The sequence below is a fragment of the Onychostruthus taczanowskii genome, unplaced genomic scaffold, assembly GCF_017590055.1.
Source record: "Onychostruthus taczanowskii isolate IOZ18803 unplaced genomic scaffold, ASM1759005v1 scaffold29, whole genome shotgun sequence".
In the NCBI taxonomy this organism is placed as follows: domain Eukaryota; kingdom Metazoa; phylum Chordata; class Aves; order Passeriformes; family Passeridae; genus Onychostruthus; species Onychostruthus taczanowskii.
In genome coordinates this window covers 4,913,307-4,974,254 of record NW_024500239.1, presented here as the reverse complement: position 1 = coordinate 4,974,254, position 60,948 = coordinate 4,913,307, and the positions used below count along the sequence as shown (strand labels likewise).

At 39.7% G+C, this 60,948-nt stretch overlaps 1 protein-coding gene across 3 annotated transcripts; it reads left to right on the top strand.

Moving 5' to 3' along the window:
- Nucleotides 1-479: 479 nt before the first annotated feature.
- Nucleotides 480-42,338, top strand: ANKS6 (ankyrin repeat and sterile alpha motif domain containing 6). 3 transcript variants are annotated; one of them, XR_005952943.1, is made up of 18 exons: nt 480-1,122; nt 4,923-5,422; nt 7,671-7,715; nt 9,405-9,609; nt 13,076-13,182; nt 14,623-14,771; nt 20,502-20,712; nt 21,305-21,354; nt 22,435-22,638; nt 24,497-24,662; nt 25,295-25,464; nt 29,003-29,192; nt 30,572-30,688; nt 32,557-32,624; nt 33,898-34,014; nt 34,924-35,020; nt 36,633-36,873; nt 40,535-42,338. XR_005952943.1 is itself a non-coding variant. In XM_041408125.1 (17 exons), exons 1-17 carry the CDS (start codon nt 626-628, stop codon nt 40,582-40,584), a joined length of 2,943 nt encoding a protein of 980 aa, XP_041264059.1. In that variant the 5' UTR covers nt 480-625; the 3' UTR covers nt 40,585-42,338. The 3 variants fall into 3 exon arrangements, 1 of the variants encoding a protein (XP_041264059.1); XR_005952944.1 differs by having other exon boundaries at nt 36,523-36,873; XM_041408125.1 differs by lacking the exon at nt 36,633-36,873.
- The last annotated feature ends 18,610 nt before the right edge of the window (nt 42,339-60,948 follow it).

The following is a 60,948-nucleotide window of genomic DNA, read 5'->3' as shown; positions in this document are numbered from 1 at the left end:
TTAACCTAGCAAAGATTTCAGATTTCCTTGGGGGCTGATACTGAAGATAAGACACACAAGAAATTCACCTTTTATGCACAAAGATTTTAAACTGAAAGAGTAATCAGCACTGCCAGGAGATAGGAAATGTGTGTTTGTAGGGCAAAAGACTGAACTTCGAATCCTGTATCTCACTGAAGAGAGAGACCACTTTGGAGATAAGGAGACACAAAGTAGGACTGTGCAAGGCTGAGTATCAGGACGGAGCAGGGCCGACAGAGGGACCGAGCCCGGCTGTAGGAAGTCGCGTTGTGAAGCAAGAAAAAGGGATTGTTATGTCAGGTGAGAAGGAATAAGCCCCAAAGCGAAGGCCTGCTGCCACGACCCCGGTCAGAAAGACACGTAACGCGGAGACACTTATTGTGTGGCAGCCAGCAACGGCGCGGAACGGCGGCAGCCCAGAGCGCAGAAATCCCCTGGCGAAGGGGACAGGAGCCGTGAGGACACAGGGGCTGGCTGGACGAGGCGGGAGGACACCACTGGGGCTGCCAGCGGGGCAGGAGAGGCCCCGAGACCCCCGGCCCAGGCTGGGATAACCCTCGCCGGCTCCGAGGAGCGCGGCGCAGCCCGGCTCCCCCTTCACGCTATGCGACGGCGGCCGGGGCGCTGCGGCCGCCCTGGGCCGGCCTCCTCCTGCCGGCCGAGTCCCCTCCTCCCCGCTGCCTTCCCGGCGGCGGCGGTCGCGGGCGGCCGAGCCGCTCGGGGCCCGGCAGCGTTGCCCATGGGGGAGTGCGGGGTGCCCCCCCAGGTCCAGCTCTTCCTCCGCGCCTGCGAGCAGGGCGACTGCGAGACCGCCCGACGCCTCTTGGGGCTGCCCGGCAGCAGCGGCGGCCCCCCCGACACGGCGGCTCCCTCCTCCTCCTCGTGCGGCCCCGAGGAGACGGCAGCGGAGCCCCGCGGCGAAGCGTCGTCCCCGCCGACCCCCGCCGTGCCCGTGGACTGCACGGACGAGGCCGGCAACACGGGGCTGCAGTTCGCCGCGGCGGGGGGCCACGAGCAGCTGGTGCGGTTCCTGCTGCGGAAGGGCGCCTCGGTGCAGAGCAGGAACCACTACGGATGGAGCCCCCTCATGCAAGCGGCCAGGTACGGGGGAGAGGAAGGGAGGGATCAGGGTCGAGGTGACGGTCTCCGACCGCCATCGGAGCGTCGGCCTAGTCGGCGGCAGCCCCGGGGCGGGGAAGGAAGGGAGGGCCGCCGGGGCTCTGCCTTCCCCGCCCTCGGGTTGCCGCGGGCGCTCGGCTCCCTCGCTCTCAGAACCGCGGTCCCCGGGCCGAGGGAGGGCGCCGGGGAGCTCCGGGCGGTCAGCGTGGGAGAGAGAGAGGGCGGGCGCCATGTTGAAGGCCGCGGTGGGTTGTCGCCGGTGGAGCCCGGAGTTGTGCCGGGGGGATCGGAATGGTCACCTGTTCCCGTCCCTGGGCTGGGGTGAGGAGGGGCTGTCCACCGGTGTAGAATTGGCCGGTGTTATCCTGGGGCATTAGAAACTTTTCATGTTAAGAATATGGTGTTTGAAGCAGTGCATGTTATTCCTTGGTTAAGCCAGTGCAAAAACTGGAGCTACCTTGAACACGAAACACTGCTCTCCTCTGTGACAATAGGTAGCCTTACTTAATTTTGCATGGGTTGTTTTGTTTTTTTTTTTTTGTTTTTTTTGTCTGTCTGTATGTGGCTTTCTTACTTGTTGAAAACTGCGTCTGATGTAAAACATACTGAAGCGAGCTGAAACAATTTCCCTTGGCTTACCCATGTTTGCCTTGCTGGAGGATAGGGAAAATCATTGCTGAGGGTTTTTAATGACAAATCAGTTGTTTTCTGCATCGGTGATGCTGTCCTCTGCCTAACCCACTGCTGGGCCGTGGGTTGTTCTGTGTTGCTAATGCTGGTGTTGGTGCTTGTCTTTATTCCTACAAGCACACCTTGGGCTCACAGGCGTGTTTTGCAGGGTTGAAGGGCATTGTTGTGCTATAATAGGGGGTTTTTTGGTTTTGGGTGGTTTTTTTTTTTGTTTTTTTTTTTTTGTCTGTCTGTATGTGTCTTTCTTACTTGTTGAAAACTGCGTCTGATGTAAAACATACTGAAGCGAGCTGAAACAATTTCCCTTGGCTTACCCATGTTTGCCTTGCTGGAGGATAGGGAAAATCATTGCTGAGGGTTTTTAATGACAAATCAGTTGTTTTCTGCATCGGTGATGCTGTCCTCTGCCTAACCCACTGCTGGGCCGTGGGTTGTTCTGTGTTGCTAATGCTGGTGTTGGTGCTTGTCTTTATTCCTACAAGCACACCTTGGGCTCACAGGCGTGTTTTGCAGGGTTGAAGGGCATTGTTGTGCTATAATAGCTGAATGCTTAATCAAGAAAATAAATGGTTTTTTGTTTTTCTGGGGTTTTGTGGGGGGTGGAGTTTTTGTTTGTTTGTATTTGTTTGGTTTTTTTGTTGGTTGGTTGTTTTGGTTTTTTTTTTTTTTTTTGTAAATTTCATAACTTTGAAATACTTGGAAAAAAATAATCTGTTTCAAAGTTAACGTTTCTCTTTTCAATTAATGGCCATAGAAAGTTCCCAAAGAATGAGTCACACAGCTGGTTTCCCAGTAAGAACAAGGAAGACAAGGTTCAACAATTTGGTTATTTTATGAAGGTTTAAAAAAAAGGAAAAAAGTTGCAGAAACAGATTTTTTTTCCCCCTTAATGAAAACCATACGCTTATTCCCGAAAAACAATGAAGTCAGATGACTAAAACCCTCGCACTGATTTCAAGAAATTACTAGCTGACATTTGAAAAGTACTGCATATATTGTTGAAAAGTGTAAAGTAGAGGAGCATTTTTCTCTTTTCTTTTTAATGGATAACCAGAAAGGAAGCCCAGTGTTTGTCCAAAGGTAGGCTTCAGACTTAGGTAGCTGTTTAATTTTCTGGCTGTGATTAGTTCTATTGCAGTTGGACAGGAGGTAGCATATATGCATAAAATTAACTGTGTGCACTGGTTGCAGGCTCCACTGAGGTGATGCAGTGAGGGGCACAGGACACACCTAGGGAGTGTACAAGCTCCAGAGGCTTCCTCCTGCAACTATATACTTTCTGGAAGGAAACAAAGGGCTTTGGGGCTCGTGGTTGCTTTTAAGTGGTTAGTGGCATTCTCTGGGGTTTCCTCGACTAAGGTTTGCTTTGTTGTAATTTACAGAAGGTGCCTTCAGGGTCAAAGTTGGGTCATGCTAAGCACAACGTGCATAAGTATGCAGTAGTGCATGATGCCTGCAACAAGAGCATGACACACATCTTGTCAGGGTATTATATTTATTAAAATATGGGGTTGCCATTTTCTCACTGATAACTGGCTGGTTGGGTGTGTGGCTTGCCTGATTGCCTTTTGCTTACTGACAAACTAGCAGAGCTTCTGATAGTCAAGTGATATCAAACTAGGTTGCTGGTAAAACTGCTGTCAGAGTTCAGACAGAGTTCAGTACTCTGACCAAGTTCTTGTAGATATTCCACACAAGGAGGGTTTGGTGCCATATTTCTTTATTGGAAGCTACTTAATATTACACAGCGTTTTAATTTAGCCTTGTAATACAGCATTCTCTTGAAATCATGGCAGAAGCTTGACATAGCAACTGGAACAGACAGTCGAATCACAAGACACTATGGTACACCCATTAGCAGTCCCTGTATGCTCATCATCACAGTGTTGGGTGTTGGAAGGAATGGGTTAAACACCTCAAGACTATTGAGGAGGATTGTAAATCACTCAAGTAACCTTGCAGCCAGGAATAATTCTTGATAAGTCTTGTGTGAACTTCAGGCCATTGGTCCTTTAGCATGAACTGGTAATGGTACCTGCTTCTCCCCATCTGTATCTCTGCCTTTGTGTCTGTGTGTTGCTTTGGGGATCCTCAGGTTCATGAGATAACAAATAAATTTACTCTTTGTGTTCTAACTGAGTGAGTTTGTGACTGCCTGCTTTTGTCAACTTATGCACTGGGTATCTCCAATTATCAGGAAGGAATACCTGGCTGGAAGCCAACTCAAGCACCTTAACTTTTTAAAATTTATTTTCATTCCATTTTGGTGCTTGGTGTTGGGCTGAACTGTGTTGATGCGTCCCCCATGTTGGTCTCTGCCTGAGGAACAGAATAATTTCCATTGATTGTTTTAGGGAAAGCCATTCTCATGGCCAGTTGTCCCACTCTGCTGGCAAGCCATTTCTCTTAAAGATCCTCTCTGGTCCCCTTGGTGTTGAGGGAAGTTCAGCTAACTTTGCAACAGTGATGGCCACTCACCGTGTTCTTCTCTGAGCTTCATGGACGCATCTGTATTCACTAAGTCTTCTTCCATTGTGGGAGTTCATTGATGGTTCACAACTGGAAAACAAGCAGTAATGCAAATATAAAAGACTGACTCTCCAGTTGATAAAATGGTCTTTTTCTTCCTCAGTTAGCACTGACTGCAGTTTTTACTCCAGTTGTTCAATAGTAATGATGGTACTTAATAAAGATCTCTGGAAATAAACTTGCTTTGATCTGTTAATGTGATACAATTGTGGAAAAAGAGGATGAAACTGACACTCTGGTTTATGGAAGTTATGAGTTGGGGCCGTGCAGCAGAAAAGGAAGGTGGCACTTTGCTGCTTAGAGCAGACCACCCTCTTCAATAGATGCCTGCTTTATGAACATGGTCACTGGTGCGTGTGGAATGGTTTGGTTTACAGTCCTCAGCTGATGACTGGTGTCCTCCAGCAAAGTGCCCATTGTCACATTCAGAGGTGTTTATATGATCCCTCATAGAGTATGTATTAGTCAATTGGCAAATTTGGTAATGAAGTTTTCTAGGTTCAGAGTATGTTGGTTTTTACAATCCAAGGTGTTAATTCTCTCTTGTGTCTCTTTCTTCCAAGGTTTGGACATCTAAGCGTGGCCCACATCTTGCTGGAAAATGGTGCTGATCTCAATGCACAGAACAAGTTAGGAGCCAGTGTTCTCACAATGGCCTCCAGAGGTGGTCATGTGAGCATGGTGAAATTGTTGCTGGAATCTGGTGCTTTTGTGGACAATTATGACCACTTTAGCACAAATGTACTTAACAGCAGCAGAGATGACCTTCCTGATATCACTCCACTGATGGCAGCTGCTCAGCATGGACATGAGGCCGTGGTACGTCTGTTGCTAGACTGGGGAGCTGATTGTAACTACAGTCTAAAGACAATGGGCTGGAGTCCTTTAATGCTGGCAGCCATTAGTGGAAAGGTGAGCTTGGCACAGCAGCTCATGGAGAAGGGTGCCAATCCTGATCACTTGAATGTACTACATAAAACACCTTTTGAAATCTCTGTTGGCTTCAAACACAAAGACATGAAGGACTATTTGGAATCTCTCACAACGATTAGGCCTCAGGCAGGTATGGAATTTATTTTTTTGTTTCACTTTAGAAATTGAGGAGCTTATTTTGGCCATGATGTTCTTTGTAATTTGCAGCTGTATTTTGAAAATGTTGGAGTAGGCACACTTCAGCTGAGGTACGTGTGCCCAACTTCAGCAAATTTTTTCAATGTTAGCAGGATAAGATTCCTGTCTGTATGTGGTTATTTTGGGGACACTTTTCAAGATATTTATGCAAGCCAGCACTGGGAGGTGCTTAACAAAAGGGTTTGGAAGAGCTGGATTTTCCAGCTTTGTACTGTTTGCTATAAAACACAAGAATGTGGCTAGCTCTAGAAAGATCATTTTCCACTGCCTTATGGACATGTCCAAAACTGTTGTCTGCATTTGGTGTCATTCCTGCAGGTCAAGCTTCCCTTGTACTTGAAGAAGTAAGAACAAAAATCAGACATCTGTTTCTGCTGTAGAGAAGGTGTGAACTCAGATTTTGACTTACAGGTTAAGTTGGAACTCCAGAGCTTTCACACAGCCATACTGCCATGCAGGACTGATTCATTGTAGATGTTTGCTCATGACCTTGAGCAACAGACATAAGTTGCTTACAGTACACAGAATCAGAGATCCATGGAATTCACTAGTGTCCATGTGTTTGCAGAATAGGATGTAAGTCAGGCAGAGTTGGCCTCAACTTGAAGTATTGAAGGATTCTGTTTAAGTGGACTTGCTTTAAAGCAGATTGATGTTTGTCACCTCTGCTGAGGGGAAATTTCCGTCATAAGGTGGGTAGTAATTCATTTGGGCATAGAGGGGAGTAAAAACATTGTTCTTGCACACAAATTTTTGCATTGGTTTTTGACCATACTTCAAGTCTCCTGCTAGTGCTGGAGTCTTGAATATCCTGTAAAGAAGAAAGATAATTTCTGTCGTATGGAAGACCAGGAAAAGGAACTTTTCTTCTAATCCATTGCCATAGATAGGGTGAATTGCCTCCTAGGAGAAAGCAGCTCTCTTCCCACAGCTGTTCTCAGTAGCAAATTCACTATCTGGAATGGCTTGAATGTTACCTGCCTTCTGTCCCTGTCATTACTTAGGCTTACCCAGATCACAGTCTTTCTTTCTGGCATCTTCTCATGGTCTCCTGCTCCCTGAAGCTGCCTCTCCTCCAGGGTTTTCACATGACAAATGGAGCCTGGTACTTTACTAAACTAGTCTTTGAAATCTGTTTTACAGTGGTGAGCTCATACACACAGTTCCTTCTATAAGAGCAGTTTCTGAATCAGAAGAAAATGTAGGACCCATCACTCTCTTTCCTGGTCTTAAAATAAGAGTTTGTTGGAGTTTTTTGGGCTTTACAGCAATTGCTTTTGTTCAGCATATTAAGCTGACTTCCTTTGGAGTAAAGCTGTGAACATAAACCTTTTCTGTATTTCATAAAAATGTCAGAATTTGGCTCACGAAATCGCTCAGTGTCTCCTTGTTTTCCATTACTTTTGTTACCTCATTGATTCTGTAGGAATAATTTGTCTGTAATAATTGGAAGATAGAGGACGGTATTTTCTGGCATGACTGGAAGGTGAAAGATATGTCACTATTTTTTCCTCATCTTATATAGTGTCAGAATTTTCAAAGCACTGTTAAGCCATGTAAAAAAAATGATTCTGCGCTCAAAATATTACCATTTGTAATAATTGCAGTTCTTGTTATGGGGATGATTATCTGGGAGCTGAAGAATATTAATTCACAAGTAACAAGCTGCGTAGTTAAATTGACACTATTATTTTTGTGACCTTTCCAAATTAACCTGGAAATACTCAAGAGGAAATAAAACTGGAGCAGCTTGTAAAACTCCTTTTGAGTCACCTTTCAAAATAATCCCATACAATTAGAGTGTTCACTGTTGTACAGGGGATTTCACCAGACCACAGAACCATACTGTAATTCTTTAGTGGATATTTTAGACTTCCAGGCAGGAAAAAAAGAGTTTCCAAATACAATTTCCTGATGGAGAATGGCAATTGAAAAGCCTGTTCTAGTGCCTTATTATAATTTCTAGCTTTAGCTCTGCTCAGAGAAATATACAGATGATTCATTCTTCCCAAAGGTAATACAGAAGTTGTCAATACTTTCTTTGTTCTTATTAAATGTATGCCTAAACATATGTTTTATTGTACTTTATATTTTTAATAGTTTTTGTATAAAAATTTTACTAGAGATTTTGGCTTTTGTTTTTTTTTGATTGCTAATAGAAATGTTTATATTTCTTTCAGATGCAGAAAAGAGGCAACCTGATGTCTTCCATGCTTTGAAACTGGGTAAGTACTGCCATGATTCTTCCACCCTGTCTAGTTTTTCTAACTTCATGCTTTTTCATGCGTTTGCTAGCATGGGAAACATGATTTTTCTGTTCCTGCTCTTCACATGTGAGCTATCAAAACATCTTCCTGGGAAAACCTCAAGTCTGTTGGATTTTTAGAGTAATTGTGTGCCCTTCTTCTACCCCTGTGTTTTTTGAGATTTTGAGATGTTAGTGCCGGGTCAGAAGAAGTATCATAGGAGAGGTCAAATGAATACTGGTCAGCACATTGGGTTTTGGCTTTTTTTATTTGGCTATGGATGGCAGCACTGTTAAAAAACCAACTCGTTAGGTAAAGGAGTGTCCAGGGTTCAAAGTAAATTCTGGTGTCTCTGTAGGTTCCACGGTTTCTGTTTAACAAAGTCTGTGCTCTGGGTCTGTGTTAAAAAAAGCCAACTGCAGTCTTTTACCAAATTGGAACATACAAAAAGTAGTTATGTGCTTTTCTGTTACTCCTGTTCCAAGAAATTAGCTGAGTGGCATTGGTGGGTGTGAGTTTCAGTGAGTGCATTCAAGTGGCTGCAGGGTTTTTCTGGAATTCTGACCGACTGTCCAAGGAAAATGTTCCTGCCTGTGACTGAGTTGAAAGCAGCCTATGCTATGAAGCAGTTTACCATCTGAAGGGTTTTTTAAAGGTGACAATTTTTCCGTTTGCATGGCAGTTGATGATTTGCTTGTTCTTGCCCCTGTTCCTGTGGTGGTACACACAGTCACAGAGATCTTTTTTTTGCTTTTTTCTTCTTCCCTGCTTTTTCCTGCCATAGGGCATCAAAAAAACACAGCCATAGGTGAGCTTAAGCTCTCTGTTTAAGGCAATCCTGACTACCTCATACAATTTTTAAAAGCAGTCCTACTTCAAGATTTAGAAAAAACCCACAGCCTTGTTCAGATATGTTCAGTAACATATTTCATGCTGCTTTTTGTAATATAGACAAGAACTCAAGTGACTACCAGCTCCTTTATGTGGAAACCTGAAAATTAGATTAACTTTTAAAGAACTGTAAAGATGACTAATGACAACAAATGACTTCACTCTTGAAAAAGGAGTAGGGAAGTTTTGTATTGGAGGCGTAGTTTGAATACTGGAGGCAGAAAAAAAAACATTCTGAATATAAGAAAGTTGAGCCCTGGAATAAACTCCTTTGAGGTTATGGAATTCTATCAGTAAACGTGTTTAGAATCAGTAAACTATCTTTGTAAGAGGAACTTACTGGTCAGTGTGAGACAGGGCGTTATTCTACCTGTTTTAGTCAAGGAATGACCTCCACTACGTTTAAGAGTGCCTTTGTACCCACCTACTTTGATTCAAAAATTGTTGATTCTGTAATTGCAGCCTGTGGAAATGGAACAGGAATTTTGAAGAAAAAATCATGGTGCCTGAGCATCATCAATTTTCCTTGCAGGACATCATCTTATGGCAATTTAATAGAAATACTGCCTATTTGTGTCTTCACATGCAGGATGCACTGCAGTTTATACAGCCTTCCTTAGTCATTCATTTCAGAAAATAATTATTGTAATGGGATTGCACCATAAATGTACAGGTAGAGAAAATGAAGAAAATACAGTGCCTCATGCAATTTTATGTCAGCTGGAAAGGTGTACTAATTAACTAACATTTAGGTTATATTTTATCACTGTTTTGCAGGAAACTTTCAGCTGGTTAAAGAGATTATTGATGAAGATCTGAGTCAGGTTAATATTACCAATGTTGACGGTGCCTCTCCTTTAATGATTGCGGCTGTAACTGGACAGCTGCCCCTTGTTCAGCTCCTTGTTGAGAAAAAGGCTGATATTGATAAGCAGGATAATGTTCATGGCTGGACAGCACTAATGCAGGCCACGTACCATGGGTAAGATATATGCTCTCTTTGTGTCTAGCAGTAAAGAAGGTTAATTTTTCTTACATCCCAGTAGAAAAAAATCCTTTTTGATAATGACTCTAGAAGCAGAGAGGTCTTAAAAGAAATTAAGAGACTCATGACCGTAGTTTTTCATGACTCTTGCACTATCCTCAGCTTTTTGGAGCAGATCTGAATCATGTTTTGATCACCACAGTACGAGAAAGACATTAAACTATTAGAGAATGTCCAAAGGAGGGCAACACAGATGGTGGAGGGCCTTGAGGGGAAGCTGTGTGAGGAGTGGCTGGGGTCACTTGGTGTGTTCAGCCTGGAAGAGAGGAGTCTGAGAGGAGAACTCATTGCAGTCTACAACTTCCTCATGAGGGGAAGAGGAGGGACAGGCACTGACATCTTCTCTGTGGGGATCAGTGACAGGACCCGAGGGAATGGCTAGAAGTGTCAAGGCGAGGTTTAGGTTGGATGTTAGAAAAAGGTTCTTTGTTGAGAGAATGGTTGGGCACTGGAAAGGGCTCCCCAGGGAAGTGGTCACAGCACCAGGCCTGACAGTTCAAGGAGTGTCAGAACAAAGCACTCAGAGACATGGTGTGACTCTTGGGGATGGTGCTCTGCGGGGATTCAACAGTCTTGGATTCAACAGTCCCTTCTAACTCAGGTTATTCTGTGATTCTGTGACGTTTGGATTTTTAGAATGAGTAAAGCATTTGGGAACCTGAAGGAAGCTCAGTTAAGTACTGGGAATATAGTGCTCCAGCAGGTCCTCAGTAGCCTTGGTGCAGACTTCAGCTTACACCCTATGATGTTTTTCAGTATTATGAAAGATTCTATCACCCCTCCTGCCAGGGTTGTAAGTGTACAGGAAGTTGTGAAACTTCAAGGCAATCAGCCTTCCATGTACCACATTTTCCAGTCGTAAAACCATTTCTGTGTTCTCCTGTTCAGCCTTTAGTTTTTCTCGAGTTTTTGGAAATGCAACTAAAATAATTGTCATTTTCTATAAAGCTCCTTCCTAAATCTAAGTGGCTGCTTAGGAGTCAGACCTCAGAAATTGCCCTGGCTGGTACTTCACATGTGATGTCTATCATATACTTAACATTGTTTGAATACAGGATATTCAGTTCAGGGAGTTGAACTTTTCTTGGTTGTAGATAAGGCCCTCAGCAAGGGGAAGGTTCTCTTCAGTGGTAGTGCATTAATTGTATAAATGCAGGTATTCTGCACCACATTTTGTTTTTAGTCAGCAGATCTCCTTGGACTATATAAGTGCAACAAAGAGGAAAAATAGGAGGTCAAGTAGTCATTGCCTTGTGAAACTTTTCTGAAGTAGTTCTTGGGACCTTTATTGATCGTAGTGACAGAAGTGCACTAAGACCAGATTTTCTGGTGCAGCTGTTTAACTTAGCATCAGTCACACAGTACACAGCTGGAATAGGAGCAGCCAGCACAAAGTGATGGATAGGGCTGCTGGAATGTCCCCTTGCTGGTACTCAGATACTTGTTTGTGAAGGCACATACAAAAGTGAGTCCTGCATGTGTTCAGATACTGGCTGTTCAGTTTATTGGAGGATGGGATTATGAAAAGTCTTTTCTGTAATATATCAGTCAGTCTTCATAGTGTGAAACTTTGTAAGTTAATTTTGTTGATATGCTTAACATTTGAGGCAGTGGAATTTTGGGAGTGTTTGGTATTGTTCATGCTTAAGTAAAGCTGTCTAAAGGACACTGTCTCATTGAAAAGACCAGAAGGACATCCCAGTCCTGGAAACAAGGGTGTGGCTTCTTAGGAACTTAAGAGTTATCCATGAAGAATAAAATATGTCCCTAGTCACCCAAGACAATCCCAACATCACAGCCATCTATGAAACCCTCTCAGTGTTGTGTGGTGTCATAGGTAAGTAATGACAGCAAGAGTGACTCCAGGGACATCTGGATCAATAGAAGAGCAGCATGAATGCTGCAGAAGTACGGTGGCTGTGCTAAGTTTTACTATGATGAGCAATCACAGTACAAGTGGAGGTAGTACTTGAAATATACTTGAAATATACAAGAGCCTTGTGTGTAAAGCCACATTCGCAGTGCCCCAGTGTGTGTGGAATACCTCATGTGCATAAATACTTATCCTTGTAATTCTATACTTAGCATCTGAGCCTTTTTCTTAGCATGGAGAGTTGCAAATTTTCATAACATCTGGAAGTCTTTGGGCTCCGCAGAACCTCAGCTAACCCTTCCTCAGGACCACCAATAGTGTGAAGGGTCTCGGGCTTGAAGGAGGGAGCAGGCAAGGTCTCTCTGAACCAGAGGCACTAAAAAGTTGTGTCTCTGTGAAAGCAGAATGGAGGGATGATAATTTTAAAGAAGAGTAGGAAAGTAATAGGAAATATGCAGAGGAGCTGTGGTGAGGATAAGCAGAATTTTTGTTAGAAGAGAGGAGTAACAATCATCCTCCGTTTCAGGTTGATTTTGTGTGGAGTGAGTTTAGGAGTGGAAATATCATCTGAATAAGAAATGATGCTCTGAAGTGGACATGTTGAGATCCATTTTTCAGCTTCATTGTTAGAATTTGCAGTTACCTGTTGGTGCTTGAGAATGTTTTTTCTCTGTGTTGCTGATGCATATCAGAGTTTGATTTAATACAAGGTCAGTCACTGTTAAGGAGTTTTGATATTAAGTATATTTTCCCTAGCTTTGTCGTCTGTTCAGTTATTTCATAGGCTGAATTGAAGTATTGTTTTTAACTCACAAGGCTTGTCCTGCTTATTTACTCAGGTGTATCAGAGGGGAGAGGGGCTAACTGGGACAGGATGGTGAATGTCTTTTATGCAGCTAGCTTTGAGGAGCTTTTGTTGGAGGTGTTTGTGTTGGTTGACATTTAATTCTGATTGTTTTTGCATTTTAAACACCTCAGGGAAGTGATAATGTGCCTTCTCAATTAAAAAATTTATAGATGTAATTAGGTGAAGTACTGTTTGAAGTTTATAAGTTATCTTCAGTCAGTTTGGCTTTTCTGTGTGCCATTTCTTAATGTGCAAGTTGTGCAAATGAGGTTGCATTGAAGTATTAGTGATGGCATATGATGACTACTGAAATGTCCTTTGTCGTTCCATCTGCTTTTCTGCCCTAGGCATTAATGGCTTTCATTGGAAGGGTGTTTAGCAACATATTGCAGTCACTTCCAAAGGATCAGGTTAGGAAGCTGACTATTCAAAGGGGGCTTTTAAGGCAAACTTTGTGCATATTGATTAATGTGAGTCATACTGAGTAAATGTAACTGACAGAGGACTTGTGGGAGCCCTTGAAGAGCTTGTGAACAAATTTTACACTGTTATCTGTAGAATGCGTAAAACTGATCTCTGATTCAGGAACAATGTTATAAAAGGTTTCAAATGGAGTATTGGGAGCTTCTTTCTTCATTTGCTTGTTCTTTAATATGATCAATGCCTTTTTTTCTCCCTTAAAGAAACAAAAATGTTGTAAAGTATTTGTTAAATCAAGGAGCTGATGTTAACCTTCGTGCAAAAAATGGATACACAGCTTTTGACCTGATAATGCTGCTGAATGATCCAGGTATGCTATTTCAAAATGCTGTGGAGAAATGTACAATCTAAACAAACATACTTTCCTTCCAATCTAGAAAATACATTGCAGTTGCTGGGATATATCCTCTCATGTCTAGGCTGGAATGGACCAAAAAAGGACCCTGTCTGAAAGTGGTGGGGTTTAAGTTAATTGGTTAGATGAATGTATAAGTTTATGGGATAACAGATTTTGTGCATTCCTCTTGCCTTTGGTTCTGAAGATGCTTGAAAACTGTGCTTGTGTGTCACCAGAGCCAGATGAGTGGCAGTTGATCATGGAGGCACTGGTATTCTGTAGTGTCATTAGTTCAGAGCTGTGAGCTGGAGCTAGAAATTGCCCCTTGACAAAGAGCAGCAAAGGGACAGGAAAAAGAGAGTTCTGGTCCAGTAGGAACAGAACTAGGGAACTCCTGGCTGAACCTCCAGCTAGTTCTGTAAAGGCTGAGAATAAATCACACCTCAGGGTTCAAGTTGTTTGTGTGGGAGTGCTGTAGGACAAGACAGCATGCTTTGGGGAGGCTTGAATGAAAGACATTTAGTTTTTGTTACAATTTGTTTTACATCTATAATTTGTTATTGTTAACCTTCCTTGGTACCTGAACTGATTTATCTGAAGCCAAAACCCATTACTGCTAATGAAGTCTCTGAATTTACACATTATGGTGGTCTTGGTTACTAGATTGTTTTCTGTGTCAAAAGTAGATCATTAATAGTACAACATTTTAGACAATAAATACAGAGAATTATTTTAGAACTAACTTCTGTGACAGAATAGTTTGTCTTGCTACTTCTTTCTCTTGTTCAGTTTTCTATGCCTTTCTGAAAATCCTACCTGACTTCTGTACAAAAAGCAGATTTACAGAATTTTTTTTTTTTGCTTTCCTGTCTCCTGTCATGCTTGTTCTTTTTTCATCCTCTTACTGTCTTACTTTATTTCTTACTTCTTTTTTGTCCATCTTTTTTTTCTTACCATTTCTTTTCAGTCCCTTCATTGTCCAGGCTGAACATCTTCTTTCTCTTTGGGATTTACTTTCGAACTTCTTTTCTGCAACCTACGCTTGAAGAAAGAATATTCATTTTTCTCTACTCTCTACTGTGCCAGGTGAGAAAAGGGAGCATCTCAATATTGTTCTTAACTTGTAAAAAGTATGAGAGAGGGCAGTTCACTTGGTCACACATGACTGATTCCAGCTGAGTAGTATGCTTATTTACATACCTTTAGAGAGATTATAAGACTGCAGCCCAAATTGTGGGGAGAAGACATGGGAAAATAGATCAAGAAAGAAAGGTTTGGGGGTTCATCTGCTTTGTGTTTGAGAGGTACATCAATTGCTACTCGTATGTGATTTACAGGGAAAATGTCAGTGGATCGGTTTTAATTTGGGAAAGCAAAACAGGCCAAACATTGTCTTAATTTGATTCCTTTTAGATACAGAGCTTGTAAGGCTACTGGCATCAGCATGCATGCAAGTAGATAAAGACAAGAATAAACTGAACAACAGATCATCTCTGCCTTGTTCCAGAAGTAGGCAATCCTTAAATGTCCCAATGTTGCCAGATGACAAAGGAGGCCTAAAGGTAAATGTATTCATTCTTGATAAAAACTCATTAATTCCTGTAATGTATAAACAGAAAAAACAATTGCTAAGAAGGGTTTTGGATCTGATATGTAACTGGGTTTGTTGGGGAGTTGTGTGTGTTTCTAAATTCCTTGTTGACAGTGTTCTGGTTTTGTGGAGCATAGCACATATTCAACTTCCTTTTCATCAGGTGGCGAGGCAGTGGGAAGAGTTTGCATTGAAGCATTTCAGTGCCTAGAAATAGATCTCATGATTAAGTGGAGGGTACCATGTTCATAAGTTTGGAACTCAATTTCCATTATGATCTTGCTTTTAAATCTGGACAGAGGGTAGACTCCTTCATAACCATAAATGGTAACAGGCTATTGACATTGAAAACTAAAAAGATCATAGCAGAGATTTTAATATGAAGAGTTGTGGAGGAGCGTGTACTTTGGGCTTACATGTCATCTGGCATGCTGTATCCTTAACTCAAAAATGGTGGTGTTCCAATAGGAAACAACATGGAGTTAGAATAAGTGTATCCCAGCTAAACAAAGATACTTCAACTTTCATTGACTGCAAAAGAGAAGGAAGAAGAGTTAGTTTTGTTGTAGTTGCCATTGTTGTTGCCTTTTTCCGGGCATCAGTTTATTTAGTGAATAATCTTTCATTATGGTGTATGTGTGGTGTACCTCAGAATTTCCTGGAGTCTGTGATGTCGTCCCTTAAGTATAAATATTACCAGGATCTTGAAAAAAGTCATGTTAATTTCCAGGCTATTTTTGACATGAATTTTAAAGACCATTTAAAGTTCTGCTTCAGCTCAAATCTGTTTTGCAGTTTTAATTAAGAAGGAACATGTTGTTTTCATATGATTATGCTACTGCTTCAGCTCAAATCTGTTTTGCAGTTTTAATTAAGAAGGAACATGTGGTTGTTTTCATATGATTATGCTGTCATTCAATATGACACAACTTCATTATCAATTTAGACTGAGCTATTTGAGTTAGATGGGAAATTGTCAGAATAGCTTTTGGCTTTATGGAATACCCATCAACAATGGATTGGATTGCAACCCTTGCAGTGTTATGACTCAAAGCCTTGAATTAGGGTCATAAAAGATTGTGAGGTGACAAAAACCCCAACTATTTGCCAGTGATAAGGATATAGACACAATTATTGACACGAATGTAATATTCTGGAATATTTAAATATTTGGCCTCAAAACTACAGAATATTGCCATAGTTACAAGTCATAATCAAACTTTTTTTTGCAGCAAAATTTGTATTCTGTATAGTTCTAAAAAAAATACAACCTGTAAGCTTATGTAATCCGTTCTTCCATCACTTCTTAATGCTCTACTAATCAGCCTGTCTGACCATTAGTATCTTACATGTCTTACTCTTCTTACAAATATTCAAAAAGGGTAAAAATGATATTTTCAGATTTTCTGGCTGGAGGGCAATGTCATAACAATCATGTCTCTTTGGGCCAGCATATGAAGAGAGGGCTGTGGTGAGTGGACCTCTCCTGGAATTTGTAGCAGCAGTGTTTCCATGTGGACAGCTGCTCAGTGATGAGCTGGAGCTGTAGACAAAAGATACTTATGGCAACGGCCAATACAGCATTTTTTGTCTAGATCAGTGCAAATGACTGAGTGTGGGGTCTACAGGATCATGGAAATATGAGAATGAGAGGGAATTCGTGAGGCTTACTTGCCTTAGCATCAGGAGACAGAATAAACACGCCAATAACATCTTTGACAGATGTTCAGTTTGCTCTTCTTTCACTGTGGTGAACAAGATTTCCATATCCCATGGTTTCTCCATCAGCACCCAATTCCACTGCTTGATACCTTTTTGGGTCAGAATTTTTTTCACTCTGAATTTTTTTCTTTTGTTGCCCATTAAATTGATTGCGTCTTGTTCAGTGGTCACCTTCATTTTTATGAGAATTGTATAAATACTTAGAGAACTATAATATTCAGTCTTTTTTTTTCTAGTCTAAACAAAATTGCTTAACACAAATTTCCTTGTTTGTGTGTTTTGATTCCTAAACTTTAGACTGTTTCTAGTTTGTATGTTATCTGTCAAGATGAGGGTTCTAAAATGAGTGATGAGATTCTGACCAAGGTCACATTACCCCTTAGTGGCCTACAAAAACTACATCACAGATGTGTTTTCTGTTACCAGTGAAATTCACTTTTTTTTTTTGCAGCAGTAACACTGTGCATCTATACTTAGTTTCTGCTGTGTTGTGACTGATTTTTTTTTCTTTAGTACACCTGCTTTGTTCCTTGCTTTTTTTCCCTTCATTAATACACTTGATTTCTTCTGTCATGCCAGCTTGACCTCTACTGAAAAATGTCAATTTGGCAGTGTTTAAATTTAGAGCATTAAAGGTGCTTACAAAACTGTCTAGATGGTTGTCTTCCATAGACTGCAGAAAAATATGTTGTGTTTCATTGTTGCAGTTTTTAGTGAACATTCCCAAACCTATTGCACAAATTTTCTCCCAGTTTGAGATCAAATAATTCTCAATTTGTCTCATTTTTTGGCTCTGGTCTTTTCCCTTTATTATTTTTACTTGAACCATATTTTTCTCAAGTGTTTGATGAATGCTACATGAAATAGCAATAAAAGCTTTAATAAAGTCAAGCTGCATTCCAGCTTTTCCTCCCTTCTGCTCACTTGACTGGTTACTCTGTCAAAAGGAGATTCATTTGGTAGAGTTTATTTTCAACAAATCTATGCTGGCTGTGACTTAGGAGCTGTGATGACATGTGAAGTTTTTTCAGTTATGCCTTTTCATGGTAAGCATTTTAATCAGTCAGTTTTTCCTTTTCAGTAATTGTATGTAATTTGCCTTTTGCCTGATTTCTGTAACTTCTTCCATACTTTTTAGTGAAGATAATCAATATTTAGTCAGAGGTCATGTTGCCTATAATTAACCTGGGGTAATTTTAATCAATATTGTCTGGTTCTAATTTGTGTAAGCTCATTTAAATACTCTGTTAAGCAAATGCACATATATTCCTGCCTTCCTCCTGTTAAAGGTACTCATACTAAAACACCTGATTACAGGTAGGCTGCTTATAAAGTTTAAAGAAAATAAATGCTTTTCAGTCTCACCTCTTCTTTGATCACTTTTGTCTTTAACTAGTAGACTTTTTATTTTGTGATGTGTTTCTTTTATTTGTAATTAGTGCGCAATATTGGCCCCTGTGCCTTTACCTGCTGATAACATAGTGGGTATTAATGATCTCATTCTTCACGTCTATCACGCAAGAACTGTTAACTGCTTTGTTTCTTACCATTTCTCATGGCCTCTGTGTGAATCAACACAAGTGGGTAACCAAGGCAACCACCAAGCCACAGCTGAAATGTAAGGAGAAGATTTACTTTGTTACCTCAACAACAAGGCTGGGTGCCAGAGACACACAGGGACCCAGGCTCCAGTGGGTTTAGTTAGTTCATCCTAGAACTGAAGGCTTTGGGTGTTGCTTTGAGTGTGTTACCTCTGCATGGGAATTCTGCTTCTCCAGTCAGGCAGACAATGAACACACTAGGCTAATAAATGGAGTTTTCCACACCTACATTTTTAGCATTCCCAGCTGAAAGGTCACTGAGCAGGAAGCCTTCTCTTCTCCTGTTTGATTTTAACCCTTTCCTCCCAACAGCCTCAAAACCAAACTTGTCCCTTTTCCATATGCAAAAAATTTATATCTTTTTTTTTCTTCCTGCCTGTTCTTCAGGCATTTACACTCTCACTGTCAGTATTAGAGCAGTGTGAATTACCACATTCAGTTTCTACTTTAGATTGAAATTGTTTGACAGCAGAGATTTCCAGTTCTCCCTCTTACTCTTTTATTCCTAGCATTGTTACAAATGTCTAAGGTATTTCTGAAATGGCAACACCATTTTTCTAGTTCTTTGAAACTGTTGCCTTCTTCCATTACTGCTAGATTTCAGCCTTTTTTTAGACGCTATTTTTAACCAGAAACGATTTTTTTTTTTACTTGAATGCCTCAGTCTATTTAAAGCCCTTACAGCTTCATTACATGTGTGATGTGGTAGGGGTATATGGAGAGGCTGCAAACTCCTACAACAGCAAACTAAAAACTCCAGAGATCAGACCATCGTACTGTGAACACCAGTAGACAAGATGAACCTCTCCATTGTCATTACTTTCTTGCCAGAGAGCAGTGGTTTTTGTCTGGTAACATTGTGGATGTATTTACTCCATTTTGGGTTAATTTGTGGTGTGAGTGTGAATTCAGAGAGCAGAAGCACTGTGAGCAGGAGTAACAGAAATAATGGGCAGTTAGAAGTGATCTTTCTAACAGAAAGCAAGGTAGCTTCAGTGACCAAAACCAAGAAGTGCAAGCACTCTCTTCTGTAAGCTCGTTATGTTAAAACTAGATGAACTTCCAGTTCCCTTTGGAAGGTGAATAAATGTTGAACTGTGGGTTTTATTGCTTTCTCAAAGCTATTTGTCTCACTTGCCTTTTTTCATCAGATCTTTGTTGCTGAAAGTAATGGAAATCTTTATTAGTTGTGACAGTAAAGATATACAGAGGTCTGAGAACTCTATACATTACTAATGTTCTGTGCAGATCTAAAATGTTTTTCATGGTCTTCTGCTACAAGTATTAATATGTAGAGGATAAGTATAAAAAAGTTGCAAAGACATATATCAGTGAGTAGTTGAAAAATATTAAATGCCAAGAAGAGAGAAGAATATGTATTGTGAGAAGGGGTTGTTACCTGAATTTGCTATCACCTAAAGCTACCCTGATGAAGTGTTGTTAGTTTAACATTATTTTTTTAAAAAAGTCTTCCAGAAAGAGAAGAAGAAACTTTACTAAAAAACAATCAGAAGGTACTTACAATCTGATTCACCTAGAAGCTACGTAATTTTTGGTGCAAATGGCATAGGTTTTGTATAGTCCAGAGAAATATCTTGCTGAAAACTTGAAGCAACTTGCACTGTCTGCCTGTAAAAATGTGGAAGTCTGTGAATATTTGAATAAACTTCATTTTGAGAAAAATCCTTTTGCATAACAGTTTCCGCATATGTGGTATCTGTATGGATGGAGGTTATAGGTACATAGTTCTAAGGTTTATGTTGTTTTCACAGCTGCTATTTCCTTGCCTTGCTCTTTTTCAGTTTATAGTCTTCCCAGTCTGGTTAAATTATCTGTATAGCAGCACTGTATGGATTGTGGGTCTTTAGTTTGACAGAAATGCTATCAGAATTCTTCTGGTTTGCGACTGGTTTTGAAAATCTCGGCGAGAAGCTTTGATGCATATTGCATAAGCTCATACAAACACCTCTAAAAAGAAGAAAATAGTGATGCCACTCACTGATTCCAGAGAGAGTAAAAATCAATGGTGAAATTGGAAGTGAATGGGAAAAATAAATATTTTCTATGTAGCTGCAAAAAATCCCTATTCAAATTGCTCTAATACTTCTATCTACTTTGGCTTTCCAGATATTGTGGAAAAACATTTTAAAATATTTTCCAGGTAAAAAATAATGGAAGAGTTAATTATTACACATGCAAATTACACTGAAGGATTCTGTTGGTAACTGCAAACCACTTTAATATTGCTTTTTAGCTTATTTCAAAAAGTCCTTGGTAAAATTATCGCTTCTGTAAGGATTGCTTAATTATGCATCTCTTTTTATCTTTTTTTTTTCTTTTAGTTGGAATTAAATTGTTGTGTATTCTTTTCAATCTAGTCCTGGTGGAGCAGAATGTCCAATCGGTTCCGCAAGCTGAAGTTGACTCAGACATTGCGCCATGGATTTCCTTCTAATCAGTTTGTGCCTTTTCCGGATGAGACTGAACCATCATTAAGTTCCACTATAAAAGTAGCCTCACAGGGTGATACAGACATCTCTGGAAACCTTGATGCTGCTACAGCTTGGAACACAAATAATAAAGCTAGTGGTAAAGGCAGAGTTGTCTTGTGGGAAATGAGCTCTTGTGGGGTGGTCAGGATGATATTATGTCTGATTTATTGGTTTAGTTCTGCTTTAGCTTAATATAAGTGAAAAAATGTAACATAATTGTAGTCTGTAGGAAGAGAGGTGTTTGTACTCATTGTTGATCATGCTGAGTGCAGTAGCATTTAAGCAGGAAAATACTAATATAACCATGTTACTGTTCTGTAGTAAATGCCATTAAATTAAGACAGGTCACTGAAAAGTATTGGTATCTTCCATAAACTAATTTATGTAATGAAGACCAATTTATTTAAGCAAATAAATAAATAATTCTGAAAAGAAGAAAATTGGAAAAGCCCAGTTTGTAAAGCACATATACTGAAATTGTACAGCTCTCCTTGAAAATCCCCCACTGTCTGCAATGCAAAGTAAAACATGACTTAACTTTAGCTGAGGTGTATGAGAGTGTCACTGGAAATCCTCATACTGTGTGCATACTGAGGGTAAAGCTGTTGGTTGTTTAAAAACAATGAGCTAGCCTTAGAAACATAAGTAGAAACATGTAAACAATAAATAATAATTTGTGTATTTTTCAGGTGCAAACACTGTCAAAGGAGGAAAGGACGATGAATTATTGAAAACTATGGTATGTTGCAGTGTTCTTGGTGTTTCAGTCTAATTCAGAGGGTCATGTGGCTCCCATAAGTTTTACAGTCTTTTGCCTCCTGTCCAAGTCACTTCTAGAAAAAGAGCTTTTTTATAGTCACTAGACATGAACTGATAGGCTTTGATATACCAGTAGTTCTTAGACTAGAAAGTACTAAAAGTAATGTGATATGGAAGCTGTACTGACCTCTTTCAAGAGTTACCCATACCTTTGTTTGATCAGCAATGAAATAGTAAAACAGATGGAGCGGCTGCTTAGTTGCTGACAAGCAGTATGAAGTGAGGAAAACATGGATAGAACATGGTACAAAGTGTGAAATTACTAGTAGAGGCAACTGTGAAATATTTCGTTTGGGAGGTGTATTTGTGTTATTCTATTTTTTTGTTATGCTGTAGCTTTATGTTCCCCTGCATGAAATACTTGGTTTGGGAGGTGTATTTGTGTTATTTTATTTCTTCTTTTGTTATGTTGTTGCTTTATATTCCTCTGCAGCTTACTCCCTGGTGATGTCAGTAAATTTGGCTGGTTATTATCTTTATGTTCTTTTGTAAGAAGTTTGAGTTCTTTTGTAAGAACTTTTGATATGACTGACTGACAGAACTCCAGGGAGCAAAATCAGTTGTGTTTTTATCTGTTTCTGCAGTACACATACAGCAGGAACATGCAGTTGCTGTTTCCAGTCATCCTGTCTGGGAGTACAGAGAGGACTACATTGTTATTTCTTTGGAAATTGGTTGTTATTCTTGTGAAAGTCAACTTGAGCAATATTTAGCTCAGTAAAGAAAGAGACAGTTTCTGTCACTTAATGAGCTATATTCATTGCATCAAATGAATAAGCATAATACTGGGGGGTGCCACAATGTTCATTGGTTTTTCTCTCTTGGTGTTATGTATTGTACTTCTCCTCAAATAGTACATTTATGTCTCATTTCTGTTCTGTTTAAATGTGTTTTCATCTTTTTGCTTAACTTAGTATTTTGAAACACATCACCAGGTCCCAGTAAACTTTGTTAAGAAGTGACTCTTTCCCCCCACCTTTTCTTTGTTCCCCTCTCTCAGCTGAGGAGTACTGCTCCATTTACCAGGCTGCCCAGTGATAAGCTGAAAGCAGTGATACCACCTTTCTTACCACCCTCAAGCTTTGAGCTTTGGAATTCTGACCGAACCAGACTCAGCAAAGATGGCAAAGCTGAACAGATGAGAACTGCCTGGCCACAGAGAGCAGTCAAGCACGATTTTAACAGCAGTGGGAACTCTGATATAGTAAGCAAACTAAATGTGTATGAAAATACTGTGTTATGCCCTGGCCCTGTTGGCTGGTGAGCCGCTCTGTTTCTGATTAGAAATACTTTTAACCCACTGTTTCAGCAATGGCTTGTCCATTTAAGCAGTGCTGCTTAGGAAGAATGCACATCAGTATGGAAGGAACATAATGAAACAAAAGTTCTGTATGAAGTGAAACAACATACAGAATTGGTTTTTTTAATTTCGTTTGGTTTTGAGGGGTTATTGATTTTGTGTGGTTATTTGTTTTGTTGGGGATTGCTTTGTTTGTTTGTTGTGGTTTTGGTTTTGGTTTTTTTTGGTTGTTTTTAGTTTTTTGGGTTTTTTTTTTTGTCTGTTAACAAGAACCATCAACAATGTGGTAGAAACTGCTCTGATTTGAAAAAAGACTAGGGACAGTAAAAAAGATTGAAAATTGCTCAATTTTTAGGAACTGAGCAGGAGGGAAGAAATATCAGTAAGACCAATATACAGACATAATATTCTGAAAGATTAGCAATAGATAAAATTGTAGCAAGTAATGATCAAGTGGGCTTGAAGGCACTCAGCTTTAAATTGGAAGTACTGTAAAACTGGAAAAAATCTTGATTATTTCTGGTTTTATATAGAAGGAGCTTGCCTGATTCTGCAGTGTTTTCAGTGAAAATGCAAACCAAGAGAAAAATAGGTGGTTTGTCTTGAGATAGGAAATGAAACAACCTTGACAGCCTTCTCTTTCATAGTTGGAGAAAAAGGAGAAGTGCTTACTCCCCTAACTGTAGACTGTAATAACTAGATGTAGAGAAGACCAGTCCAGAACTGTGTTTCAATGTCAGTTTTAGACATGGGACAGTGAAGACATTTAGGAGGAATTTTTTTCCTCTTTCCTTTTTTTATGTGGACACTAGCTTAATACCAGTAGAGGTGATTTAGGTGGAGTAAGGCAGTATAAGGAAAGTGACATAACAGGAAGGCATGTGTTTATCACCCCAAAAAAGATGGTTGTAGTAACATAACTGGATAATTAGCATGTATATAAAGTGAGGAGCAGGGAAAGTAGGGGAGGACTAGCCATCAGTCCTTCTGTGAGGAAAGAAGGGTCTTGCTGAAGGTATGGGAAGGAGGGAAACAGTTAGTCGGAGATGGAAGAAGTGTTTTGAGAAACAGAATAAGAAACATTAAAAAGCTGAGCTGCAAAAGCTCATATGTGAAGTGGCTGACAGTGGCCAATGGTGTAAAAGCAAAAGAAATGAAGGGGAATGTGGCTGAGGATTTGGATAGTGTATAGCTAGATCAGTAGTGCCTCACTTAATAAAACTCAATAAAGTGGTGCAGCTGGCTGTTTAGATTGCAGGATATAGAAATGAAACTGGTGGAGAGAAAATTTATATCACTTCTTGCAGCTCAGTTTGTAAGAAACAAAGATATGATGGATGGGAAGGTGGTAGCTGTTTTGTAAGATGGGAGAGACAAAGCCAGGATTCTGCCAGAAAGAAATATCATATGTGATAATTTTTTTTCTTCCCCACTGCTCATAATACTGTGTATATCATATCTCAGGTGCATCATATATGATCATTTTTGTTGGCCAAAGATTAAGAAGAATTAATGGCTTAATGTGGTGTCATTTATTTCATTGAATAAATGTATTCAGTATATATGTATATAGTATATATATACATATTTATGTAAGTATATATTCAGTATATATTTATATGTAGAATAAGATTCTTTCTGATATACCCCTTGTTCTTCAGTGCAAGTTTCAGAACTCGGGATAAATAAAATAGCAATTGAAGTTTGCTCTTGAGTTTTCTCAATCAAGAAAGAACAAATTATTTTTCATCTTGTGTTCCAGACATCTGTTAGCAAAGGTACTAGACCAGTCAAATTACCAACATTTGCAAGAAGACCAGCATCTCCTTCAAATTCCAATAACTTCAACCATTCTCCCCATTCTTCTGGTGGATCTAATAACATTGCAGGAATTAACAGGCATGGAGGAGAACTGCATAACAGATCAGGTACCATTTTTAATAAGAAAGTAATTTGTATCTGATTCAGTTAAAAAAATCAGTGTTTGTGATGATGGTAGAAGATGCTAAACCTTTTCTGAGTGCTCCTACCACTGTAGAGGAAAAGCTTCTGTAAGTTTAGCACACAGAGGACTGGACTTCAAACACCTACATAAGGGAAGAGCCTCATATCTGTTACAGAAGTCTCAGTGGTCACCCATCTCATGCAGATTTTACTGGATCCTCCTGTGGTGGATCAGGTGGATGCTGGCTCATTGCACCATGCATGTCATAGAGCTGACTCTTATGCCTGTTGCTTACTTTTTGTTTGAAATAAAAAAACAGTTTTCAATTAAAACCAAAGCTTGCAGGCATTGTACCTGGTAGTTGCTGAAGACAATATTGTCAAGTGGCTTAAGAAAACTATGTCCAAGGGTATGAAAGTCATCTCTGTGTGTGTAGACAGGGCTGGCTTCCCTCTTCTGTTACTGATTTCTGTTTTTTATTCTGCAAGCTGCTGGAGAGAGCTGAACCTTGCAATTGTCTCAGTCAGTTTTTAAATGAAAGTGAATGTTTGAGAGTTAAAAAGCATTTCAAAATTGTGGTTTCCTTTACTGGGTTAATTTTGGTTTTTGTTCTAGGTGGCAGTGCAGATAATGTTTTATCTCAGATTGCAGCCCAAAGAAGAAAAGCAGCAGGCTTACCTGAACAGAAACCCAGCCAGCAGCATAGTCCAGTCCAGTCAACTCCTTCATCTACTGTGTCAGATTTGCAGTGTGCTCAGAATGTTGGCAATGGACATGTTGTAAAGGTAATGGGAAATGTAAAATTTTGCACTCCAAATTGGCTAATAGGTCATATCTCAGTCATGGGTGGCTGGTGCACAACATTGGACAGCCAAAAAAGAATGAACACTTGCTACGTTAGTGGAAGCTTTTCATCTCTACAAACCTTACTTTTAAGTCCACAGAGGATGAAATCTAATAATAAAACATGATTTTAATTCATTATTAATTTCACTCTATTTTAAAAAAAAAAGTAAATGTAATGCTTGATTTTAGAGTAGATCTGCACTATTATGGTTTCTCATTATTTCTTTCTATGGACTAGATACAGTGTTTTATGTTAGTTATTCCTGGATTTTAACCTGAAGTGGTATAGTTAATTTCTCTAGCTAGTTTCCCTTCAAAGGCTCAACCTGAATGCAGAGTATGACATAATTTGTACCAGGATATGGTGACTACAACAATATGTACATAACCAGTCTGCTCCACTGGTGTTATTTTTAAACAGTAGGGCATCACCAAAGTCAGGTTTTGCTCCTGAGGCCGTACTGTCTGTGCTGACTTACTTGTCAATTCCCTGGAATAGCTTTGCTCTCAGACCTGCACATTTTTGTTCACATACTTTGAAGTTCTTAACTGCTTTGTACAACATTTTTGATAGTTAAGATTTTAAATCTTCAAGATCTGCAGAGACACAAACTAGAAAGCAGCATCATAACACAAGATGTGACATTCTATTGAGAAATTGATGGGTTTATTTACTTAGAGAAACACTGCATTTCAGAGAGCAAGAGAAGGAAAACACAAAATTTTGGGTTTATGTTCTAATGCCTGATATTCTGGACATGTTATAATACATGAGCAAGAGCAACATTTCTCCAACTTTCGCTTATGTAATCTCCAAGCGTTTGTTTTGTTTTGCTTTTTTTGCATCTTTCAGTAGATTCTTCAAATTTTACCTGAGGAAACAAAAATGACCAGAGTATAAACTTAATACTTTTGCAATATCATTCTGTGATGTCTTGTATGGCAACAGTACACAATATTTATATTTAATCAGTATATAAAATTGATAAACGTAATTGTAAAGTTGTTCAGAAATTACATGGAAATTTCTGGAGAACAAAAATCCAAAAAAGAAAAGGTGCAACTACCAATGCTGAAACAGTTTTCATGAATAGTCACCTTGTCTCTGATATATCAGTCCTGATTCTGGAGGAGCTACTTGTTGCTTTTCAAAGATGAGATTTGGAGCTAAAATTTCTAACTCGGCCTGGACCACCAGAGTCTGAGGATTTATACCAATTCTTTGGCATATGGTAATCTTTGCTCCCTTTCTATCCTGTGTAACTGCTCCATGAGTTATAAATGATCCATCTCTTTTTCCTGTAGACAAAGCCCCTTTATCATCCTCTTCCCTCATTAAAGTCTTGTCTGCAGTGCAGCTACCCAAAGCTTTTTCTCTCAGAGGTAGTCTGGCCAGTATGTTTTAATTAAACTCTCAGCATGTCCTCTCAGCTTGTTTTTAACTTGGAAATAATTTCAGAAGAGCTCCTTGTGTACCCCCCAAAAGTCTCATTTTTCTCCAGTTATATTAATCATCCCACTAAGAGATAATACCTGTGCCTGTGAGCTTTGAGCTGCAGATCCCTTGGCCTTTCGTTGCTACAATGCTGCCACTAAGAAGTTTAACTACTGTTTCTACTCACAGTGGGATACATTAGAGGATAAAAGAGTAGAGAAGTGCAATGTGTTGCAGATCGTCTTCTGGAAAGGCTGTTCTTTGTACTGTTGAAAAGATTTTTAAACAACATTTATGCCACTGTTTTGGAAAGCCAACAGTCTTTTTTCAGTGCTCTTGGCTTAGATGTCTAGATGAGTTTCCTTCTATCCACGAGTAACAAAACATGTCATAGTGTGGATCTCACTATAGTTATTCATGTATCACACAACTGAGGTGATTTTTGGAGATTCCTGGTGGAAGAACACAATTAAATATGGATCCACACTAGCTGCAAAGTCTAGCAGTGTGTTATTGTAATCACAATGTAAATGGTGGAAATTTAATGTCTGTATCCATTGAGGAATAGCTTGTGTCCTCCCATTAGAATCATGCTGTCTAAACTTGGAAATAGGTGATCTAAAAAATGATACTACACTGATCAATTTTGCAAAACTTACCTGCGAGGGGTGAGATGGTGCAAGCTTTAAAGAAAGGAAAAGAAAAAAATGAGTAACATTTTACAGAATAATGTAATTTAAATAAATGCACTCAGTGTGCTAGGGAGAGAAGGCCATTCTGCAATGCAAATGGCCAATAACAATTTAGATGGAAATTTGGGAGAGAAGGTTGAAATCAGTTCATTATGCTCTTCAAGGAGCTCTCAAGTTTGTATCATACTACATTACTTCTAGTCAATTCAGTGCAGGGCTAAGGAAGTATTACATTCTGACATAGGATAGAGTAATGGAAGAATGTTACCACTCAAGTGAGTTTTATCTTTTAAATCTGCATCTTTTTCATTAACTAGAAATGTTCCATTTATGTCAGAGGACAGAAGCAAAATTGTAAAGACAGGAACCACTGTCGTTCTCGTTTCTTGCATTGTTACCTAGATCAGTTTTTTAACCAGTTTGTTGTGAAGCCTGAGTGCAAAAGGTATTTAAACTCTGAATTCAGGAATCCAGTAAAAAATCACCTTCTTTTTGGGTCATACAGTGCAGACATCAAAATGTATATGTAGCGCAAAGATTTTAGGACATGAGGTGCATTGATGATTTTTGTAAAAGACTGTTGATATGTGTACTTATACATATATTCTTATTACCCATTTTACCTCATGTATTTTCCTGTTTTCCCTAGCTACAAATGTATTACATATTTGCTAAATTATTAATAAATCACTTGACTCCTGTTAGGTAATAATAAATTTGTGGGTTGGCTGGAAACTTCTATTCCAGTTCAGAGAGGGGTTTAATGTGCCCAGAATTTTCTTTGTGCTTGCTGCATGTTTCTGGTTAATCCAGCGTGAAGTGCTACTTTAAATTAGCATCTCATATGTTTTCAAAATCTTTAATTGAGACTTAAATCTATGAATGAAAATTCCTGTTTTCAAGTCAAAGTAGTTCACTTTGTTTCTGTTATTAAACTTTTTATTTCTAATGCAAGTTTTACTTCTGCTTCTGCACATTCCAAGGGAGGTGGGGAGTTGAGTGAGAGACTGTGTGATGCATAGGTGCCACCTGTACTTAAACCGAGATAGTCCTTTTAGAAAAAGAAAAGTTGTAGTGCTTGTGGGCAGTGTTTCTTCACAAGAAATAATTTTCCTATTACAAAATTACAGCCTTAATAAATGTATTTTTCTTGATAATTTTGAGGAGAGAGACTTTAATGTGGGATAAAATCACTATTGCTTCTATGATTTTAATATAGGTCAAGGAGTAATTTCTCATTGTAGCTACATGCTCTCAGAAATGATACACAACTTAAATAATGTCGAAGCATCATGTATAGGTGAACATTTTTGTGATTATTTTTTAACTCAATTGTATCATTAACTGCAGCAAAAACTGGAGATGAACAAAAGACCTCCATCTGGGACTTCGTCTACGTCTAAAAGCACATCACCAACTCTCACACCTTCTCCATCACCTTCCCCATCTCCTAAGGTTCAAAACGCAGAGTCTTCTGTCTCTTCTTCTCACAGACATGCCAAGAGCAATGGCTCCAGCAGTGGTACTATTACAGAGGATGGTGAGTAGCTCACTGCAATTACAGATTAATTCATCGACAATACTACGTGTTTAAAGCTACAACTGTACTGGACTAGTGTGTATCTGCATGAGAGTGTGGTCTCCCTTCTTTCTAGAATATATTGTGGTATTTCTTACAGCGAGATTGGCATTCCTGCACAAACTGCCTTTTTCTCTCCCAAAACCTGTGTTTCTTTCCATTTACAGAGAGACTTGTTATCACGTCAAAGCTAGCATAGAATGTGTAGGTTGGCCTCTCCTACGTGGCCACATTTTCCCCCCCTTCATGGCTTAAGTCCTATTTTTCACCCTTTGCTGAGGGTACAAAATGCCTTTTTTCACACTAGATTTTATTAGTAAATGCAGAGAAGCACATCACTACAGATAACATTTTTCATCCATAGCAAGTCATAGCTACATGAAGTTAAGAGCTGTAGTGCATTTATCTTTCTGAATTGTGAAAATAACCTTATTACAACCTCTTTTTAACTTAAAGTCCTAAGAAAGAATGATGATGTTATTACTTTTCTTTCCAGTAAGATTAGTATCTTTTAAATTAGGCTTTTACATCTAGATTACAACTTTTTAGAAGTCATTTTACTGCATTGGAAACAGGGTATCAATAACTTGGTTTTCTCTTGTAAATATCACAAAAAAAGTGAAGAAAATAGCATGAGTTAGAACCTTTTAAATAAGGAATGGAGGTACTTTGTACTATTTTTGTTTTTTTTCTGAAATTATCGCTATTGATTTTGGTTTATTTTCACTTACGCCAGCTTTGTCCATTAACACTAATTCCATTTGAAGCTGAAGACAGGTGATACTTGACCTTCTTTCTGTCCTCTTCTTATGGCTTAGCTGTAACATATTCTAGTGACTGTTGGAGCAAATCCTTTCATGTTTAGTGCCATTTTATAATGAGATCGTGCTAATACAAGTTTTGCTGATTTAGAGCTGCATACAATTAAGAGAGCTCACTGTTGGATAATGAAGCAAATTCCCCAAGCCATCAGCTGCTCTCATCTTACTCAGTGAAGTTCGGTTTTGTGACTGTGCACTAATGCCAAGATACTGTGAGTTCCCTGTAGCAGAGGTTGTTTGTCAGAAACCCAAGTAGCTCTGGGTTCATTATGTTTATAAGCTTTTGTAGTTGAGTGCTCCTTTAATTCCAGGGCTTCTCTTACTGATGTTTGATTCAGCAGCAGCAGTACAAATGCTGATATGCCAAGCAGTAATCAGAAGAATAAGTACAGAAGGTCTGCAGTGTAAACTTTTCTTTCAAGTGAACTTAAATGAGTAAGAAAATTGATTTACATTGACTGTTACTATGAAGGAACAGTAGGCAGCAGCATTAAGAGATGTTTTTTTGTTTCTTTTTAGGCAACCATTTGATGGACCATCAACAACTTGGCCCTATTCTGAGAGCCGGTGATGTGGAGAATTATGAAAGACGAAACCATGTGAAAGTAAAAGAAGGCTCTGAAAACTTGGAAAAAGGTAATCTTACCTTACTACTATAGAATAGTAGAAAGGAGGTGCTAAATAGGAGTAACATGGCAAAAGCAGTAAGAGCTCCAAGAACCTTAGCTTGCTCCTGGCATGGAGGTAAGGAGACAAGTGTAGAACAAATAGAGTGGTAAAGCACAGGACAAACATGTTAAGAGTTGTAAAACTGAGAGGTTTCAGGTTTTGTTCAGCCTTAGAGTAATAGTACAGGAGCTGGAAGAGGGGTAGAGGAAGAGGAAACATGAAGGGCCTACACCTGAAAGCGTTCTCTGTGTGTGAAAGGTGTTTGGTGTTACAGTTGTTTATGACAACAAGACTGAGCTCAGATACCCTGAAAGTTTCTTCCCATATCATGGCCTACAGTTCTAATCATACCAGCACAATGAAAAATGAGTTAGGGTAACTAACAACCTATAAAAAAATGTTAATAATGTACTTAAAGGTCATCTAATGAGAATTCTGTTTTCTTTCTCTAAGATGACATTTTTCATCAAACAATAAGGATATACGTTTTTAAGACTGATTGTGTTTTCCCATGGATTAATGTCAGGGTACTAAAGCTTTAGTCTGAGACCATGTCAACTTCTGCAAATCTTGTTAGGCATAGCAAGTTAGTTGAATTTAAAGTAAAAAAATAAAAAACAACAAAACCCTGGCAGAAAATAAGACTCAACTAGAATTTTTCTCTTCAGTTATCTGTGGACTCTCCTATGTAAAGAAGTCTTCCAAAATAGTACACAGAGTTCTGTTTATGTCAAGGTACTCGATGTCTTTTGAGAAGCTTAGAATATGAGATTCTCTTTCATGTTTCCAGTGATGATGAAAGAAAAAAGAAAGTCAAAAGACAAAGAAGTGAAATAGATTAAAACAAAGTATATTTGATAAAGGACTAGTGGTGTCTTTAAAATGAAAGTGAGTTTATATGCAGAATATTAAATATAGTCTTGTTTTATAATGTAATAATTAATGTTCTTCATTTTGACTTTGACTACTTAGTTTAACTGACCCCTTAGGTACTTCAGGGGAAAAAACAGTTAGTTACTCGTGACAGCAAAGTAATAAAAAGAAAACTTGAGCTGAGAGATGTAATGTGTAATTAAGAGAGGTAATGTCAGGTTATTCAGAAAGTGCACTTATGCTTTTTAGCTAATCACATTTCACATGTGTGGGAAGAGTCACTGTCAGGTCCTGCAACATTTAATTTCCTTAGGCTTTTGGAGCAAAGACAATATTTAGTGCTCTTAGCCTTGGAAGGTGAGCTTGTAAAACTTAAATTCTGTCCAGTTTTCATCTTAGCTGGACTTCAGCTGTCTGTGTTCAGGATGCCTGGATGTTGGGCACATAAGGAGAAGAGGGTTCAGAAAGACCTGTGCTGTATCAGTGTTTTGAATGAGCAGGTGTGTGGTTGCTTGCTCTACACTTTGCCTTCCTGGATGATGACACAGAAATATGCCTTTCAGTTCCTTGCCTGCTTGAGGAGTTCTGCTGTGTAACCTGCACAATCTGGATCAGCCATCTGGGGCCAAGCACTCGCATTTTAGGCATTGAAGTGCCTTAGTTGCCCTTACTGGTTTGGTTTTGTAAGATCCTTTTAATGAGGTAGAAAGGGCAATACAACGGTATTTATCCTAGCAAGGTAAGACTAGATGGAATTACAGTATATGTAAGTAGGTGAGAACAGAATAAGCCAATGTTTCAATTTCTGATGGAGAATAAATGGGGTTGGTTTTTTTTTCTTACCATAAATGACTGTGGGAAGTACAGGCTTTAATATATATTTTCAGTTTATAATGCTGAGATCATTACAATATTTTCTAATCTGTGGGGTTGACTTATTTTGTTTTGTTCTGTTATTACAGATGAGCTAACTGGCATCCTTAAAAAATTGTCACTTGAGAAATATCAGCCTATATTTGAGGAACAGGAGGTGGGTCTTTTCTAGAAGATCTTCTTTATTTTTTACTGTTTTAATGAAAGTAGGGTATAAGACATTGCATTCAGATTTTTGATCCAGAGTCAAGTTCTACAACCATTCCTGGTTGCAGAAAGGAAACATGGACCAAGTGGTGTTTGTGGCATTCTCCAAACTAATGCAGTTAGCAGAACTTTTTACACTTAACCTACAGCTTTTCTATACATAGGGGGTTTTTTTCTCTCTGCTTGTTACACTCTGCTTTTTCTATATATGTCTCTGTCCAACGTGGCTAAACAGTTCATAGGACATACTGTATCATCCCTGGAATCACAGCTGGAACCTCATTTTCAGAAGGAGAACAGCAGGGTGTGAGTCACTGAGATGGCTGCTTTATCTTCTTTATCTGCTGTGCATAAGCAATAGGAGAATTAAATTGGGGAGCATAGGCATCATAGTAGATGAGAGCTGTGACACTGACTTGCTGAAGGATGCAATGTCAGGAAATGTTGCTGAAAATAAGTGAAATTAATTCATTACAATGTTAAAGCAGGATCAGATGTGAGCAAATACTGTGTGTTTATTTGGTCAAAGAAAAGGATAGTGAATGGACGTGCACTAAGTTGACATTGCTACAAAGTTCAAAATTCAGCACAAGCCCAGAACAATTTAGCTGCATCACAATAGATTGGGTTATTATTGTTCCTCTGCATGATAGGCAAGGGAGCATTGTGTAGAAATTAATATACTTAGTGTGGGAAGGTTCAGTCAATATGAAAAGTTTCAGATGTTTGTTCTTATCACAACCTTAGGGATATGTTATAATAAAAACTGTTACGTGAACAAAACCTAGGCTTTTCTCAGGAAAAGTAAACACAGTATTCTGAAGTTCCAGAAATGCTTATGGGGAAAGGATGAAGAAAAGAGAGAAGCCTTACGTTTATTCAAGTAGCTTCTACTGTAGGCAGAGGAATTTCTGTGGAGACTATATATTCTGTATTAATAGAACTTGATGGAAGAAACCTAAAAATCCCTTAATATTTTAGATGTACTATCATGATTAGTTAAATGATTAACAGCAGATTAGAAGCCTTACAACAGAGTGGTAAATTGTGTACCATTTGGTGCTGGTAATTCATTAAAAATTTTTTTTGCACAATATTTACATTAAATCTATGCAATTAAAAAAACCCCAACAAACCACTTTTAACCTGTAGTAATGAGTCTTCACATAGGTAAATTTTTCTTACCTTTTTTTCTTTTATTTCTTTTTTTTTTTAATATGCAGGTGGATATGGAAGCTTTTCTCACACTTACTGATGGTGATCTGAAAGAGTTGGGTATTAAAACGGATGGATCAAGGCAGCAAATTTTGGCAGCTATTTCTGAATTGAATGCAGGAAAGGTAAATTTTAAAGTACTGTACTTAGTAAATTATTTCAAAGTTTTTTATAAAATTAATACAACATACATTTTGAAATTCAGTTACAGATGTTAGTTAGAAAAGCTAAAATATTTTTTTTCAAATGTAATGTTTCATGTATTTGACTAGTAAAAAGTCTTCCTTTATGGCACTTCCCATTCTCTTTCAATAACTCTTTCCTATTCCAGTGAACAAGCTACGTGCAAATATGAGCAATTTTGCAGTTTCTGAATATTGATTTCAGCAGTGCTAAAAAGAATCAACTGGCTGCAATAGTGCATCTAGAGAATACAGTAGAAGAAGAAGGGTGTCCTTTGGTTAACATAAAAGGTTTTTATTCCTCTGTGATTGTGTGAATAGCTTTTCTCTCGTTTCTTACACTTTTATTGCCTTTGAATTTTATGTTGACGTAAACTAATTTGCTAAGAATGGTGTACAGTAAACAGTGCTCTTGCCAGAGGGATTTTATACTGGAACATGTCTTTGATTAGGCTTGCTGATGCTTCTCAGCAGCTTTCTTAGATTTGAGGTCCATTCCCTTGCTGATAGTGGAAGTTCAGACAAACAAAACAAAAAGACAATTTCCCTAAGTCAGTATCAACAGTAGTGATGAGGCTAAAAATTAGGGGAGGTAGATGATGTTCCATACTAAGATATGCCATAAAGATAGGAGGAAAATAATGGAAATGTTTCTATTGTTGTCTGGTAGTTTCAGGAAAAGATTACTACAAGTTTTCTATGTATGTCTGTAAGGTAAGGATTTGTTATTATTTCTGATAGTATACTGAACTTAGACACACATATTTACACATTTGTTGTGTACTTTTAATAAGTTCATTTTTTAAACAGAAATTTAAGAATACCTTATTTTATTTTATTGTTCTTTTATAGGGTCGGGAGAGACAGATTTTACAAGAAACTATACACAACTTCCACTCTTCCTTTGAGAGTAGTGTTAGTAACACGCGGCCGCCAGGTCATTCCCAATGTAAGTAGCACCTGAAATGAATTTAAAAACATATTGCAGGTTGAATCACAGAATCACTGTATCAGTTAGGTTGGAAAACACCTCTGAGATAATACAGTCCAACCTCTGACCAAACACCACCGTGCCAACCAGACCATGGCACTGAATGCCACGTCCAGTCTTTTCTTAAACACCTCCAGGGATGGTGACTCCATCATCTCCCTGGGCAGCTCATTCCAAAGTCTAATCACTCATTCAGTGCAAGAAATCTTCCTAATGTCCAAATGTGTGGATATTTTATTTAGTACTGGCTGGAAGACAAAATGTGACAAACAAGCCAGTTAGCTGCTTTCCTGGCTAATGATGTGTGTCTCTTGCTGAGACTGTAGAGAAGATTTCAGTATAAAAAGTAGAGGTATCTAAGATGTAAGGTATGTAAGATGTTTATACACCCTTAATTACTATCTGAAATAAGGATAAGATTTTTATTGTGCATTACTAAATACAGAAAATGGATGTAAGTATAGCAAACCACAGTATACAGTGTACTGTCTATAGTGTCTGTATGTGTATATGTAGCATCAGTGGGAGGTGTTCCTGTATGATAAATAATTAACTTTTGCATACTCTTTATAGGAGATACTTTAGTATGATCAGGTAGAAGAAATATATTCAAGATTTACAATTTAGCATAATGGTTTAGGCAGCTATGTTAATTATATATTTATGTATGTATGTAGTTAGTTATTTTGCATAGGTGCTATTTTTATATGATTATCTATAGTTGGTTTCTTTGGAACACATGTATTCCAAGCACTAGTGTTATCTGCCAACCAGCTGGCCAAGCTGGAGAAACTGCCTTTTAAAATGTATTGTCTGTAACCAAAACATACAGGAAGGTGTTGCTGACCTGTAATAATTGAATACATTTCCTACTGTCAGATATAAAAACTGCAAATCTCTGTCCTGCCAGCCACCTGAAACAAAGGCAGATACTCATCTGTTACTCCAGATTAAAGCATAGGGCATAACCTATTCCCACATGTACTTCTGTATCCATGTTTCAGTAGAAACAACGAAAGTCATTGAATAGCCTTGAGAAGTTCACCATGTTAAAAGTGCTTCTTCTTGCATTGTTTATTTTGCTGCTTTCATCTACTCACAAAATAATTTCATTTGTTTAGGGGCTATGCTAAATAATTCGGGTATTGTATGCTTTAGGAAACCTTAATAGTGAGCTAGTCCCAGTTGTTCCAATCTCAGTCAGCTGCATTTCACTAGATATGTGAAAGCAGGTGCTAACTGTTGGCCTACTAATGTCTTGGGGCAAACTGGGAATTGTTGGGGTAGTTAGTGAATAATGTGGGCTACTTCCAGTATTCTGTGTAGTCTGCTTGGCTGAAAGCCACTATCAGGTGTCCCTGTATGTATTGTGCAACTTTCATTCTCAGCATAGTCAGCACGTGTGGGAACTTTTGGATGTTTCTTGGTAACATCCCAGAGCTGAAGAGCCTCTTCTGTAGGTATTACTAGGTGAGCAGAAGCTGTTTGGGATTTGATTACATGGTGCAAAGAACTGGAATAGAGGTGTAATGTATCTCCAAGCAACTTGCTGACCTTAAGTGTCTTGAAGACATCAAAGGACAAGAATGGTGGCTCAGAGCTGGAGAGAACATCCTTTTGTAAGAATGGAGGCAACAGTTGCTCCTGTTGAGCTTTTGACAAGAGGCTGCAAGAAGGCTGCCATCAGAGATCTGGCTTTTGGGTTTTTGTGCATGAGAGCTCCATGATATAGATTTGGCTGTGAAACAGAAACAGAAGCACTAATAGAGAAGAGGAAGAGAACATGTAGCTAAAAGAAGTTTCTGCACCAGGTAAGCTGCTTTTTATTGTAAAAAGTAGCAGTGGAATCCTTATGCAGTCTCTGGAACTTGAAGTTATTTCCAGGAATGTGTAATATTTTAGAGCATAAGAGCAGCTGTACCAAGGCAGATCCAAGGTCCATACAATTGTGTGCAACTTTTTCATCCAGTCTGATCTGACACTGATTTGAAGAGCTGCTTGCTTTCATTTGCTGTGAACTTCCCATGTCCTGACTTCTTTTGCTTCATCGTACTGGATCAGAAGATACAATGAGCAGTTGTTTCCTCTTCACTGCCTCCATGCCACTGATGACTTTACAGATCACTGTGATATCCTTCTTCATTCATGGTTTCTTTGAGGGGAAGGCTTATAGGCTGCTTTGTCATTCCCTATACCATAGGTTTTCTAACCTCTTTTCCTTTTCTGCTGTTGTCTTTTCAGACTTGGGAGATACCAGCCTAGCATACAGTATTCAATATGTAGGCATATTATGGATTTACATGACAGACTGATATTTGTTTTTCAGTTGTGTTCTCTGCTTTCCATGCTCTTCCCCTTTTCTAGTTATTTCTGGTACTTTGCTGTGTTGGCTATAATTGAAGACTGAATGGTATTAATTCAAATTACCTTTTAAAACCCAGCTGATCTACGGAGTTTGAGCTCACAACCTATAATTTTATATAAACACACATGTATCATCTTTTCCATTTGCCTTACTTCATATTACTTCCTATTTAGCTTCACCAAATCTTGTCACTGAATGGTATTAATTCAAATTACCTCTTAAAACCCAGCTGATCTACGGAGTTTGAGCTCACAACCTATAATTTTATATAAACACACATGTATCATTTTTCCATTTGCCTTACTTCGTATTACTTCCTATTTATCTTCACCAAACTATCTTATTGTTTAGGCACAAATGTCATCTCAAGTATTTTTGCCAGTCTTCTGTTTACCTTTCTTTTTATTTACATGCATGACTTAGGAAGGTTTTCCTCTTCATTCTATATGCCCTATCAAAATCATATATTGAATATACTGTTCATATCCTGAGTATCCTTATACAGATGCCTATGAAATACTAGTGGTGAATCTTTCTACTGTGGAAAAAATCACTATTTACTGCAAACTTCTGTCCTCTGCCTCCCTAACAGATTATTTATCCGCATAAGAAATTTTATTTTTACCCTCTTGAGTTCCTTATTATCTTAAGGGCTAACCTTGGACCTTATGAAATGCCTTGTCAAAATCCAAGCATCAAATGGACCTCTTTTATCTACAAGACTGTTGGCACCTTCAAGGAATTCTAGTAGGTTGGTGAGGCAAGACTTCAAAAATCCCTTCTTGATTGTTTTCAACAAAATTTTAGATTGTTACAGTTTTTACTAATTTGGTTGGTATTACTGTCCAACTCACTGGCCTCTGTTTCTCTGTATTTCCTGTTGAACCATTAAAAAGATTTGCATCACTGTTATCACATCTCAGTGATGTGACAGTTTGAACAACAACCTGTGTTCTGTACACAGCAGTTCCGCTGCTTAATCCTTCTGCTTCTCTAGGACATCTGCCTTAGAAATTTGCTATTACTTGCTTTGTGTATTTGTTTCATATTCTTTTTTTCCTAGTACTTCAGGTTAAGCTGTCTTGGACTCCCACATAAATGTTTCTGAAATGGAATCCTTTCACTCCATGCCAGGGACACTAGGTTAGGCTGTGTGAATTCCTTTCTCCAGTCCTTGCCTGACCTGCGTAAGGCAGAGGAGTGTAAATGATTCAGAGGTTACTGGACCCCCAAGCCATTTGGTTTGGAAGCACCATGAATTCTGAATAGGCAAACAGTACTTGCATGGAGAATGTTGCCTCCATCTCTTTTTTATGGAAATTAGTTGGTCATTTTTAGAAAATTCTGATAAAATTATTCATTCCAAGAGTGAACATTTTAGCAGGTTTTGACACTTTGGTGGTTTGACTACTATTATGTCTTGGAAAATTGACAATGCACCCTGTCCATGTAAGAGAAACTACTAGGAAGGTACTGCTTCTTTACAGCCCAGTGAATGTGTCCAGCAAACACAGAATTACTGTGCTGCTTTGCCTTTTAGAGCAGATAACCAGCCCATGGAGGCCTGAGGCTCTGAGGAACAAAATGTCTGGATCCTTTGTCTGGATTCCAACTTCAGTGAAACAGCAAGTGGCAGCATGAAGTCCAGCTTTTTGAGAGAATGGAATTTAAAAAATAATACTATCCCAGGAAAAGTTTGTTTGTGGTTTGAGGTGACTTTACAGGATTCTGGTAAAAAAGAAAATTGGACTGTCTGAATGCCTAGTTGCCAGGACTAATTGTTTAGTTTATTTTGGGGGGCTGTGTTAAGATTCATGCTCCCATTAACTGAGTGCAATCAAGAGGTTGAACGGATCTGGCATTGGTCAGCAGGTTAATTGAAACAAATGATGCCAAAGAAGACAAAGTTGCATTTCAACACAAACTTGCCAAATCAGAAATGAAAAGCTGAAAAAAGGGCATGTGAATTCTTATGAAAAGAAAAGGTGGGGGCGGGGGGAACAACTGAAATAATTTCCTCCAGAAGAGTAGACCTAAAATCCTATGTGCTAGTTATTGTAGTTATAATAAATGTGTAAGGAAGTGTTGCATGTTAAATCCTCTGATAAAAAATGGAAACACCTCATGGAAGTTCCCTTGCCCATTTATGGCTTGCAACAGAATTTGCTATTTCTACAAAAATTTCATGAAAAATGCAAGACAGCATCCAAGGTTTGTACTTGGACACAATCTTTTTCTGCTAGGATATTTCTTAAACTCATTATGAAAAATCCCATTAAGATTGGTTGGAGGTAAAGCTAACTACCAGTTAACTTCGTTTGCTTTTTAATGCCAAGTTTATTGAAATGTTTGAAAGAAAAAGATCAGCCTTGTCACTTGGTACAGGCATCTAGCTGCTCTCCCCAGTCTAAACAACACTTCTGATAGGTGGGAAGAGAAAATCTCAACATCTGGTAGCAGCAACGAACAAAAGCTGGAGATAGATTTCAAAAGAATAAACTGAATATTCTCCAGGCAAAAGTTTAAGTGAAGAGTACCTATACCTATGATGAAAAAATAATATGATGCCATGCAGTCTATAGTTAGTAGAAATTCTGGTCCTCTGGTTTCTTTCTACATATTATAGTATGTTATATATATTGATAGATACATATATATCTGCAGATACAGAATTGTTTGTGTATTTACTTCTCATTTTCGGATTCAGACTCAAAAATATCACATGGAAATTATCCAGAGGAGGGAATTAGAGATTAAAGAGAGAGAAGTAAAAATAGGAGCAAAATCAATACAGACTTGCATACAAATCATACAGGATTCAGATAATTGCTTACTGGAAAGGTGCACATTGAGAAAAGAGAGATACTCAAAACTTGTGGCAGTAGGTGATCTTTTTCACACATGAGTTTGACTTTTTATACCTTCTCCTTAAAGGAGATGGCTTAAGATGAGTAAAATGAATTGCAGGATCAAACTGTTAGATACTGGTATAACATGTACATTGGGAAATGCGGGCCTGTTTCCAGTAGTTGTGGAATTACTCTCTTGTTTACAGTTGTGAGTCTTGATGATTACAGTTTTTCAGACTTCTTTTTTCCTTCTTACAGCTCCTGGCTGCTCTTCAAAACCACAAGAAGCCGTTTCTTCTAAAAGGTAGCTACTGGAACAAAAGTGTTTTTTATTTTTTATGATGAAGTTTGGCATCTGACTAAGCAAATCCATACAAATGAAAATTTGAAAAGTTAGTCCTGACTACACTGACATAGGATTTTCTGCAGTAGCGTGCTTAAAATACAAAACCTACAGAAAGGCAAAGAAGGTAAAGAGATTGCCTCTGTAGTTGAACCTAAGTGTTGGATTGTTCAAGGCATCAGTGGTCTGAATTCAAGAAGAGCAAAGTCAGAAGAGCAGGAAGAATGGGTGAACATGCAGGAAGATGGAGGTTTCATTCCACTCTTGCCCATAGATGAAGAACCCACAGGAGACCAACATGGGCACAGTCAAGAGCAACAAAAGCATGGAAGAAAGCAAGAAGGACAGCACAAATTGTGACCCTTTCTACATGGGGAAGTACATAAGCTGGATATGCCTCTCTTGATTGGATACAGATAAAGTAGTCTAGGTTGAAAATGTAATGATTTCATGGGAAGAAATATAAAGGAGAAGTAATGCTGCATTCTTCAATAACCAAAATATACTTTATCTATTCAATATTACGATGTTAGAACAATAGTAAAAGTAAAAACAAAACACCTATTTGTAAAAACAGCACTTTATTTGAGCGAATGCATAATCTGTCACCAATATTTAAACAGAAAGAATGTTAAAATATTTTATATTGCTGACTTTTTTTGAGAATAAAACCATTTACATGATACTGGCTGGGGTTTTTTTGAATAGTAAACACTAGCATATCCTTAAAAATACATTTTTATAACTTGATTTTGTAGCAATTTTGAAATGAAGGTTACAGTAATTACATTTTCTGCTTAGTAAATATCATTTTTGTTAAGCAGTTAAAATGCAAACCATCAGGAATTAAAATACAATTAATCAGAAGCCTCTGACACTATATTTATCTTTCTGAAGACTCAAGTACTGCAGGTAAGGGCAAGAAGATCTTGGAGCTCCAATTACCTGAGTGCTCTCAGTATATAACTAAAGATTTTACCTTTCTCCGTGCTCCTCACTGTACTGACAGCTCATGGCTGCTTTTTCTGCCTTTGAGAGGAGGAGAGTTTGAGACGGAGTCCTGTACTGTGTGTCTGCGTGTCAGGGCTGGCACAGGCAGCTCTCTAAACTCCGCTGTAGGCAGTGGAGGTCTGGTGGGTACCATCACCAGGGCCTCACAACCCAGTATCTCAACTGAGCTAGACCAGAAGTTTGATTCAGTTGTTCAGACCTCCACTGGCATTTGCCAGGTAAGGCATCCAAAGCACCCAGAAGGGATGCCAGACACGACACTACATGAGGGTTACGATCAGGTTATTCATTGCAGCCTCTTGGACAAAGACCATTCAGAGATGGGGACTGTAATTTCACTGACTTGGCCTGATTTGTCACAGACTTTCAAAGGTGAAAGCTTTTTTTTTTTTGGTTCCTGTTTACTGTTTGTTGTCTGTTCCTTTTCAGTTTAAATATCTTTCTTGGCAAACTTTTCTTGCCTCATAATGAAAAGTGATACCTTCTGGGCTTTTCCAAAGAAGGAAATCCTACAAAAACCAGTTCTTGTTATGATTCAGTCTGGTGTTATAGGCTTGACTAATCTGGAGTTATTAACCTAAGATTTTGCTGAGGAGTACTGTTACTTTACAAGAAGCTTTTATAAGTTTCTTTGAATTAAATTTTCTTTTTCTGTACTTTGAGCATTAATGAATATCTGATTTTAAATAAAGATACTTTGTTATCTGGAAATTATTCAAGCAGTCATCTATAGCATTTCTCATGCTTCAACAAATGCCTTAGAAGCCAGGTACCTTGTCAAGGGAATAACTTTGGTTTCCAGAATGAAGGGGAACATAAGAGTTCATGCAAAGAGATTTCTTTAATACTGAGATCAGCATAATCAATTGCTTGGCTTGTCTGACTCTGACACTAATAGCCTCAAACTTGCCACTTTATTTTATTTCAAAGCCCTCTTGGCAGTACAAAGGTACATTTAGTGGGAACAGGCTTTGTCCATTAAAACTGAAACTTCTGGTGCTATATTTAAAGCTCATTTGGAACACTTAATTTCCAGTCTCTTGGAAGTTTGTATTATTGAAATAAACTGTTAATGCAATGTCCTCCTTAAAGTGTCACAGCAGGGAATTGTTTCAAAGCAATTTTTGCCACTTGTCATTCACAGCATTTCAGTGTGCATTAAAACTTAATGGAGTAAACACGCAGTCATAAAAACAAAAGCAAACAGATATTTGAAGTATGATTGTCATATTCCCAGCATTGCACCTGTAGCATTTTAATTGGCCTCTTACTTCTCCTGAGTTTTTATTTGTAAGTATATTCAAAATAGGTCTGTCTGGTCTTAAGAGGAGTGGGATATCAGGAGTGTTAGCAGAATGGTAGTGCTGTACTGGATCAGGGTTCTAAGGTGATAAACAGGTTAATGTGAGTGTTGGAAAGCAGACCGATTCAAGACACTTCCTTATAAATAACCTAAAAATATTCTATGTTCATGTATACATTGATGCATGGCTGTGAGTTCTTGTTTTTAATAAGCCTATGTGATTTGTTACTCCTCAGAATCAGTAGCCTCCAATTAGTTGGTGCAGAGATGTCCTGGTTTTTTGAATTGTGGAACAAAATCATTGCACAGACAACAGCCAACAGTGTGCTAGGTTTGATCACAACAGGCTTGATTTCAACTGTTCTCCACAGATTTCTCCATATATTTTTTTCCAAATTGGGATTTCTGGTTTTCTTTCTAGAATCTGCCTCTTTTTTTTTTTTTTTTTTTTTTTTTTTTTTTTTTTTTTTTTTTTTTTTTTTTTTTTTTTTTTTTTTGTGAATACTCAGAATTAATATTGAATGCCCTGGGATTCACTTACTGCAGCAGCTCAGGACTCCAAAGCACTTACTGTTTATCACAGGCTTAGTTCAAAATCTGTTGCTCATATACCTTTACTTAGGGCAAACAGAAAGTGCCATTCTCTGTGGCAGTAATTAAATGGTGTAAGCAGAAATCCACTTTTCCAGCTGCTTGGGCCACAGAATACAAAACAGAGCTCCAGTTTATAGATGCTCCTAAAACATTGTATTATCTCCTATCATGCATTTGAATTGCTTATTTGGTGTATGTGTCAAGCATACGCACAAACTGTAGTCCTTGGCAATGCCAGATAATGACAGAATGACTGAGGCTGGAATGAGCCTTTGGAGCATTGGAGCAATTTGGAGCAATCTTGTCCATTGCCCTGCTGAAGCAGACCACCTAGACCTGGTTGTCTGGGTCTCTGTCCATTGGTGTCTCATCATCCAGTGAGATGCTCTTCGTAGAAAGCTATCAGATTCTTTAGACATGATTTCCTCTGTTGTGAATTTGTGCTGACTACTCCTAAACACCATCTTAAAATAACTGAAAGTTATTTTTAGGGTTATTTTCTCCATCACATTCCCCAAAGTCAAGGTGAGACTGATAAAGTCTAGTTTCCTGAATCCTCTTCCTTTATTATTTATAAAGATAGGGATGAAATGTTTTCTTGTGTTGTGCAGAAACCTTGGCCAATCACCACCTTTTAAAGATAATTGAAGCAGGTTTGCAATGACACCAAACAGCTCCCTCAGTACTTGTAGAGTGCACCGCATCAGGTCCCACGGACTTGTCTGTGTCATACAACATCTCTTGGAAAGCCATGGAGGGATATTTTGTCATCTACATGAGCCCCTCAAACAATGGATGTCATGCATCCTACACCTCAGCTAGTCCTTTGGTGGTTTATAGACATCCTCTCACAGTGAATTTTGTAGTGGTTTGTCAGCTCTATTCCAAGCATCCCATCATTTTCATTGCACAGCAACAGCATTCATGGTTACCATTCTCTGGGCATGCTGTGTTGCTTCTCAGTTTACACAGTGATATACGTAAACTTTGGGGTATTCCTTCTAATTCCTTGGACAAACAAAGTGTACAGGTTGCAGAAAAAGATTGCCAACTCTTTTTGGTGTTACCAGCATTCAAGCAAATCCAGCATAATGATGAAGTGGGCAATGGCCTTTTAAAATGCTGAGAGTTTGTTAGGCTCTGAATATTCTGAGGAAAAGGACCTAGTACACAACTGAAGACTGCAATACACCTTGTATTTCCTAGCCCCACATAACTTCACTCTTGCCACTCATCACACTGCAATAAAGTACAATGCACACTGCCATTGTACAAGTACAATAAAACTAATTCAAATCAGTGCACTTTTAGGAAACAAAATATTAGATTCAGAAACAGATAGTAAATCCTGCAATAATAGAGTACCTCTCCTTAGTGTAGACACAGGTGGTTTCCTGTGTTTTATCCAGATGACAGACTGTGAAGTCATGCTGACTAGTCCTATGATTCAGCCAGCCAGCCAGCAGACATGGCTCCAACTCCCAGGGAAGCCAGTTGCTCCAAGTGCCATTTTCTGCACAGCAAAAATTACTTGCAAACAAGCTCCTCCTTGTTTCCTCTGTGTGAGGAGAGATGTACCTGCTCAAGTATCCTGAAGTGTAAACTTTGATGATTAGACAAAGATACTGACCTCTAACATTAGTAGTGTCAATTCTTTGCTCAATTTAGAGAAGAGTGGTGGTCTCAGATTAGGCAGTCCCCATGACAGCTCCTAAATGTGCTGGGTTTTGTGATAACACTGGTTAAACAATAATGGTTTTCTACTTGTAGCAAGATGCTTGCTGAGAAATTGTAATACAAAGAAATGTCCCTTTTTACCTCCCAGTAAATAAGTACTGAACTAAAGAGCCAAATACTGATTTGTACCTGTGTAACTTTACCACATCCAAGCCACAGTGGATTGAAGTGCAGGGAACTGCAAAAGAATCTGGGCTAAAAATAATCTAGAAATGACGCATCCCACCTACCATGTCTGGTTGCGTAATTTCATGCAAACATGGTGGGCGTGCAAGGAAACCACAGGTATGTTCTTAGACAAGGAGCTACAGAACATGTTTGTTGTGTTGCTTTAAATATCTTTTTAATTTTGTTGCTGGCTCACCTCCCTGGTGGCATTCATTATGCCACTGTTTTAACACCTTGGAAGGCCTTGCCACTCTCTAATCTGTTGAGTAGTTATTTGATAAACATTACAAATATTATTAATGGACTTGTTTTATAATACCTGCCTTTTCTGCTGGATCAAAGCTACACAAAGAACAGTTCATTTATAGAGATGAGGAGACAAAGAGGACAAAAGAAAACTACAAAAAAACCCCACAAACCACTAGAAAACCCTGACTTGGTTGGCTATATCAACAAAACTAAGCCGATGATTTAGCCTGTTTATTATGTGGAAATTAGCAATAGCCTTCTCATATGTTAGCTATTATGTACATGTGAATAATTTAATTTGGGAGAACTGTGCATAAGCACAGCATGAGAAACTCCTCATTTCTCTCCTGGAGACAACATACAACATTAGAAGCATTTCACAGCCATTTCACAAGTAGAGCATGCCAAACAACTAGCAAATACAGAAGGCAGAGCTGATGATAGGATGGAAATCCGTATTATGCTGTTTTCACCTTTTATGTCTGGCTCCCCTTGTTGCACTAAATTCCTTTTAGTTTACTTATCACACAGAGAGAAAATCTAGATTCTTTGTTTTGTACCTTTAAGATGTGTGGCAAAGACACGCCAGTGATTTTCTAGGTGAAACAAGGATGATTCAGGAATGGAAGAAGAGGGGAAAGACACTGTCCTATGCTTTTTTGCATTTTAAAGTTAAAAATTGTACAGAGTTTTAAAACACAAATCAGATCTGTATAGCTATATTTATGTTAAAATGTAGTATTTTAAAAATCAAAACAAAACCACACACATCTAGAAATTTCCTGTAAAAACATAAAATAAATGTTTACTTTCCATTTGCAACAACAATATTTTTGCCAGCTTTGCTGTCTCTGTTCATGTACCTGCTTTTTTCAGTCTGTCATCCTAGAGTTTTTAACATTCCCCAATGAGCTCATGTTCTCTGTAAGTGCTTATTATCAGAGCCAAGTGCATGTTGCAATCCAGATAATTCACTTCACCATTGTGTTGCTTTTTTGTTATACATGTTAGACATGTATATTTATAATGCAATGAAACCTCAAGCGGAGGTCACTGGATGGAAGAAGTATTTATTTGTCTCAAAAGTCTGAATGGAAGACCATGTTCTTGGCATAGTTATGTGGTGAATTTGGGGATGTGACCAGAAGGGAATACATCCTGAGCTCTGCTCCTGCTTGACAACAACACGTGTGATGTTGAGTAAATAACTTTTCTGCCAGAGTTTCCCTTCACCAGCTGGTAATGTTCCATCCGTAGCTGGTTATGGAGCCACCAACACTGTCAACAGAAAGCTCCAACAATTAACTTTGGCATCAGTAGCAGACTGCTCTTTGACATTCTTGATATTTTCTAGGTGTTGAAATAAGAGATTAAAAACACTACAGAAACATTCACAATTGTATTGGTGCCCAGATAGGAGCACCACCATCCCCAGGCTTTGGATCATGCTCCTTCCCAAGATTCACGGTGAAAGCTGCAAGAGGCAGCATAAGGTTGACAACTGCTTGACCAATCTGATTGCCTTCTATGACAAAATTACTAAATTTATGGATGCATATTGTATTTGCGGGGTGCCCAAATGAAGCAATGATGAATCTGACTCTGTGTTCTCAGAAGGCTAATTTATTATTTTATGATACTATATTATATTAAAGGATACTATACTAAACTATACTAAAGAGTGCAGAAAGGATACTTAGAGAAAGCTAAAAAGATAATAATGAAAACTTGTGATTCTCTCCAGAGTCCCGACACAGCTTGACCCTGATTGGCCAATGAGTCAAAACAATTCACATCAGAAACCCAATGAAGCAAGCACCTATTGGTAAATAATATCCAACCACATTCCAAAGCAGTAAAACACAGGAGAAGCAAATGAGATTAAATTGTTTTCCTTTTCCTTCTCTGAGGCTTCTCAGCTTCCCAGGAGAAAAATCCTGGGTGAAGGGATTTTTCAGAAAATATGAATGTGACAGATGCAAGGGCAGCACCTTGACTTTTGCAAAGCTTTTAACACCCTGTCTCACAGTATTCTTATATCCAAGGTGAGATACCACAGTTTGGATGAGTGGATAACTAGACAGATAAAAAACTGGTTGGATGGCCAAGCTTAGATAATAGTAGTAATAGTACCTCAGTGGTTTATCCAGCAGAAATTTTACAAAATTCAGCAGGCACAAATGTCAATTCCCTCATCTGGGAAGGAAAAGCCATGAGCAACAATACAGGCAGAGTGGTGGGAAGCAGCTCTGTAGAAGAGGATTTGGGGGCCTTGGTGGACATAAGATAGGAGCACAGACTGTCTGCAAAGAAGGCCAGCAGCCACAGAATGAGAGGAGACAATCCCTCTCTGATTACCATTTATTACGCCCCACTCCATTGAATCTGGGGATCCACAGTGCAGGAAAGCAATGGATAAACTAGAATGAATCCAGCAAGGGCATTAAAATACTTGGGCACTGGAGCTCTTGCCCTGTTAGGAGAGGCTGAGGGAATTGGGTTTATTCAACAAGGAGGGAAGAGGGCTCTGAGAGCTGTGCAGCTAGTGAGGACAGCAGCCTTCTACTTCCTATAAGGAGGTTGTCAAGAAGATGGAGGCAGGCTCTTCTCGGTGCTGCAGGCTGGGAGGACGGGAGTCAATTGTCACCGTCTTGAAACAAGGCTGCCGATCAGTGATGCTTTTCTCCCCAAAGACAGCCAAACAGCGCAGCAGGTTGTCCATAGGGCTGTGCAGCTCCCAGTCTGGCAGGATTTCGAGACCTGAGGGGATGAAGCCCTGGACAGACAGCTCGTACCTGCCGGCTGACCCTGCCTTGAGTAGGGAGCGGGACCAGAGCACGGAGCCCCTGAGGTCAGCTGCTGCATCCTCCGCATCCCACCGGGACCGGAGGGGTGCACAGAGCATTCCAGGATGCGAACTGCTGTGCTAGGCCCGGCTGATACGGTGAGTTTAATACTCTCCCCTTCACTTTCAAAAAGTTGGAGCCTCCGCTGATCTCTCGGTGCCCTTATCTCGGGCTCCTCAGCCTCCGCGGCAGCGCCTTGAATTATTCATTGCTATCGACAATCCCAGAAATTACCGTGTCCTCAGCCGAGGCGCGCTGCAGCACCCTGATAATAATGATCACAGACAGAGGAGGAGGGGTGACATTGCCGGGCCGCCCCTCGGCGCCAGGGCCCGGCCCGGCCCGGCCGCGCAGCCGGGGCGCCATGGCGGCGGCCGCCCGGCAGGGGGCGCTGCCGGCTCGGCGTTGGCCGCGGGACCTCCTCGGCCGTGAGGGACGGCAGCCCCGGGCTGGGCGGGAGCTGCCCCGGCCTGGCCGGGGGGAGGCTGGCCGTCGGTGTGCCACTTTCATCAGCGAGCTGCCGTGGGGCTGGTGGGCTCTCCCGCTCGCTTCGTCTTGCTTCGTCCCCGTGTTTCCCAGCAGGGGCGAAGGCCCCGTTCCCAGTACCACGCGCTGTTTGAGCGCTCTGGGTCTCCGAAATAGAGGGGACAGTGGTGCGACCTCCGGCCCTGAGCTGTGCCCCAGGGACCGGGAAGGGGGCTGGGAACACGTCACCGTGGCTGCCCCGGCAGCACCAGCGTGGCTTGGGTGGTGAGAGATGCTCCTGAAGCGACTGCAAGGCCTCGTTTTTGCTGTGCCCGGAGCAGAGCCCCCACGTTTACTGGGAGAGGGCGGCTGAGGAACGCACCCGCACTGGCACGACTGAGGCCGCCCTCGGAGCGTTTGCTGGCAGCCTCTCCCCTATGTAACGCTCGGTGTAGGCTGATGCTCTGACAGCTCCACGGAATAGTGGGTGAACTCTTCGAACAGGCACAGGGATCCAAGCCCACTCCTCTTTACATGCAGGAATGGAGAACTCACGAAATTATACCAGTGAATGAATGCCAAATCAAGTTTTAATAAGTATTATCTGAAATTGCCCTAATGCATTCTCTGCTCCAGTCATTATGCTGTGTACTTGCTGTAGAAATAAGGTACTGAAAGATCAAAAATGGTACTGTGACAGGAACAGCATATTCGCAGGTCCGCTTCAAAATACATCAGTGTTGTTCTCCATTGCAGTCAGCATTCCCCATTGCAGTCCGCATTCCCAAGAAGTGTAACTGTTCTGAACCTTCCAGTCTGAGTATCTGTTAGTTTAAACCATCTGAATCAAAAATATTTATGGTAGTGAAAAATCTCTGATCTGCTTAAGTTCTTCCAAATTTAGGTTTGGCGTTGAGTCATCATTATTCCCTGTCAAATGGTTTTGTGAACTCACCCAAATAATGAGATGTCACTTGCCTAGATACATTAATAATTAGAAGGATTTATTGTAGTAGGCATCATGGGAAAGTGTAACTTTCCCATTAGATGTCCTTAATTAGAAAAGAATGTGTCAGATTTCAGATCAACGTAGGGGAACTACAACTATCCATTAAAGAGAGAAGGACAAATAATGCAAGTGACAGCTCTTGCAGAAGTACAAAGATTTAAATACTTTATAAATTAAGGGGATTGAAGGTGCTCATTTTCATCTCTAAAGCTCTGTGACCTGTCTTCATCATCAGAAGGGTGCAGTCTCCAAACTGAATTAAACAACGTAAAGAGCAAGTGCTCTATACAATTCTGACAATAGAATATTTGTGCATTCAGCAGTTATTCCTTTTCCTGTCTTTCAGCAATTGTTCCTTAAGGTGGGCCAAACTGCTCTGGAAACTGCTTGATTATGCTAATGTGAAAGTTTTATAGTGACAATGGCATCTCTTGAACCACACTTGTTCAGTTGGTGGCAAGATGTGGGATAGACAAGTGGTCTGACTGGCTTTAAGATAAAAAGTGGAGAGCTGTTAGGTAATTCTAACATGTGGGAGGCATTACTGTAAATCCAGGCAGAATGAGGTGCCTAACTACTTGGGCATGTGCAAGGAGTTAATTTAAGTACCCATCTTTTGTGTCTTCTATTTGGCTCTAGGTAATTCTTCACAGACCCAGGCCAAGGGTTTACTGGGTGCTACGCAGAAGCTAGAAACTAAGTCTTACAATGCTTACTTTTACTTAGAGTCACGAGCAGAACCAGTTCATACTCATATTTCTGCTCAGCCCTTGGTTAACATTCAGGCATGTATTTTATTTATGCAGTCTTTAAATCATGCCATGGATGACATCAAAGCAAAGGTAATTTAAGAAATGGGAACATGTGTCTACAGTTTGTTTCAGCTTGCAAAGAGATGATGTTCCGAGATGGGGAGACTTAAAATTTTGCACCATAAGTAAACTACTCCGTCTGGGAAATTGGATCTATTAATCCTATGTCAGTTACACCTGAAAGTTACTACAAGCTGTTTTGTGTGGCCTACAGCTTCTACTACAGCTTTTTCTGCAGCCTCTGTGAAATCAGTAACACTAGACCTGTGCCCAGATGACAGGTGGCCACCAAGTTATCAGTTTGTTTCCTGCTCTTACAAGTGTTTCATTCGGGATGGTTTTGGGAAGAAAGGTGAATGTGTTTCTTACCAGGAAAGGAAATCCTCTAACATGGAGGCTGAGCCCCACAAACAGGGCCTTGTTAAATAAGCCTTTCAGTTTTACCATTTTTTGTAGTATTTTGCTTGAAAAATATGTTTCTGTTATTTTATGAGCTTTCATCTGAAGAATAATCACAATCATTAGGTTTGGATTTAGAAAAGGATATATCTAGTTTTGTGGGATTCAAAATGTGCATGTTTAAAAGAAAGTTCAGGTAGAACATTTAGGACATGACTTAAATACTCTTTTGAAGTACTGTGTGGAAGCCTTCTCTTTTCTAAATTCAACCTTTATCACATATTAAATGCAAAGAGTGCTAGGGAACACAGGGCATGTTCCAAAGGGATACATAAAAAACACTCTCCGTAAGTTATTAGCATCCAGCATTTGTGTTTTTAATGAGCTGAAATGAGAAATCTTGTAAACTAATTTCAACAAATACACACAGTGCTCAAACAGTGTCTTAGAGTAGAGCAAGGTGTCTCAGACATCAATCAACTCTTGAAAGTTTGTTTGTGAGATACTTCTCGAAAATCTTCCATCCTAAATCTGACACTTGAAAACTCAGCGGTAGATCTTGATAAGATTCACATATGAATGCCCAAGAGATAAGTGGTGCACTGTTTCACTGAGGAAGGTGATATAAATATTCCACTTTTGAGGGCAGGACTAAACAAAGCTCACCTGCTCGTTAAAAGGTACTGAAACTGGACTATTTTACATACTGTTTTGTAAATGAGAGTTCCTGAAACACCTTTATTTTCAAACCTTCTCTGAAAAACCTCTGGAGATAAACATGGTTTGGTATGACAAAGAAAGCATTTTATTCAGCTGTAGGAGATAGAATGTCTGCCTCAGGAGAGTGTTACCTGTGATGCCCTCACATCACACCATCAGCAGTTGACTATTTTTGTAGTAGTAGTAGTAGTAGTAGTATTTTTAGTTTTTAATTAAAATCTGTCTGAAGCCACAGATGAGTCCTCAGCACATTGCTCTCTGGCTAAGGATGCAAATCTAAATTGAAACTTTCCTTAAAAAACCTCTTTAAAGGTTAGCTGTCCACTTGGAATGAGTGAAGCACCTTTGACTTGAGGAAGACTAAGGTGCTGCAAATGTTCATACTCTAAAATGTTGGACAAGTTATGCCAGAGAAAGAGACAAATAAAGAGATTGAAGCCAGATCACTGCCCATTTATTTCTTTGACAGGCAAGGGTCTTCATGTATCTGAATACAATAATATTAGGGCTTTTGCCTCTTAAAAATCTCTGTCACATGAATTCAGGTCTATGAATCAGCACAGCTGTTCACTTCCCATATGTTAAAATACATGCCTGACTTAATTTTGCCAGTAAAAGCAATGTATTGAGCAGATTATACAATGAAGAAGTTACCCAAACTAAATAGATGATTGGAAATTTGGTTGTTCAGATACCTTACTAAATATGCAGATAGATATTTCATTAGGTATGAAATTTACTTGGTGTCCCTTGAAGTAAAGCCAGGTATGCAGAGTAAACCATGCCTATTTTTGGTGGTATGCCCCATATAACAATCGTGAATAATTATATATGTCATTACTTATGGGAATGTAGGCTCACAGTCAAAATAAGTGCTTAGACATGAACATTTTCCTGTTTATTGGGCTTTCAGGACCTTGTTTAATACGAACAGCTGGAGTGTATAGAGCTCTGCCTAGGGAATGGACTGAGAGCCAGCTGAGTGCGCTTGGATATCAGTTACTGAGTACTGGGTGGTGTTGTAGCAGGTGTAAACTACAGGTGTCATAAGCAGGAAGAACAAATGGAAAAGATCTTCTGTAGACTGAAGACACCTCATGTTGCAGGCTGTGGTTCTTCTGGGGAAACTTCACCCACCCGGTATCTTCCAAAGGAACAACATAGATATATGCAATCCTGCAGGTTCCTGGATAGTATTTCCTGATGCAAATGATAGAGGATTGAGTGGGGACAGGTGTTCTGTTGGACCTCATAATTACAAATGAGGAAGGTTGAGGATGTGAAAATTGAAATCAGTCTTGGTTGCAGTGGCTGTGAGATAGTGGATTTCAGAATTCTGAGAAGAGTAAGTAGGGCAAAAAGCAAGATTGTGACCCCCACATATCAGGAGAGTAAGGATCATGACCCTGGATATCAGGACACTGACCTTGCAGGGAGACAGTTCACGCAGACTCCCATAGAATAAGGCCTTGAATGGAAAAGGGGCCCAAGAAAGCTGTTTGATATTCAAGGATTATTTCCTCCAAGGTCAAGAACAGTCTATTGCAACAAGCAGGAAGTCAGGCAAAAATATCAGGATGATTATATAAGTTAACAAGGAATTTCTGGCAAAACTGAAGCATAAAAAAGAGACACACTGTCTGAACATGCAGAAATTACGTTAGGAAAGCCAAAATCTGTCTAAAATTGTATTTAGTGGGGGATGTAGCAAGAGGAATTGTCACAGTACATAATTAGCAAAAAAAGACTAGGGAAAATACCTGCCTAGGGCTGAATGGGGCAAGAGCCCTGGTGACACATGATGTGGGACAGGCTGAGTCACTGAGTGCCGTCTTCACCTCAGTCTTTTCCAGATTTAGCTTCAGAAATCTGGGGACTGAGAGACAGGGAGGAAGACTGGATCAAAGAAGTCTTACCCTTGATGGAAGAGGTTCAGGTTAGAAAATAATTAATCAAAGTGGACATATGTAAGTCCATGGGCTCTTGTGGGATGCACCAATCAGATCTGAGGGAACTGGCATCATTGAGAGGCTACTCTTGATAATGTTTGAATGACATGGTCACTAGCAGTGTCTGAGGACTGGAGGAAAGCAAGTGTCATTTTGTCTCCAGAAAGGGCAAGAAGGAGAATTCCAGGAGCTACTGGCCAGTTACAGCCTCACCTCAATTCCTTTGCATGTGATGGAGCAGCTAATCCTGGAAACAATTCCAGGCATGTAAAGGACAAGTCATCACCCCAGGGAGTCATGCTGGACCACTTGATAACCTTCTGTAATGAAATGACTGCTGTGGTAGATGAGGTAATGGATATTGTCTTCCTCAATTTCTGTAAGGCTTTTCACCCTGGCTCTCACAAGGTTGTCATGCAGAAGGTGATGAAGTATAGGTTGGCTGAACAGAAAGTGAGCTGGGATGAAAACGGGAGAGTCCAGCGGAGGACCACTAAGGGAATTTTGTCAGCACATAAAAGTATTTGAAAGGAAGGTGAAAAAAAGACAGAGCCAGGTGGTTGGGGAGTCTCTGTCCTTGCAGATACTCAACAGTCATCTTAACATGGCAGCTAGTTTTAGGTGGCCCTCCTTGAGTGGGGGGGTTGAACCAGATGACCTCCAGAGGTCCCTTCCAACCTCAGCCAAGCTGTCATTCAGTGAATTTACCATGCCTTCATTTTTGAAATGAAGACAGATCAAATAAGTAAATAAATCCATATTTGCAACCCGGTGACTGAATCACAAAGTATAAAATGAAAGTGAGGAAAAGAGCTGCAGAAGGTCAAGACACTGCAACAAGTAGGGTTGTACTCTCTGGCAGCTAACAAGTAGTTTCATTTTTCACTTTGGGCTCACTTTGAGTAAGTAAAATGGCTGAACAGTATCCAAAATGATGCAGAATTAAACAGCCACATGAAAGATGTATTAATTTTTCTGCTATGGAAGGAGAATATGTCCAATGTGTAAGAGAGGCCAGAGAGAAGAGACAATACTTCCTGGGAGGTCTTGGTGCTGCTTCAGGAGTTCTTACCTGCTCTAGAGAGTTTGCAGAGCCACTGCTGTAGGCACACAGTTTGTGGTAATTGGGAGTGGGGCTGCGGTGGAGCCTCATCCCCAGTGGGTACAGCTGTGCAGGACAGGTGAGCAGCAATGAAGGTAATGGGACATGGAGTGCCCAGGTGTGCTGACCAATCTCCAAAGGGCACAGAGAGCACACAGGTGTAAGGCATGCAAGAAGAAGGGCATAAATGGTTGGACTGAAGAACTATAAAGAGCAGCTGCTTGAAGCCTTTTGAAGTGGTATGGTGTTACTCTGAGTGGGCTGATGCTTGAAGCCTTCTGAAATTGTATGGCGATGCTCTGTGTATTGTGGCCACCTCAGCTGTGACATATGCTGGAACACAGTGCTGATTTTTTTCTGCTACACCAACGGAGCCACCCTTACTGCTTACTGACTCAGGAGCTCCACAGCAGGATTCTGGAGAAATCTGGAGGTGGGGCAGAAATCCATCACATTCACTTCTTCCATTTAAGATACTTCTAGATACTGTTGCCAAAGTATTTTGCTCCGTATTTTCAGTTAGGAAGAGGTCCATGGACTGTTGGCAGAGGAAGAATTGTGTAGCCATCTTCACAAAGGAGAACTGGAGCTTCGTAAGTTTGCAGTCATCTGCAAAGGAGGCCTCAGACCTAGGGCTAGATGAAGTGGTTAGGTGCAGATGACCATCAGTCTGAATCCTGTGAGAAGTAAGTTTAAACATCTACCTCAATCTGCAGAGCAGTGAATGTAGAAATGAACTTCCCAAAACATTGCGGAACAAAAGAGGGGCACTTGAAAAGGATTTTCCAAGGAGTCTGTCTTCCTTTGCATTGATTTGTGAAGTCAATAGCTTCTCGATGTGCTAGCCAAAAATGGTCTCTGTTTAGAGGTGGGGGAAGTTGATAGAAACAGTTAACATGTGCCCAGGCTCTTTTTATCTGCCTGACTGTAAACATCTGTGGATATTAGCGCTGTTTGTGTATATTTTTCCAATTACCATGGAAGTGAGCATTGCTGCAGTGTAAGCATTTTCATCCATTTGTCTTTTGAGTAAACCCAAGAAAAATAACCAATACCAGAACATTGAAAACATTGCAAAATCACTAAGTGTTACAGCTCATACAGATGTCCACTTTGACCTATTGTAATACCATAAGTAAAATTCTCAGTATTTTTGCGGGCTTCATTTACCTAGTTTCATTATCTTTTTAATCAAATTATACGTCAGATATGCTTTTTTTCTTTTTTACATGTGCTATATGACTGTGATTGAAAGGGTGTCCAGTGAATGTGACTTTATACATAGAACAGTTCAAATATAATTACAAGTATGGACAAAGCCACCATTTTCTAGCCATGTGACCAACAGGGCAGAATCGGCTATCACTGCACTTGATGAGTGGAGTTTTTGCTTTGCATGCCACATTTTTTCAAAGCATAATGCAGTTTCTATTTCCCTGTTATGATTGTATGAGACAATCCCTAGCTTTCGAAAAGGCAGCAGCAAGTTAGGGCATTAAAATTAAAGGGGAAAAAAAATCTACACAAACCACTTAAGCACACTCATTATTATGGCCCTTGCTACCTCAGGCCACTGGAGAACTTATAATTTAGTCAGCATTATGCAGTTTGAAGTGTTTTATGTTCTGCATGGGAGCAGGCTGCAATTCAAATATCAGTGGCCATGAAAAATATGCACATACGTTTAGTATGAAAATCTCCAAGGGCATAACAGAAGAGACGGGCACATGTAGCTGCAGTGTGATGGAGAATTTCTGTGAATTAATCATTTGGACATAGTTTATCACCATTTTATATTTTGCCAGAGATGCTTCCTCGCCATTTGTTAGGAAAACTTATTATACATGCATATCTTAGAAAGATAATAAGGCCAAAGCCTTTGATGCTTAAAGGCAACAGCCTTTGTTAGATTCTGTTATGACACAGACAACTTCTCCACTGACAGAGCCATTCAGATAACAAGAGTAATTGCTTATTTTATCGAGTTTAAGGAATTGTGCTCCATTCTCCCTTGTTGCCTACTACATTAGCTATTATGACCCATCTTCTACCATAATTTAGGGGGAGTGGAGTATGTGAATTTTTAAAGCTTTTCTTGAAAGAATAGAGTGCTGTATTTACATACTTCCTTCATTATTCCACAGGGCCAATACTTTAATGTATTCCTTCCAAAGAAGCAGGGTGGCTGGCGTTTGTGTGCATCTCTTTCTGTGCCTAGGTGTTTGTGTGCAGTTTAGTGCCTGAGTTGGGTAGGGGAATGCGAAGGGCTTATTTAGTTGTTTCTTTATACCTTCTTCTGACTGGAGACAATACCATTGTAATTGGTATTAGCAAAACTACAAACAGAGCAATCACTTCTGACACTTTAAAAGAACTTTATTGACATCTCCAAACACGAGAGGAATTTTAAAGTAGAACTTTTCCATCTGTAAGACTTGGTCTGATCAAAAGCCTGATAGTAGCTCCAGATGTAACAAGTGAGGCTCCAGAACAGATTCCAGCTCCTTTTGGGTAAAAAGGAGAAAAAAAAAAGGCTTAAGTTTGATGCAGCCTAATCCTGACAAAACTATCAAAAAGTAGCATTGCAAGGAGAGAATAAAAAAAAAAAAATCTTTCAAAATTTATGTGTCATCCAAAGATTTTAAAAGGTTCAAACCCAATATTTAAGTGTAAAGTTTAATATCATAAAATACTGCTGTGTTTTACAGTTCTATTACTTGGAAACCTTGGTTTTCTCCAGTATGAGCATGTTCTGGTTCTGGCCAGGACAGGGTTAATTTTGCAGTAGTCAGGAAGGAGTATGGCTAGGTTATTCTGTAGCTCATTTCAGAGGGCAAAGGGAATGGACTCCCCTTCTGAAAGGAAGGGCTCTCTTGCCATCAGGGTGGCATGGCTGGAACTGTGGGTCCACAGTGAGCATTTTGGCATGAGTCACTCTTTTGCACACTCTTGTTTTTAATATTGTTGCTGTTACTGTTAGTTTACTTTTCTCATTGTTGTTTCCAGGAAATTGTTCTTAGCACATTATTCTCTGCCTTTTGTGCCTCCAAACCCCTCTCAAGTGCAGCACAGGGGAGGCGCAGTGGCGTAGGTTTTGGTGGGAGTACTGAATTGGAGAATGCCATTCCTAAACCACAACAGACTGCTATAGCAAAGCCATGAAATAGTCAGAATCTGACTTCTGAAACAACAAAAACCAATACTGATGTTAACAGAAGGACAACTTTCAAATGGAAACCAAAGTGAGTTATACCTCTTCCACTGTATATAAATAGAATAATTTTCCAGAAGTGTAACCAAATATGAAGGCTGGTTCTGAGCAAATTCCAGCAGCTGTTTCATGCAGGAGGAGTTAGTGATTTTTCCCCTCAACAGGACAGGTGCACTTTCACACTCCAGATGCACTTGTTAAGAGGCTGTTACATGTCAGAAAGAACTTTGTGTTCCCTAGCTCTTTTTTTTTTTCCTGATTCATGTGAATGCCCTGTTAAAGTATATGAATTGACTCGTGTACCATCCCTGCTATCAGCTGGGCAGACTGGATGCCAGCTTTATTTCCCTGATGCTTGTTCTGCTTTTGTCTCCATGAAAAGGTCTGGTTATAACATCCACCTTTGTGTTTGTCGTATTTAAATGTGCAGCCAGATTCTCTGTTTTGCAAGGACATTTTCTTCATCTTTTGAAGTCACTCCATGAGACTGGTAACAAATGATAGCTTGCCAGCTACAGAGTGGGTATTAAAAATGAATTTTTCATAGCAGACATTCATGCAATTGTCTTGTGGCTGACTGAGGGGACACAAGTGTGTTCTGCATCTCAGTGGAGCAGCTGGCAAGATAAGGAGAGTGTCTGGATTAATGTGCTCTGCTCTGATTAGCTCCATAAAGAGGCAATTGGTCTATGTAGAGGGCTGTGCTGGATTAATGAAAGTACACCTTTTCCAGGACAGTCTCTCTGCATTACACTGGTTCCTGTAGATGGACCAACTCATTTGGGACAGCCTATTTATGACTAAACCATGTCCATTGTGCTTGTTGCCTTGTCATTTTCGACTGTGAGATTGAGAGTGACATAACATTTCTGCAGGTTTTATATCCTTGGCAAAACTAAGGAGATCTACTCATCATGTACTCAAGCAGTTTCATGAAACTGAAGGAAAGGGGGTAGAAATGTGACACTTCCTTTCACAAATACTCCATCCCTATTTTTCTTTGTAGGGAAGTCATTTCTTCCAGTGACACCTGCTACTCTCTACAGCTCCATGATCATTTTGGCCACGGGGCTGTTGGATCAGGAATGTGGGATTTACAGATAGGTTTGTGCTGTGTCCAAAGGGCTGTCCTACTGCTACCCTCAAGTCAGTTGTAAGTACAGATGGTGACTCTGCAAATGGACTTCAGTTGCCCAGCAGCTCAGCACCCAGATACACAAAGCTGGGCCCATGCAGTGACTGACAAGTAGGACGTGCCAGTCTTGCCAAGCGTGCAGGCTCTGTGTGTACAGCAAATCTGACACACTCTGGATTCACTGAGCTTTCATCGTGTGGCCTGAGTGTCTCCTCTGCACCTGACTAGTAAATCCAGGTTGCCATGCATACACACAGTAGTCATTTATGATGGAGTTTTGGGCATTTGACAAGTAGTTCAAGCTACTGCCTCTGCTCTGTAGTCTGGGAGAAATGTCCAAATCCCTTTTTTCCTGTGGGAGGAGTGGAAACTGCTAGAAGTTGAACAAGGCATTGTATCTGGGGTAGATCAGGCATGTGGCATCTGCACAGGAATCTGCACAGCAGATCATCACACAGGAAGTGTGACTGAGAGCCGCTCTTCAAGAAAGCTGGACACAGCTGTTGATAAGAGAATACACTCTCATGTATTGAGATCAGACTGTTTGGTCCTGTTGCTTCTTGACAAAACTCTGAAATACCCTCTCTCTGTGGTACACTCTGTATTACATTGCTGTCTCCCATGCTTCATCTCCTAGGGAGTCCAGTCATTCAAGTCCTACGTAGAAACAGCACTGGTGCTTTTTAGGTTTGCTAAGACTTCTGTATCAGGATGTCCTTTTACAGCAAAGCTACTTCAGGATTGTCTGAAGTGTTGGAAATTATTTATTGCAGCTACTCTTGAGTTGCCTGAAGTTATCTGGAGCACATGCTTCGCTGTTTAAGCTTTCCTCTTTTCCACTTCCCACTCCATTTGCCTCCCCATCTCCTTTCATGTTGCTTTCAATACATACTGCTTCCTGTCCGTGTTTATGGCTGGTAGTGAGAGTAAATGAGCAGCAGTAAATGAATTGATTCAAGTAGCAAGCAGTGTGTGACTTGCCAGGGCCAACATTTCCCAGGCTTCTCAGGACAAGGTCAGGGAGAAATGGGCAGAACTTTTGATGGATAATCCAGGAAAGTATTTCCTTTTGCAGTGCTGAGCTGTGTTTCAGGGAACTTGCAGCCCTTGGTCTTTGTCTTACTTTGGTGTAGATTTTTCTTTTTAAAAGCAACAGCCAGTAAGTGTATTTTGAATAGGAATCTCTGAGAGTTTATTCACTTTTCCATGTTGCCATATGCTTTCCACTTTGTGTCACTGTAAGCTCTTTGTTGGGAATGTATTCTCGCTCTTTCGGGTTGGTATCTGGTCTTTGCTTTTCTGGCTGTTAGTTTGTTCTCTGCTGGATCAGGCTGGGTTCTAAACATTTCTTTATGCTTTAGAATTACTTTGGCATTGCATGTTGCTGTTCCTTCTTCTCTCCAAATTAATTAACTGCTACTTTACATATCCTCTGAAAAGTGGAAAATCCACATCACTCTGTAAGCTGAGCATAAAGACTGTAGTCCAAGAGAGGACAAAGCCTAATAGAGCAGAAAGCCTGTGGCCTAACTGTATTGCTTAATCGAGGTTTTATATATATCTATATATATAAAACAGAAACTGCAAAGATAGCAGAAATTGTGGGTAGGAACAGGCAA

What these genes read in the sequence shown, in the direction of transcription:
- ANKS6 (XM_041408125.1), top strand. Translation starts at nt 626, where the DNA reads ATGCGACGGCGGCCGGGGCGCTGCGGCCGCCCTGGGCCGGCCTCCTCC. An exon ending in AGAACTGCATAACAGATCAG is followed by an intron (nt 24,663 to 25,294) that starts GTACCATTTTTA and finishes TTTTTGTTCTAG; the next exon opens with GTGGCAGTGCAGATAATGTT. An exon ending in CTGAATTGAATGCAGGAAAG is followed by an intron (nt 34,015 to 34,923) that starts GTAAATTTTAAA and finishes GTTCTTTTATAG; the next exon opens with GGTCGGGAGAGACAGATTTT.